Below are 72,089 nucleotides of genomic sequence, written 5' to 3' on the forward strand. Positions count from 1 at the left end.
TAAGGTGGATCAGTCCCATGAAGAAGCCCATGTGGCAAAGAACTGAAGCCTCCAAACCAACAGGCACTGAGGAACTGAAGCCTGCCAGCAACTACCTTGGGCAAGCTCAGAAGTGGATTATGAAGATGACTGCAGTCCTGGCCAACAGCTTGACTGCAATCTTATGAGAGAACCTGAGCTGGAATCACCCAGCTAAGGCAGTCCAGATCTCTGAGCCACAGTGTATACTGTGAAATAATAAGTGTTTGCTGTTTTAAGCTGCCAGATTTTGAGGTTATCTCTTACAAAGAACAGATAACTAATCCGTTGAACGAGGGTCAGTAAACACTTTCTTGAAGGGCCAGATAGAAAGCATTTGGGGATGTGCGGACTATACAGTGTCTACTGCATTCCTCAGTACTGCCATTGTAGCCCAAAAGGAGTTAGAGACAATGTGTAAGTGAATGCACAGCACTATGCTCCTATAAAACTTAATTTACAAAAACAGTCAGCCAGCTTGTAGGCTCTAATGTGCCAACCCCTGCAATAAACCAATGTATTTTCCGTCTTTCTGATTTCTAATGTCTCATTGTCCTGCAGCTACCCTATCAAGAGACAAGCATGGCCAATCTACCGTTTCTTCTATGGTGTGAAGGGAATACCCTTCCCCAGTATTACTTTTTAATTACTCTGAAAAAGTGAGGTTAGTGCCATTGGGAAAGGAAAGTAAGATGTTGGGAAAGTTCCTTCCAGAGTTGAGAAGAAATAAAAATCCAGACCTTTTTGTCCAAGGAGAGTTTAGAAGGAAAATAAAGAGAGGTAGCGTGAGGAGATTAGATGACCAGGTTCCACAACCCTTAGCCAAACACTGTGCACAGAGATGGGGGAAAATGCTTTCGATACATCCAGATAAGCACAAGAATCCCTAGAACTTCAGAACTGGTCGCCCAATTGCCTGGAGTGCCAAAGCCTTTAGTAGAAACCTTGAGCCGTTTGGACCAAAATGGCCCAAGACTGATAGCACAACATTGGTTAAAGGAGGCTGAAATATAGTTTATAGCCTCCCATGGATTGGGCACAGCATACAGAAGATACAAAAGTTCTAACATAGCCACCCAGAAGTTGCAGAACTGCTAAGAGGACCACTTGGTCAGCAGAGTCCAGGGCTGATGAAGGATGAGATCTCAATGACTAGAGGCAATGACAGTGTCTAGGGTAGACAGCAAGGGAAGAGACTAGATTTTTTACTTCTTTTTCCTCCCTGGAAAGGATTCTCTCTGCATTTTATTTTTCTTTTCCCCAGGTCACCATTCTCACAGGGCATGCCCAAAGCTTGGCAGGACTGCTACAACACCAGCACATTTAGCAAAGGTCAACAAGCAAGGATTAGTGGCAATAGATCCATAATGAGAGGTTTCTCCTGGAGAAGCCACCCCTCCCCAATTCCCAAGAAGATACATGAGCCCCTCTCTACCCCACTGGCCTATGGGTCACCTTGGAAAGAGCAGAGCAAGGGAGAGGAAATCTGGAAGAGCAAACATTTACCCAAAAGAGACTAAGTGACCTCAATATACAACTGTTTAAATCAGAAGGGGTTGAGATACTTTTACTTGATAAGTTTACATTGTTTTCCCTGTCATCCAAAGGGATGGGGGTTCATGAGAAAGTTTATCTCAGCTATTATGTGACTTTTCTATTGCTGCCATAACAAATTACATGGAGACTTGAAACAACACAAATTTGTTATCTTGTATTTCCGTGGGTGAGAAATCCATCATGGTTCTCATTGGGTTAAAATCAAGGTGTCAGAGGCTATTTCCTTTCTGGAGGCTCTGAGGGAGAATTTCTTTCCTTTCATTATGCAGTTTCTAGAAATGGCTTTTGCATTCCGTGGCTCCTGGCTGCCTTTTCCCATCTTCAAAGCCAGCAATGTAGAATCTCCTTGACCATGTGTCCATTGTCAAATCTCATCCAACCTGGAAAATTTCTCCACTTTTAAGGATTCGTATGATTAAACTGGACCCTACCACATAAGTTAACCTATGCAAAGGTTCCGTCTAGACATCTTTGGGACAGCAGAGCAACATTCTGTCTACCACAGCCATGAAAAATAAAGGTACTGCATTACACTTCAATCTGTGCGATCAGTAAATTTGGGACCCTACTGATTAAAGTAACCAATATTTAAGTATAATTTATATTCTGCACATAGTATCACTTATAGACCTTCCAAACACAACCTATTTTACATGAATAGTTAATTCCTTAGACTTCTCAACTAACTTCGAATTAAAAATTCTGAAAAAAAAAATGCATCAACTATATCTATTGAAGGCAGCAACCTCACTCAAAAAATTCAAAAACTCTTGCAAACATTCACCGAACCAAAAGCACTTTTCCTTGTAGAATTCCAAACAGAAAGGTATGATCCCTGTGTAACCGATAAGAGATAGACAAGACTCTTCTGTGAAAGAGTCTTTTTTTAAAAAAATTTATTATTTTTTTATTTCTTCATTTTTTGGCTGTGTTGGGTCTTTGTTGCTGCGTGCGGGCTTTCTCTAGTTGTGGCGAGCGGGGGCTACTCTTCGTTGCAGTGCATGGGCTTCTCATTGCGGTGGCTTCTCTTGTTGAGGAGCACGGGCTCTAGGCGCGCGGACTTCAGTAGTTGTGGCGCACAGCCTCAGTAGTTGTGGCTTGCAGGCTCTAGAGTGCAGGCTCAGTAGTTGTGACGCACGGGTTTAGTTGCTTCACGGCATGTGGGATCTTCTCGGACCAGGGCTCAAACCCGTGTCCCCTGCATTGGCAGGCGGATTCTTAACCACCGTGCCACCAGGGAAGTCCCTCCCTGAAATCCTGATTTTCTTCAATTAAAACCTAACAAACCAGTATGATTCATCATTAAATTGAGCAGCCTAATTGGTTACTGAATGACACCAACCACATAAGTCATGTAGGAGACTCCTACCAGAATAATACTTACTGTTAAGAATAACACTATAAATTATGTGCCCTCTAAATGCACTAATAATACCATTATTATAAACATTAATATGTGCATAGTTCTTGAGAGTTTTGTGTTTTGTTTTGCTGGAGTACTTGTTTTTTGTTTGGGGGGCTTTTTTTTTTTTAGTTTTCAAATGAAGACTATTCTCTAAATTGAAGCTATACTATAAGAATCACTATTGTTATTCTTTTTAACTATCTGTTATTACTAGAATTTTTAGAAGAGATGCTCAATAATCAATTACAATTCAAAGAAAACACATCCATGTTGTATATGATTGCCTTATCTCAAATAAGTTTTAATTTTTATTTTATTTTATTTATTTATTTATTCTTTTAGCCGCTCCGCAGCATGTGGGATCTTCCCGGACCAGGGCACGAACCCGTGTCCCCTGCATTGGCAGGCAGACTCTCAACCACTGTGCCACCAGAGAAGCCCTAAGTTTTTAAATATAGGGTTTACCAGAAGTTAGACCAGTTCCACAAAACAATGTTCCAGATATAGAAACAGAAATGACCATATCTGGCAGTGAACATGTCTAGGAATTCTTCTGGAGAAATTAAATGTTTGGGGTTTACGATAGTTGTGGTTATCATTGATGTCATGTACATCGATAGAGTTGCACTTTTTGAGATCTTACAGCCACTGAAAACAAGCCCGTCTTTTAAATTATAAAATATTTAGCATAATGCAGTTGCATGAAGGCCTCGGTTTCATGCCTTTCTGAGCACTAAAAGGAATTCTCTTCAGTCTTCCTCCAAAGCTTTCTTTCCAGGCAAGGTTTCATCCATTCTACAGAAACTACTCATTCTATAGAAACTTCCCTCAGATGGAGGGAAAGGGCTAACACATTACACTTCTTAATTCTTACCCACATTTCAGCAACTTTTCATCTTCTCTTTGTCTGGTCACCTAAAGACATACAGAAAACAACACAATCTGGTCATCTGACAAAACTAGCCACCTACAATGAATGAGTGTGTGGACTTTTATCATATATAAAATATCTTTAAGTAGCTAAACTAAGCATGGACACAATAAAAGAGGAAGATTATAAAGGAATATACAAAACGTAAAATTAAATGTGGAAATGTCAAGGAAGGAGAGATGGTCCAACTGGGTAGATACAGGAAAGTTTAATGCAAGGATGTGGCACTTGACCTGAGCCATGAACAGTCAGGAGGCTGTGATGATTGAGGGGAAGGGTATACCAGTCACCAAGATCCACAATATGAATTCTCAGTTTTGCAGAGAATCAGAGGCAACACACCTGCCCCTATTTGTAGCAAAGTTAGCAGTTACAGATCTTAATGACCACGTGGAGTAATGGGAGGAGGACAAGGTTTGGACATAAAAAGACAAGGGGACTGAGGAGTGAGGTCCCGTCACCACATGGTCACTTACAATTTTATTACCTTAGAGATATCACTTAACCTTCCTGAGCTTCACTTTAACATTCTATAAACATCCAGAGCAAGAAAAACAACTTGGCAGTGTTGTTTGTATTTGTAAGCAAGAAGCATATCTCCTGAAAGAATGTTACATTTGAATTAAATGTTAATTATAAAGTTTCTCCATAGCAAAGATACCACAGACCTAAGTAGTTCCTTATATGTAGATAGATTTCTTCTTCTAAGATTACTCTGCATTTAACTTCTAAATTCTCTTCCTAAAATTAACTCTGGGATCTGCAGACTAGAATAATAGAAATCTCACATGACATTTTTCCAGGAGCAAGCTACTAAAATACTGCTAAATATAGAATATGCAAAGAGGAATATGGAAAATTATGGACATATAGGAAATTACAGCCATAAAATTTCAATGTCACATTGCAAAATGCCAGATGCTGGAATTTCCTATAAAGCTTAATTGTATTTGTTTCAAGGAGAAATACTTTGGAAAGCTGGATTTTAGAAGTTCCTCATATTTTAGCCTACTATTTCCAATTATGCTGGAACTTCACTATCCGTCCTGGATACACTGAAGATGTATCATTATCTAAACAATCATTTCCATTTCACAGAAATCCCAGGACTGTTTCTTCTAACAATTGAGTCATAACAGTGCTGTTCCCATGGTTACCAAGAGTTCTAATTTCAGTTCCTCAATATGCATCTTATCATGTAAGATTGTACAATCCTTCAGAATAGGCCATACTTAGTTCCACACGCTCTATTATTTTCTCCAAGTTTCTCACACCCAATCCCCATTTAAGCTTCCTGTTTTGCTCATTTTTTGACTAGATAAAGTTTATGTATCCAACCTATATGGCGTTCATCCTTCTAGCCAATAAATTCAAAGCAATGGAGTGAAGTTAAGGGATGGGAATTGGGAGAAGATTAGAAAAATCTGCTTCTCATTACGCTCCATGGCCCTAGATTTTAGCACCGTAATTATGATGGTAAGGGAAAGAGCAACATAAATCATAAACTACAGTGTCCTCAGTGATTCTGTGATACCATTTTATCTGTTTGAATTTCTCAACTGCAAAGGAATTTAATGCTTACAACTCTGAAAGGTACTTTCTCTGGAGACTGGGGTCTTACACCAGAGTCCATAGAACAGGCTTCAGAGGTGCTCATCAAGTGCCTGAAATTACGGGGACGGGGCACAGGCACATATCACTTCACATGGCTGAAGGAATTCACTTTAATGAGGAGAAGGTCCGTAGCCTTTTAATCAGGTTCTCAGAAACATATGTACAGCAGAGATGTTTAAAGAACACTCCTCTTGGACAAGATCTCTGTTTTAGGAAAGAGCTCTGAAGGGACAAGTTGTTAATAAAAATAATTGTGGCAAAATAATCTTCAGTCGTTGAGAGGTTTTAAAATTTGATGTAAAATTTTTGGAAAACCAATATGGAAATGTGTACCAGGACCCATAAATGTGTTCTTCATCTTCGACTCAGTTATTGCACTGCAAGGAATGTATTTTTTAGGAAAAAAAAATCAAGAAAGGTTTCTTTTGATATTATGAATTACAGGAAAAAATTAGAATCCAACATAAACTGATTGAATAAATAATGTGACATCAACAAAATGAAACATTATAAAGCCATAACTACAAATATCCTATAGAAAAATATAAAATATTTATGATAAAATATTAAATGAAATCACAAAGAAAATACAAGTATGTATAATATGAATAAAATTATGACAATATATATACAATTTTCAAATTAGTTGTACTAAAGTAGTGGAATTTTGTGTGATTTTGCTATTTTAAAATCCTCCCAGATTTTAATATCCTATTAAGTAAATGTTGAATTAAAAATAAAACAGAGACTTCTGTTTAAACATGGCAATTTGAACATATATCTTGATCTTCATTCCTTTCCCACACTTGACAAAAATGACACTGAAGATATTTTTAAAATATATAAATCTACAAGGAAAATGAGATCAGAGAAGGAACTGACAGCATCAAAAATTTGAAATCTATAAAGCCAACACATGAGGATGTCTAACTTATTAAAAAGGGGAGGGCTTCCCTGGTGGCGCAGTGGTTGAGAATCCACCTGCCGATGCAGGGGACACGGGTTCGTGCCCCGGTCCGGGAAGATCCCACATGCCGCGGAGCGGCTGGGCCCGTGAGCCATGGCCCCTGAGCCTGCGCGTCCGGAGCCTGTGCTCCGCAACGGGAGAGGCCACAGCAGTGAGAGGCCCGCGCACCGCAAAAAAAAAAAAAAAAAAAAAAAGTAGGGGGGAGTTAAACATACACCAACAATGTAGTAAGAGTAGGAATAAGGTTATTTACATAAAAGAACCCGGGAATGTTTCAAAATTGAAGACATCTTTTACCTCTAAAAGAGAGGAAAAAATGTAGCTAACAGATTCGTATTTGAAAGCAACGCTGGGATCAAAAGCCAAAAACAATTAGACCCACTCCTTGCCCAGATTGAACTCTCCCAGCCTACTCAGCCAGAGAGCTTTCTCTTCCTCACCCAGCAAAAAAATGCTCTTTGGAGGGATTGAAACAGGAGGATCTTATATTGTGAACAGCTGAAGTCAAAGGTGATGTACTGAAAATAAAACATTGGAGTCACAACAGACATGCTAAATAGTGAGATCCCTCCCTTTTTCCTCACTCAGCTCCCAGAATGCACCAGCAGCCAGGGTAGATCCCTGGGAAGGAAATTTCAAGATCACCAGCCTGTGAGAAAAGATCTACAGATAATGATGGTTGTGGATCCCCAAGTGAAACATCCCAATCCAATCATGCTGGAATAAAGCCCATTGGTGTGCCCAGACAGCCTTTTAGTGCATCAAATTTAAGTATGAGTGGACACCCAGAGGACACAAGACATTTGAGGAAAACCTCAAACAAGAGGGACAACAATTAAACAAACAGTGAAAGAAACTGGGAGGGATAAGATAGGGTAGAAACAAAAACGTTCCTCTCCAAATAAATTAACATTCCCAGAGAGAAATAAGATAATCCAGCTATGGAACAAAAGCCAATATGTTTTGTTTGTTTTGTTTTTTTGCGGGCCTCTCACTGTTGTGGCCTCTCCCCTTGCGGAGCACAGGCTCCAGACGTGCAGGCTCAGCGGCCATGGCTCACAGGCCCAGCTGCTTTGTTGCATGTGGGATCTTCCCGGACCGGGGCACGAACCCATGTGCCCTGCATCGGCAGGTGGACTCTCAACCACTGTGCCACGCCACCAGGGAAGCCCCAAGATGTTATTTTTAACGGAACATTAAGAATACAAGAAAGAGTTCTTGAAATTAAAAATGTGGTATCAGAAATTTAAAATGCAATAGGAAGATGGAGAGTAAAGTGGAGATCACAATCTACAAAGTAAAACAAAAGACAGAGTTAAAAAACAAAGAAAAACAAGCCAGAATGTCCAACATTTAACCAACAGATGTTCTAGATAAAAAGAATAGAAAAAACAAAGAGCAAAATTTTGTCAAAGAAATAATTCAAGAAAAGTTTCCAAGAACTGAACTTGAAAGTGCCCACCAGATTCCTAATATAATGAATGAAGAAAATTACACATCAAGGTGTAAGATCATGAACTTTCAAAATACCAAGAATGGAAATATCTTAGATCTTCTCAGATCAGAAAGAAAAGTAAATCAGAAGCCAAGAATCAAAATTACATCATACTTGATTTTCCAGTGGCAGTCCCAGTGGTGAAATAATGCTTTGAAAATTCTAAGGAAAATGACATCCAGTATTAAAGTGTGTATCCGGACAAATTATCCCTCAAGAATGGGAATAGACTAAAAATATTTCGGACAGGAAAAGCCTCAAAAAATGTGCTCCCATGCTTCTTTTCTCTGGAACTAGTAGAGAGGGTAAACCAAGAAAGAGGAACCAGGAGATAGGAACCAGAAAACAGAGTCTCTAACACAGGAGAGAGTTGAAGGGAATTTCCATCATGATGATGAAGGGAGATCCCAAAGAAACAACAGTGTAGTTAGACTAGAGAACATCAAGTCTACACATCCAGGAGGGATAACTCCAATACTTTTTTTTTTTAACTGAAGTATAGTTGATTTACTATATTGTGTTAGTTTCAGGTGTACAGCAAAGTGACAATTCAAGAAATTATTTGATATGTTTGAGTGCATCAGAGGAGATTCTGGCAAAAAGTTTGGAGTTGAGCTATGATAGGTACTTAGAAAATTAAACAAAAGAAAAAGAGCTAGATAAGGTTACCCCAAGAAAAATAAAATTTATATAGGAGAGGAAATGAAATTAGAGTATACTATATAGTTCATCTACGAATAACGTCTATATAGTTATATATACTGAATTTTGATTAATTAAACAGAATGATAAGATTATATCTGGAAAATAGGGAAGCAAAAGTGTTTCATTGAAGAGGAGGGAGAGGCACATATTACAAAATTAAATCCTTGGCTTCAGAGTAAGAAATTAATAGATAGTATCTAATATAGAAAAAAAAATGTCAGTGTAGGCGTGTTATTTAGAAATGTGGGAAGCAAACACTAGAAGAAACAAGTAGAAGAATTTAAAATAGAAATAAAAATTGAGGACCGAGAAGAGTTGGGAAAGTGAATGCTCTTTTTAAAAGTAAGTTTTATTAACTGTTTGCTTTTAAATCTATTTTCATGTATAACTTGCACAGAATGAAAAAATAAAGTTAAAAGAAGAAATCAATTGTGAAAAAGTAAATCTGAGTACTTTCCTAGACTCAGTTTTATAAAAGTTGAATACTCTAGCTGACATTCAAATTGCAGCTTCCATTAATACTATAAGATGAAACCAGAAAAAAAAGAGAGGATAAAATGATTTAAAAAAAAAAAAGACTCAAAAGGAATGTTCTGGGACTAAAGAACATTGATATTTTGATTAAAAGGTACTACTAAGTGCCTTGGACATGAAGAAAAAACACTCCAACTTAGACTCAGCATTATAAAATTTTAGAACATAAAGAAAAATCCTAAAAGTTTCTAGACAGAGAAAAATACAAATGGGACTAGGACTGGTATCAGATTTCACATAATCAACTCTGACTTTATTTCCTTCATTCTGTTCTCCTTAGATCCTAGACTTTGATTTTCCTCCTAACATTGATATAAATGTTAACTTTTATTTTTCTATTTAAATAGTGAAAACATTGCAAAGTTATACATATAAATCTATTAAAAAGACAACAGTTAATAAGAGACTTTAAAACACAGCAGTCACAATAGAAAAAAATGGATTTAATGTTAGAGAAAACAATTTTAAGCCTATATAGTTCTATATCTAGCCAAATTAGTAGTTGAATATAATGGAGAATAAATACATTTCAGATATACAAAGACTCAGAATGTTTATTTCCTACACATCCTCTCTTAGGAACTTACTTAAGGATGTTTTCCAGGAAAACAAGGGAGGAAACAAAGAAAAGAGAACTTCAAGCCAAGAAATGAGGGACCCATGCCCCTGCCAAAAAAAAAATAACAGTCACTGGATGAAAACTCCAGAAGTTCAAAGGAGCAATCAGCTCAGATTAAACATAGAGAAGACACCCAGGAAAAATAAGAGCATCTTAAAGTTGGCACTTTCCTTAATAAGCTGAAAGACCTTAATGATTTAATAAAGAGAGACAATGTAAATTAAAAACTAAGAAGAGAGAAAAAAAAGCTCTATTTAATAATGGATATTAGCATACCTTTCAATATACTATGAATAGTTTTTAAAACTATAAAAATGTAAGTAGCATTTATTTATTTAGACACAACCTATATACAGGAAGTGCTGACCTGCAAGAAGCTGAGGGGTCAGCAGACATTTAATCCTGTCCAAAATGTCCATAAGATACTTGGTCCATAATATATTTGGTCCACAATACATTTGATCCACACCAAAATGTCCCTGAAATTTGGTCTTGTCCAAAGCGTCCATGAGCATATTTGGTCCATGCCAAATAGTTTTGGACAAAACCAAATATCAAGGACTTTTTGGCATGGACCAAATGTCTTATGGACAATTTGAACAGGATCAAATGTCTGAAAGGGAAGCAGAGGCCTGAGGCTAAGTTAAAAACAGCCAGTTGAAGGACCTTGCCTAAATCAACAGAAATGGAGTTGAGTTTCCCAGCAGTAGGTCACTGAAGAAACCAATCAAAGAGACTCACAAGAGAAATATTATTTCTAAAACACTTTTCATATAATATTTCTCTTAGCTTTTTTTATGTGCCAAGCACTGTTCTGAACACATTACATATATGCATTAATTTAATCTTCACAACAACCCAGTGGGAGAGTCTATTATTATCCCCACATTACAGATTATAAAACTAAAGCACAGAGGGGTTAAATAACTTGGCCAAGGACATACAGTTAGCAACTAGTATAGCTGTGATTTGAATCCAAGGACTGGTGCCACGTTCTTGCTTTTTAATGATCACACTAAAGTGTCCCCTTAAAAGGTAGACAATTGTCTATCAACCATACAAAGGCCTCACTGCCAGGTTAGAACTATCCCAGCCACCAAAATTCCTGTGAAGTTCCACTTACTTTCTATACTTTTTCCATACAATGAAAACAGACCTAGGATAGCCTTCTAGAAAATGAAAGTGGTCCAGATGCCCAATCATCCCCAGCTAATAGCCAACCATCTGACAGAGGTGAGCACATTTAACAGAGACCAGAATAATTATCCATATTAAATGACTGACTGGCCCATGAACTCATGAGTTAAATAAATGCTTATTGTTTCAAGTCGCTGATTAGGTAACTCATAGCAATAGATAATTGATACTCTCAAGATTTCCTTCTATAGTTGTCAAGGAAGTAATCAAGGACTCAGTTAATGAGTGGGAGTGATAGTAGAGAGGAGGTGTCAAGACAGTGGCCACCAATGGTACCTAGGAGCCAGAGTTCTGCCTTCATGATAGATATAGGATCCATAGACTGGCCAAAAAGCCACATGGGCAGGGAGGGCTGCCCCAAGGAAGAAAGCCTCGTGCTCTACTGTGCGTTTTAGACTGGATCATCAATGAGGGTATTCAGCATGTGCTTTTATCCAGACTTATCAGATGACCAGTTAAATAATCAGTCTCCAATTCAGTGCTTACAGGCAAGAATTTAAATTGTATTCTAAACATCAAATAGTCTGGCAAGATATGCCTTAGATGATGCTCATGGAGGGCTAAGTAAATTGCTACAGATAGCCTATTTGGAAAAAATGTGGTGATATATCAAGAACCACAAACAATCATAGCTGTTGACCTAGGAACCCCAATTCTGAGAATTTATTCTAGGAAATAAAATGTAAAGGCATTTTAATTTTTTAACCATATGCATGTTCAAACCTTCAAACTACAAGCATTCTCATTTCCTGTTAGCTGATAATAAACACACCTGTAGTGAGAGAACAAGGCAACTTCTAATGTCAACTTTTAATATTGTATCATCTTTCAGTCCTTAGCTTCAGTGAGTGGGAGCCCCATTTCCCACGATCTGCCTCCCTCTTTCTTGTTTTATCCTTAAACCACCCTCCAAAGTCTGCCTATACATCCCACAGTCCCGACTCCATGCTGGTCTCATTCTACAAGGTCAAGCCCATGAAGCCCTTTGCTTCAAGCTTCTTTATGGGAGAAAAGAAGTGAACCTTATGGTAGCCCTCCAAAGGAGCAGGCTTAGGACTTCAGAATGAAGCATCTACAAGAAAACCAAACTGATTCCATGCTAAATAATCATTCCACATAACATAATGATGATGATTTATTAAAAGCTATCTTTCCCATTGTAGGTAAGAAAAAAGAGGGTTAGGAATACATATAATTGGGGTTTTTTTGCAATATTGTTGATATTAAAATTTTGTGAATAAATTAATTCCCCACCCATAAGGAAATTTTAAATAAATTTTAAATGATTGTTCCTTCCTGTTAGGTTTACACATGGGTAGCTCCTTCTCATCATTCTTTAGAAAGACCTTCAGAGATTACCACCCACCACTGTCCTCCAACAGTTTCTCATAATCCCATTTCTATGTTTTATTTTTATCATAGCTCCAATCACCATTTAAATATATCTTTTAAGAATTTGTCTCTATGTTTATCATCTGTCTTCTTCCATCAAAATGTAGCCTCCATGAGGTCAAGGACCTTATGTATCTTGTTCACTACAGTATCACTTTTATATGAACAGAACATAGCACATAATAGGGGCTCAATAAATATTTGCTGGATGAATAAATTTCAGATATTAAAATTATAAATATAAAAATGTATAGCTTGATTTAAAAAATCTTAATAATTGCTTAAACACAAACAATATAAACTATGATTATAACTTAAATTATTTTGCATATGAATTAAACAATTACAAGTGCTTAATTTACTGAGGCAGAATATTATGATTAACATTTTTCCTTATATTACTAGTTACTTTAATATCATTAAAATAATGTTTATGAATTTTTAATCATCCAGCCAAATCTTGCTCAAATGTATTAAATAACATGAAGGGACATCTTGGTTTTTCCAGTGAAAAAAAGCTAGTGGACTGTAACATAAACTCGAAATGCTCAGAGACTAATTTATATATAAGGCTTAAATTGATGACCTTAACAATTAGATAATAAATCTTGGTTGAAATTAACATGTTTTTCCAAAATGTAGACCTTAAGGTCTGCATTGATCTTAGATGAGTTTTTGAGCTTTAACATAGAGGAAACATAGCATCATCTAGCTTCTATGCATCTTCGAGCTTTTCCTTAGAGAGTATTGACTATTCACAAAAGGTTTGTTTCAGTATAGTTGGCCTCACCATGCCAATGAGGATGATGATGCAACAACATCATTCCTTAAAAAGGTCCAGGCTGCATGGGGTATGTACCTCCATTATAACAATTACCTTGTAATACTTTGTCATTATTTGTTTATATGCCTTTCTCCCCTATCAGACTATAAACTCCTTGAGGGCAGGAGAAAAGATAAGTTATTTGTTGAACTAAAATTATTTAATAGTTTATACTTGAGATTAAAGCACCTTAGACACTGATGTTTGCAAAAACCTAGATTTTCAGATAAAAAAATATATCATCTATTTATTTTGTGTATTTACTTTCAAACATTATCCATAAGAATCTCAGCTGGTTTACAATAAAGAATCACAGGGCTTCCCTGGTGGCGCAGTGGTTGAGAGTCCGCCTGCCGATGCAGGGGACATGGGTTCGTGCCCCGGTCCGGGAAGATCCCACATGCCGCGGAGCGGCTGGGCCCGTGCACCATGGCCGCTGCGCCTGCGCGTCCAGAGCCTGTGCTCCGCAGGGGGTGAGGCCACACAGTGAGAGGCCCGCGTACCGCAAAAAAAAAAACAAAAACAAAAAACAGAATCACAAAAGAGAGTAGTGAATTCCAATTAAAAATTTTTGAAGCCAGGGAAAACTTAATTTAAATGTATAGTCATAGCAAGGCCAGTTATAAGAAAGAAGAGAATCTTGCCTCTGGAGCAGTGGTCCCCAAACACTTTGGCACCAGAGAACAATTTCGTGGAAGACAATTTTTCCACTGATGGGGGGGCGTGGTTTCGGAATGATTCAAACACATTACATTTATTGTGCACTTTATTTCTATTATTATTACACTGTAATATATAATGAAATAATTATACAGCTCACCATAATGCAGAATCAGTGGGAGCCCTGAGCTTGTTTGCCTGCAACTAGATGGTCCCATCTGGGGGTGATGGGAGACAGTGACACCCAAAGTGCTTTGCTTATGTCCAGTCTACTGTAAGATGAGGCTTAATTGTCACTTGCAACTCCCTGATAGGGTTTTGATATGAGTCTGCAAACAAATGATTTATTATGGTCTCTGTGCAGTCAAACCTCTCTGCTAATGATAATCTGTATTTTCAGCCTCTCCTCAGCGCTAGCATCACTGACTCAGCTCCACCTCAGATCATCAGGCATTGGATTCTGATAAGGAGTGCGCAACCTAGATCCCTCGCATGCACAGTTCACAGTAGGGTTTGCGCTCCTAAGAGACTCTAATGCCGCCGCTGATCTGACAGGAGGAGGAGCTCAGGTGGTAATGTGAGCAATGCGGGGTGGCTGTAAATACAGATGAAGCTTCGCCCGCTCGCCTGCGCTCACCTCCTGCTGTGCGGCCGGGAACCTAACAGGTACTGGTCTGTGGCCCGGGGGTTGGGGACCCCTGCTCTAGAGAACATAAATCGCAGCAACATAGTTGCTGTAGTTGAAGCTCAGATTTGGTGTTGATATTCCCAGTAGCAAAAGCAAAAAAAAAAGGACACAGTCAAGTTATAGTTTTAATTATCATAAAAATCAATTAGGTGGGAGAAGAAACAAATTATTACCTAGATATTAGCTCTGGAAGAAATACTTTAAATAGAATACTGATTCATCATATGAATAATATTCCTGTGTAGCATCCCCAGGGCAAATGTAATAAAAAAATTTCATGAGGTTATTTCTCAACTTCTGCTCCCATGAAAGCCCAGAGCTAAACACAAGGTATTCACAAGGTAATGGCAAAGGCAATTCATTAACAATTCATACAAAGACAATGTGGTTCAAGGAAATATTTCTCTATCCTTCAAGCCAGAGGTGAGCAAACTATGGGTCCAAGGCTAAATTCAGCCCATTGACTATTCTCGTAGATAAAGTTTTATTGGAACACAGACATGGCCGTTCATTTTCTTAGTGTCTGTGGCTGCTTTAATGCTACAACAGAGTTGAGTAGTTGCTACAGATGGTACGGCCCACAGAGCCTAAAATATTTACTATCTGGCCGTTTCATAAAATGTTTATTGACCTCTGCTTTAAACGAAATCTCCATTATTATCACTTTTATCCATGGAGCTTTTGATAAGAGTTAGAAAACAAATTGTTGATTTGAGTTGGATTCATACACTAGGCAGAACCATATGAAACCATATGAAACCACTAATTTTCAATTTTTTTGAACTATAAAACATCAATTTTTTATATAAGTGTTCAATCTAACACTTTAGGAAAAAAGATTTTTTTTTTTTTTTTTTTGCGGTATGCCGGCCTCTCACTGCTGTGGCCTCTCCCGTTGCGGAGCACAGGCTCCGGACGCGCAGGCCCAGCGGCCATGGCTCACGGGCTTAGTTGCTCCGCGGCATGTGGGATCTTCCCAGACCAGGGCACGAACCCGTGTCTCCTGCATCGGCAGGCGGATTCTCAACCACTGCGTCACCAGGGAAGCCCAAGAAAAAAGATTTTTAAAAAAGATTAAAATCTTGTTACAAAAATGAAAGAGCTAAACAAGTCTTTTACTTGGATGGGTAATAACTCTTGCACAGAGGAGTAGGATATGAAATATTGTTAAGCAAAGCCAGGATATTTCTGAAGAAGGAATTTTAATCTCCCCACAGTATAAAAGCAGACCTAACAATATTTTAGTTTTAGAATACTACCATTCCAAGTGAAAGAAGGAGAAAATGCCAGCCATCCCAATTAAAAGCCCAATCTAATGACAAACTCAGCAATGATGGCTACCCATTTTGACATGATGGTTTCTACTGAATAGCTGCCTGTATTTATAATATGTTAAATAGTCACACAAAAGACTTACCATTGTATCTGTGGAATTATACCAGTGCTGGGGACATAGTATATAGTCAATATACATCCCTTTAATAAAAATTTTTTCATGAAATTTAAACAAAGATGTAAACTCATCTACACACTGAAATGATGCAGTTGGAAGCATCAACAGAATACTTCACACCAAGTAAATTATCAGTAATAGATGTTTACATGAGAATAAGTTCATACATTTTTTAATGTATAATCAATATGTTATTAATATCTTATGATGTGCATACTGTGCTGGTGGCTATAGAAAAATGTATTGCTCAGTTCCTTTAGACAAGAGACTTTAAATCTAGCTGGTGAAACACATGTTTAAAAGATAGAATGAGAGCCCACAAAGCGTGTTTTAATGAAGTGCTAAAAGAAAAAAACTGACAGTTAAGTGAACTATTACCATATTGTGTTGAATTCATTCCCCATGAAAATCAAACAGGAAAGAAGTCAAGTGACCCAGAGTTCAGTCCCAACTGTGACGTTTCCCAGCTAGAATGTAAATTATTTTATTTAACAGTGTTAAGCTTGTTTATTTTGCTGGATTGCACATACTTCAGTTCTAGAGAAGCCTGAAATAGTTATTATACCACCACTAAAAAACTAGATTTCTGTGGAAGGGCTTCTGTGAAAAGGGTTTAACAGATAATGGACTCAGTTTGCATTTTCAAGGTTTTGGAAACATTTAAAATAGAATAATATTTAAAACACTCCAAGGAGTTATATGCCAGATGTTAACACCTTGGAAACCACCAATACATGAACTCCTCCTTCCGGTTTGACTCATTTTCGAATGGGCCTCAGAATAAAGGCTTCTTCTACAAGAACATCCTGACATTACAGGGTGAGCTGCTAAAAACCTCCCATTTGTAACCACTTTTTGGTGTAAATCAGGATTTTTTGATAGTGGGCAAACATATAAAAATACTAAGATAAATGAGATGGTAAGGATTACATGAAATCACAAGTGTCACACAGTAGTTGTGATTCCAAGTGTTTGTATTAATCAAAACAACTCCATGAGTTTCATTTATTCACCATATAAAGAGTAAACATGTTCGGTTTGAACTTATAAATTTATTTTTACTAATAAAATACCATCTGTTTTTATATAGTAGGGTTCCATTTAAGATTTTATTTAAAAGGAATTCTTTCTGCTAAAAAAAAAATCCATTAGAAGAGATGATCTGAGAAGTCTTTTCCATATCAAATAGTGTATGGTTCTTAGAGCGAAGCTCTGTTTTACAACAGAAATATAAAGCAATTACCTTGTGTCCTAAGAGTTTATAATATCACACACTATACACATCATATGTAAGGCAACTGCCAGAATCTGCTTACTAGTTATAAAATATTTGCTCTTCCCACTTGCTTTTGCACAACACCTGCAATTTAACCAGGATGTTTTTGGGTGTGCCCGCATTTCCCTGTCAACATTACAGTTTTGGGCAAATGCCAACCTGTAAGAGATTTTCATCTTGAGACTGTTTCCCTTCTTGCAACATTGGTTGTACTTTTGCCAAAAACATCAACCTACTGAAGGAACATCCCCTTTTACTCACTCCCATCCATTTCTGGACTAAAATGATAAACATTTAGTATTGATACTTATATCTGAATTTAACTTTTTCTGTCCTTTTCCTTAGTAACTCCCCTAAAACAATCCTCACCAACTTCATAGGTCATTTTTTTTCATGTGTTCTTAATACCTTAAGCATTAGGTTACTCTCTATTTTTTTTATAATCAATATTTTTTGAAGTGTAGTTGATTTACAATATTGTGTTAATTTCTGCTGTACAGCAAAGTGATTCCGTTTTACATTATACATTCTTTTCTAATATTCTTTTCCATTATGGTTTATCATAGGATATTGAATATAGTTTTTTGTGCTACACAGTAGGACCTTGTTTATCCAATCTATATATAAAAGCTTACATCTGCTAACCCCAACCTCCCATTCCATCCCTCCCCCAACCCCTTCCCCCTTGGCAGCCACCAGTCTGTTCTTTATATCTGTGAGTCTGTTTCTGTTTCATAGATAGGTTCATTTGTGTCGTATTTTAGAGTCCACGTATAAGTGATATCTCTTTCTGACTTACTTCACTTAGTACAATAATCTCTAGTTGCAAGTTACTCCCTATTTTTAATTTTTACTTTTGTTTTTTTTTCTGTAGGAAAGATTTTCATAACATTTGGGACTTCCAAAATATCTGCTCCATCATCCTGAGAGAACTCAGTCTCTAATTCTACACAGGAGTAGAAAAGTCATTTTGTCATTTCTACCCATTGTGGTATTTTAGAATGCTAACTTCCTTTGTACCAGCAAAGAGCTTTGTCCTTGCTTACAAAGTGTCCATTACTTCTTAACAGAGATCAAACCCTGGAGCCCATTTCCTAGGGAGATGAAATGCTAGGGGAGATAATTCTGATGACCAAACAATGACTCAATGTATTAAGAAGACAAACCTAAGCTAAAACAATGTTGTAGAAGATAGGCATGGTTTCCTGAAAGAAGTTTACGGGACAAGAAAACTTTATTTATCTAGATCTAAGTCTGTATTCTGTTAGACAGATGTTTTTTCCATCGCTACTGCATTTTTAATATCAGAGCAAACTACAATTGCTCAAATTGCTCAAAGATGTTAAATATTTATACTTTCTCAAAAGTCCTAAGAGGAAAATGCAGCTAATAGAAACAATCTGCTAGAGTGGTCAATAGGCCTAGTTCGGACTATGGTGGATGATATTATTAAATCTGGTGAATTATTTAGACTTGGATGTTTCAAGGAATGGAAATATTTGATAGCCAAGTTCTGTCACACTCAATAATTATCTGTATAGTATTGAGGATAAAACACTGTGCATATTTTTAGAAAAAATTATCCCGTGTCTGTTCACCTGGTACGCTCAGGTTCATTGCCTAGATGAGTGCAAATTAGAAGCAAGTTTACCTTTAAATGTGTAAAATATAATAGTGAATGAGATAACAAGTCCTATGGCAAGAATAAAACCAAAACTCTTTCCTGTGGCCTCCAGCACACTTCCGCACGCTTGTGACCTTTTCTCCCTCGCTCATTCCACACAAGCCACTCTGGACTTCTTGTTCTTCAACATACCTGGCTTTGTGCCTGCTTAGAGACTCTCTACCTACCATTGCTTCTTTGGAAATGGTTTTCCCCAGTTCTTCATAAGACTTAACCACAACAGCAGGGACTTTTTAAAGTGGGGAGCTGGGAGCGGGAATCCCAGGACACAGAGAATTACTGTATGTAAATGACTAGAATTTAATTAAGTGCTCAATCACTAGAGAGCCTTATTGTTTGGGTTGTCGTTGCTACCCTTCTGTTCTCAGCTCAAGGATTACTTCCCCCACACAGACAGGTTTCCTCCAAACATTGAATGTACAGTTTCTCCTTCCCCCCTTCTCCAAATGATCACTCTCTGTCACATCACCCTTTTATTTTCCTCCATGCACATGAGGGTTGCCTAATGAGGAGCATTTTACAGAAAAGCTAAACTCGGAATGGATGGCTTTATTTTTAATAGACAGAAAAGCTTTCTCTAGTTTCTACAGGTAGAAAATATATTAAACGTGTCACAGTGATAGGAACGAAAAGTCAGCACTTATTTTAAAATAAGTGGAATGACAGTGTACGTGGTTTTAGAGCACTGTGGTTTGTTGTTTATGGGAAAAGGGGCCAGTGTAAGGAAATCACCTCTAACGTGCTCTTCTCCTCTGGGCATGTCAAGGCGGTACTACCCCCTGGAGGTAGTGACTAAGAAGGTACTAGGAAGAGTCTTAATTCTTATTTTCAAATCTAAGATACTTACATTGAGCAATGTATACTAAATATGTGTGGGAAGGATGTATGGAGAAGAAGGGAGTCTTGGGAGCGACAGTCCAGTCTCCTCTCAGAAACCATTATTCTTCTCTATCCTGCCTTGAAATTTATAAAATTACTACTTTATGAAAATCATCACCAAAAAATATGCTAGTGGAAACCATAAGTCTGTTTGAGAATATGTTAGTTAAACTCTTGCACAATAGATGTAGTGAATCTTATCCCTTTGGAAAATTGTCCTTCTTGGAGACAAACCCAGAGGACAATGTACCTTGGTGCCCCTATGAGAACAGTCCTTAGGTGGCATCGCTGATTGCTCTGACCACTCCACCACCAGCACGGACACCCTGATATTCTGATATTCGTTCTTCCCTTCCCTCTCTCAGGTCATCCTTTTACTCTTTCTTTCTCATCTTCAGACCAAATGAGAGAGAAAAGAAAACATCACCAGTATAAGGTGGAAGGAATTGGGTCAGGATATTTTGGAAGAATCTATTCTTTCTTCCTCTTCTCACACTTTAATCTTCAATCTAAAATCAGTCTGTCAGAGAGGTCAAGAGTGCAGATGTCTTGATTTCTCTGACAGTGATGTTTCCACCAAACACTTTGCTGGTGGCTCTTTACCATAACACAGCTCCAGTCACCTAAGGCAACGCAGTATTCTCATTGCACAATCATCTGTTTTACAAACAAAAAAGCTGAAGCCAAGAAACAGTGAACAACTCCTCAGGTTTATTTCAAATCAGTAAAGAAGATGATATTGAAAGTCATTGCTCATACCTTTCTTGACTCATGGATAAAGTGAGAAACAAGTTGCTTCATTTCACGCTTTGAAATAACCAAGTATTTATTCTTAAGTTTGCTCTTACAAGGATACATTCTCAAGAGCAACCTGACTCTTGCGTAATCACTTGGAGTAGGAGAAAGGGAAAGTCCTGTGAGGGCGGGTGGGAGAGGGAAGGGTGGAATGGGTGGGAGGCTAAACCCTGGAAGGATGCTTCATGGGCTATGAAGAAGCAGTGGGTCCTTGGGCCAACTGGTCTGACTCAGTCCCAGGAAACAGATCATTATCATCAACTTTGTCTTTTAAAGGAAAGATTGGAGCCGTAAATGAACATGCAAGTAGTTGTTGGACAAGTGGGATAGATCTTCATGTCTATGTATAGGCATATGATTTATTGAGCACTTATCATATATAATACGTATACTAGGAGCTTTGAATATATTATCTCATTTAGTTCTTACACCAACCCTAGAATGAAGGTATCATTATCTTTATTTTAAGACTAATGCAAATAAGGCTTGGAGAAATTAAGTATCTTGCCCAAGATCGCATAGTTATAACTTGGAGAAGTCAAGCTGCTAATCCAGATCTTCCTGATTCTAAAAGCTTAAACAGGGGCTTCCCTGTGGTGGCGCAGTGGTTGGGAGTCCGCCTGCCGATTCAGGGGACGCGGGTTCGTGCCCCGGTCCGGGGGGATCCCACGTGCCGCGGAGCGGCTGGGCCCGTGAGCCATGGCAGCTGAGCCTGCGCTCCGCAACGGGAGAGGCCACAACAGCGAGAGGCCCGCATACCGCAAAAAAAAAAAAAAAAAAAAGTGAAAAAAAAAAAAAAAAAGCTTAAACAAAGGTATTTAAGACTCCCTTAGGAAAAAAAAAAAAAATCTCTGTTTTCACAGTGAAAAGTTGTATGCCTGTATATACACCTGACTTTGACACTGCATGCTCCTTGGGAACATAGATTTTTTTTGTTTTGTTTTCATATCTATGTCTTCAAAGCAGCCTAGCCCAAATCCTGCCATACATTAGGTGCTAAATAAATGTCTCTTATTTCTATATAAATGCTCACATTAGCAAGGAGCTAACTGTGATTAATAATAGCAGCAGGAGCTGATAGATAAGTGACAGCAGTAAGATCCCCTGCCCCCTCCCTCACTTAAGCATTTCCAAAGAGTGGTGGGCAAATGAAGCTGTAAGAGGCTACTGTGAGAGTGGTCCAAAATGAAGGAACAGTCAAAGAAAGAATCCATCAAAGAGCCACAGGTTCAGCATGCCCTGTCCTACTTTCACCCTTAACCATGTGGCATAGAAGGTGGAGAGTATGGGTTGTACTATTATGGGCATCATTTTAGAGAGGTGTTTTTGGCCCCTGAGGTTGTAGCACTTTTCATATCTTCTCTGGAAACACATTGTGTATGTATTTTCATAAGTTCTATCTCAGGCCCCTCCTCGCATCCTAGCCTATTATGGGCATCATTTTAGAGAGGTGTTTTTGGCCCCTGAGGTTGTAGCACTTTTCATATCTTCTCTGGAAACACATTGTGTATGTATTTTCATAAGTTCTATCTCAGGCCCCTCCTCGCATCCTAGCCATCACCATGTTCTTCCAAAGGCAACCAGAATCACTAATTCATGTGAGGGGCAGTGAATTCAGAGACTTAGAAACAAATGCACTGAATGTTCTCCATCTCTCCTTCTTAAAACTGTCTACTACAATAATTTATAGCCACCATAAGTTATTCTATAGTTCTTTATAAGCTGTCCTCATGAAGACAATTAAATTACAGAAATTAAATTACACATATGATCTGGGTTTTTTTTCCTCTATGAACAGAATTTGGGAGAGGAAATCACTACCTATAACATGTTCTTTTCAAACTTTCTCTCAAAATGATAGTATTTCCAATTAAGTAGTGAAAGATTCTTTATTGAGAACTTGCTGTATACCAAACTCTGCTTAATGATATTGGGAATTCAAAGGAGTATAAGAAAAAGTCACCTGCCACTGAGTTGAAAGTCTAGATATAGGAAAAAGAAACATCATCTATCAAGGTAAGCAAGAAAACGGGCTGCATGTGCAAACTTCAGATAAGTAACATGCTGCAGAAATGAAAGGGGAGAGCCAGCTGAGTTTTGCCTCAGGTGATCAGAGATGTTTTCATGAAGACAAGATATGATCTAGAACTTGAAGGACTGGTTAACAGGAAAAAAAAAACAGTAATTATGTATTAACTTCTCTTAACACTTATACTATGCTGTGTTTCTTCCCTTCTGTTGATGTTTTTCTCAAATCTCTGTTCCTCTCAGTTGCCCCCTGAAACCTAGAAGTCATCTATAACACTTCCTTCTCCCAACCTCCCCACATCTAATCCGTCAAGGAGTCTTGTTGATTTCCACCACAAATGAATCTCAAATGCAACCACTTTTCTCTATTTCCACTGTTAACACCCTAGCCTGCAAGACCACTGTATTAGTCCCCTACCTGTCCTCAAGACTACTCTTACCTCTCTCCAGACACTTCTCATAGTAGCCATGTAATCTTTTATGAAATGTAAATAGGTTATTTCTTGAATAAGATCATTCATTGGCTCCTCATAGCCCTTAGAATAACATAAAATGTCCTTAATATGCACCTTAAGGCTGTGCATGTTTCTGGTCCTCTTTGGCTTCTACAGCCTCATAATCTACTATTCTCTCCTGGGAACAAACATCAACCCAATAGAACTCTATTGCTGCAAAACTCAAGAAGTATTTCCTGACCAAAGTGTTCTGGAATATTCTTCCTCTCATAGAACGGAACAGAATGGATGATTTCTATCCAACCATTATATCTCAGTTTAAATATCCTTTCATAAGAAAAGTCTTCTTGTATGTCAGTTTCAATTACCCTCTCCCCCTCAGTTCCTGAATATCTCTCAAATGTCCTATACTCTACAATTACATACAGTTGTCCCTTGGTATCCATGGGGGATTGGTTCCAGGATCTCCTGAGATACCAAAATCCAAGGATGCACAAGTATTAATGGCATAGTATTTGCACACATTCTCCAGTATACTTTAAATCATCTCAAGATTACTTATAATACCTATTACAATGTAAATGCTATGTAAACAGTTGTCAATAAAATGTAAATACTATGTAAGTAGGCGCTGGTAGGTAACAAATTCACATTTTGCTTTTTAAAACTTTCTGGAATTTTTTTTCATATTTTTGATCTGCAGTTGGTTGAATCTGCAGTTGCAGAACCTGTGGATACAGAGAGCCAACTGTATTTAGTTTTATTAAAGACTGTTTCCCCATTAGTCTCTAGGTTAAGTGATAGCAGGAACCATGTGTCTTTTTTTCACCACTGTGTTCCTAGGTTCTTGCTCCCCACCAAATATTAAATGAATAAATATGTTACTCAATTTCAATACTCCTGTTAGTTTCCATTCTTTGCCACCAACACTGATCCAATTTGCTGTAAACGACAAAGCAAATATCGTGCTTAAAAACGTTCTACAAGTTTTCAGTATCTAGGGATTATGTATATTTCCATATTAGTCATGCGACAAGTTCTGCCCTTCCTTTCCTCTCAAATCTGAGGAGTTAAAAGAAAATTAAAATCCCATGCTTCATGTAGCTTAAAAAGCACTTTAGGGGCTTCCCTGGTGGCGCAGTGGTTGAGAATCCGCCTGCCGATGCAGGAGACACGGGTTCGTGCCCTGGTCCGGGAAGATCCCACATGCCGCGGAGCAACTCAGCCCGTGAGCCATGACCGCTAGGCCTGCGCGTCCGGAGCCTGTGCTCCGCAACGGGAGGCCACAACAGTGAGAGGCCCGCATACCGCAAAAAAAAAAAAAAAAAAAAAAAAAAAAAAACAAAGAAAAAAGCACTTTATTCCACACCTTTACTTATTCAATGTCTTTCTAGAAAAAAATTATTCCTTCTGGTTTTGCTTCTACATTTTTTTCCAAACAAGCGAAGCCAAATCACAATGAGGAAATATCTGTTCTTTTAAGATGGATCTCCAGAAGAAAGAAGAATGAAACCCTTTAGAATCCTCAGATGGGAAGAGAAAGAAAAGAACCTTCATCTCCCTAGAATTAGGGGGAGAATGGAGGAAGCATAGCTCACTCTGGAGGCCAGACTCAACCCCCAGGCAGGATTCCTATTCACAAGGCTTCAAATATAGGCTCTTCCCTCCCCTGGCCTAATTCAATATTTTACCAAAACCATTCATAGGTTACAACAATTCCATGGAAAAAAAAGCAAGAAAAACCTTGCACCCTCTCTAAAAATGTACCCCAGGTTTATTTTTAAATTAAAATAATAATAGTGAATTGAGTGCTTAAAATGAACCAGTCACTTTGCTAAGTGCTTAACATATATTAAAGCATTCAATTCTTCCCCATAAACCCTAGATACTAGTCATTACTCTCATGAGTCTGAGGAAATGAAGCCCAAACAGGGTAAATAACTTGCTTACCCTCACAGAGGTATCTAACAATAAAGCCATTTTTCTGTGCTAAAAATCTTACTTGTCCATGTTGCCCTTGTTACCCACACCAGATATTTGCAGGAAAAATAACTGGGTAAATTTTGCAAATATTCATTCAATTCAACACTGTGCTGGGCTTTGGAAATTCAAGGACGAATAAATCATTGCCTTTGCCTTCCTAGAGCATATATAGTCCAATAAGAAAACAAAGCAATGCATAGCACAGCAGACTTACTCTGAATGGTATCAGAGCTCCAAGTAGGAACTGGCTTTCAGTCTGGGGACATCTTTTCAGGGAAAGTCACATCTGAATGGTGCATAATGTAGTCATTAGTTAGTGATATCAGAGGTAAATATGGAACATTCATTGAACATACATACTCACCACTGAGAACCCCTTTAACATTACATAAAGTAAATATTTAACCCCCAAATTTAAAACCAAAAGAACCAAGAGAATTGGTGACAGGTAGAAGGAAGCTTTAGAGGTGACCAGTGACTGAGCACAGAGAAGAAGGCTGAAATCTATTGTCTACAGCAGGGGCACACCAGTGTGAGTTGAGAGGATTTGCTCCATACAACACCGAAAAGGCTCAGACACTGGAGCTACTGGGCACCTCTAGGAGCCAAGGTACAGACTGGAGCTGACAACAGGACTGGTTAAATACTTATAAGAGGGAGGTACAAACTATTGGGTGTCAGACAGGTTACATGGAGAATATAGCCAATATTTTATGATAACTGTAAATGGAGTGCAGTCTTTTAAAGTTGTATTAAAATATATATGGAGGAAAAACAAATTTTTAAAAAGGAAAAAAGAAAAAAAAATCTATATGGAGCTTTTAGACCCCTCCTACCCCTTTTACCAGGCTGTACAGCCAGTGAACTATCCCTTCTCAACTCCGAGCAGAAGACAGGAAGTTTACTCCCAGAAATAGTTGAACCTGATCGGTTCTTAACTCAAACCCCAAGCACGGCAAGGACACGGTACCATATGGGAAATGGGAGATTAAGTGAAAACCTACATACTGGATAGTGAGGCTTTTGAGCCCTTTTCCCAAGTCTGGAGTTACCCATCCTAGGCAGGAAACTGGAAGATTCTTCTGGAGGAAAACAGAATGGTCCAAGAGAGGAGATCTATGGTTATTGACACTGGAGGTCTACAGGGAAGAGCTGGGTTCCAGCCTAAGGAAGGCCAGTGCTGCCTTGGCACACCAGGCCTCTAATGAGCTTCTAGGGCCCCGCTCTTAACTACACACGCCCAGTCAGGGATCTCCAAGTATTTGAGGAAGACTTCTAACATGAAAAACAGAACAAAGCAAACAGAAAATATGTGGGAGACTGGGTTGGACTTAAAAGAAATAGAGATCAATTCAGTGAGCAGGAAAAAAACCTTTAATAAATAAATTTAGGGAAACGGAATGAGAATATATTTATGAAACAAAACTGGGAAACTAAAAAAATACATACTTTAAGCACAAGGATTTTGTTGTATTATCGTTTTTATCTTTCTGTATTCTAAATACCCTTTAAGGGCTTCCCTGGTGGCACAGTGGTTAAGAATCTGCCTGCCAATGCAGTGGACATAGGTTTGAGCCCTGGTCCGGGAAGGTCCCACACGCCGCGGAGCAACTAAGCTCGTGTGCCACAACTACTGAGCCTGCTCTCTAGAGCCCACGAGCCACAACTACTGAAGCCTGTGCACCTATAGCCTGTGCTCCACAACGAAGAGTAGCCCCCACTCACCGCAACTAGAGAAAGCCCACACGCAGCAATGAAGACCCAACGCAGCCAAAAATAAATAAATAAAATACATAAATTTATTAAATAAATAAATACCCTTTAATTTTAAAAAAAAGAGAAAGAAAAGCTAACTAGACTAAATTGAACTTCATTATTAGTAATATATATATCTTAATTTTATAAACTTCAACAGAATTATGATAAATTAAGAACAAGGTTAAACAGAGCTCACAATTCGTATGAAAAATGAACAATCAGAAAATAAAGAAGAGCTCTTGAAATTGAAATGATAGCAGAAAAAAATCAACAGAAGGGTTTTAAGACAAAATCAAAGACTCTCCCAACAGGTAGAACAGGAGGATGAAGAACTGGAAAATGGAAAAGAAAAGAAAGAAAATAAGAGAATCAAGAATATTCAACATCTGAATGAGTTTCCAAAACACAGGATAGAGCTCCAGATACCAACTTATGTTTCCTCTTTCCTTTTAAGCAAAACTCCTTAAAGTAGAGCATTCCTACCAAGGCTTTTGTAAGCCAAAATTGTGTAAAATGAAGAAGCAATTACCTTAGGGTACATCTTGCTAACTGATGCACAAAATAAATCGAGATATAGCACAGATGCTCACAGACCCAGGTCAAGGCTATGGTGGTTTGATGCTGAGATACTGAGTTAGCTTCTGGGAAGGAGCTTGGTGATGCCACTGGCTGCTTGGGGCGAGCTGCCTCTATAGTGGCTCACTGCAAAACAGACGCTGAGCGCTATTTTTACTTTTCACCTTTTTTCTGGTAAAAGCAAAAACTCCCTTCTGATTTCTTTCCACTAGTGAAAACAGGTACTAATGTATGTCTTTCATATAAAAGCAAGGTGGCATAAAGTGAAACTTTCAAAAAGTGTGGAAATCCTGTACTATCATTTCCTTCCCCTCTATCTTAACCCACTCTGATCTCATTTCACTCCAACCACTGACTAAAACAGTTCTTAAGATCACCAGCCCTCTTAGTACTTCCTTCTCAGCAGCAGATGACAAGAGAGCATCCCCTCCTTGGAAAACTGTCTACTTGGCTTGTGGAACTCCACATACACCTGCTTTTCCTCCAGCATTTCTTGTCACTTCTTCTTAGTCTCTCCTGCTGTTTTTCACTTATCTCCCTGATCTCTAAATGTGGGCAGTGTCTCCAGACTCAGTCCTTATATCTCTTTTCTTTATAATCTACACTCACCCCCTAGGCTACCTTGTCCAGTCTCATGGTCACACGGACCATCTAGATGCTGCTGGCTTCCACATCTGTATCTCCAGCCCACGGACCTCACCTCAACATGCAGACCTAAATGTCAAACTGCCAGTTTACATCTCGACTTGGATGTGTAACAGACATCTCATACTTCCAATGCTCAGTCCAAGCTTCTAACTTACACTCTCCTCTTTCTCCCAAAAAAACAAAGATAAAATCAAACTTCTCCTCCTGTACTTTTCCCCTTTTCAGTTCTTGGCAACTTCTTTTTTTAGGCTCATGCCAAAACTCTGAGTCATCTTCCTTCCTTTTTATCTCACACCTCAGATATGGTCTGTCAGCAAATCATACCACCTCTACCTGCAAAACATGGAAAGAAGGCAACCACATCTCACATCTTCACTGCCACTATTCCAGTAGAAGCCACTATTACTTCTCTCCTGATCTGTTGCATCAGCTTCCTGAATGGTACTCTGGCTTCTACCCTAGCTCTCCTTCAGATTATCTCAATATGCCAATCAAAGTGATCATGTGAAGACATACCTCAGACCATATTACTCCTCTGCTCAAAACCCTCCAATGGCCCTCTTCCTACCCACAAGGTTTTGACATAATCCGAGCCCCAATTGCCTTTAACCTCATCCCCTCCCACTTTCCTATTTGTTTCCTTCAGTATAGTCACCCTGGCTTTCTCGCTGTTCCTTAAATGCATCTGAACCTTGAACTCGATATTTCTTCTACCTGAAAGGCTTTCCCGGCAGAGATCTACCTGGTTAATTTTCTTACTTCCTATAGTCCTTACTTAGACCTCAAAGCTCACTCTCAGTAAAGCCTTTTCTGGCCACTACATCTAAAATTACAAATCTCTCTATCTCTCTCTCTCTCTCTTAAACACACACACACACACGCACACGCACACGCACACGCACACACACCCCAGATCATAGCTCCCTTCCTGGCGTAATTCTTTTTCTTAGCATTTATCACTACCTAACATACTTTTTATTTTATTTATCTGTCTCTATCATTAGTATGTCTACTCCCTGAGGGCAGGATTTTTGGTCATTGTGTACACTGCTATATCCCCCAAACTTAGAAGAACTCACAAGCATGACAAAGATGTTTATTGATGAATAAAATAATGAAGAAAATAGGGAGCATGAAATGATCAAAGAAATAATTCAAGAAAATTTCTTAGAACTTAAGAACCCCAATTTATAATCGACACCTTGATACAATTGATATCTTGCTGATAAATAAAATAAGACCCACACCAAGATACATTATGAATTCCAAAATGTTAGGGATTCAGAAAAAGATATTAAAACTTCCTGTGAGAAAATAACTGGCTGTGTACAGACTGTCCCTGTCTTATGATGATGTAATTTTTTGACATTACAATGGTGCAGAAGCAATACACATTCGGTAAAAATCATACTTCAAATTTTGAATTTTGATCTTTTCCTGGCCTAGTGATGTGTGGTACAATCCTCTCTCCTGATGCTGGGCAATGGCAGTGAGCCACAGCTCCCAGTCAGCCACGTGATCATCAAGGTAAACCACCAATACACTTATAACCAGACTCTACCCATACAAATATTCTGTTTTTCACTTTCAGTATAGTTTTCAGTAAATTACATGATATTCACTTTGTTATAAAAGAGGCTTTGTGTTAGATTATTTTTCCTAACCATAAGCTAATGTAAGTGTTCTGAGTATGTTTAAGGTAGGCTAGGCTAAGCTGTGATGTTTGGTAGCTTAGGTGTATTAAATGCATTTCTGACTTAGGGTATTTTCGATTTACATCATGATGTGACTCCACTGTAATTCAAGAAGATCTGTACAAAGAACTGGGAATAATATTGCCATTAATCTTCTCAGTAGCAATGCAATATACTAGAAAAAAGGTGGAATGCTTTTAAAATTCTGATAAAAATTTATTTCCAATCAAAAATTTCATGTCCAAATAAATTATCATTTAAACCTGAAGGTTAAATAAAGGCCTTCTCAGGCATTTAAGGTTTTAAAATAAATTACATTCCCTGTATCTTTTCTCAGGAAGCTACTGGAGAATGTGCTTTACCAACATGAGGTTGTACACCAAGGAAAAGGAAGGAATTGGTTCCAGGAAATGGAGAATATAAATAGGAAATACACAAAGAGAATTTAGAGAATAGTGTTGAATATCAGGTCTAAGTGAAAACCGGTTCATATTGGAACAAGAGAACACAAGGTTACAGCAGGCATCTAAAAGGCAAAAAGAGAATTGTTAGATTACCTAACATTTTTTTCTCATATTAAGGGAACTTCTCGTACTTTGAGAAGATTTCTATCTTGGCATAGGAAATTAAGTGAACAGAAACAACAACAAAAACAAATCCATGCAATTTTAAACTCCAGGAAAAACAAAAATCTTCAGGGGGTAAAAAAGATAAAATCATTCTTACCGGTTTTGCTGGGATATGTAGCATTTGTAGTCCTGATCATTTAAATTCTGTTTATTGAATTAACCAAAAATTGTCACACATACACTGGAGAGGGAAAGTATCTTAGCCTTAAGCACTCTAGAAAAATAGCGTCTGATAAAGGGATAAAGATACTGAGGCTTTATTGGGGAGGTACAAATCCAGGTCAGTGAGAGACAGAAATAAATAAAGCAAAGCAATAAGAATGGGAAACAGTAAAGGCCATATGTTATGTGCTGTCTTCTCATTGGTCAAAATTCACCCACAGATATTATTCTCCTTCATTTCTGAGTTGGGTAATCTGGCCCCTTCAGCAGCCGCAAGGGATACTGAATCTCACATTCTCAGAATTGGAACTTCATCTAAGTCCATACATGGTAACAAGAGCTAGAAATGTTGGGCATTAGTTAGTTGGCCCAGCTGTGCTGCTGGTAGCCAAGAGGAAGGTCCCAAGATTCGCAGGGCAAATGACTGGTTATCTCCTGGGAGTAGCACCAAAGTCTGGGAGGTGGAAAGCACCAGGGGAAACTGAGGAATCAAATAAGACCAGTACCGAATACAGAGGGTAAACCAACATCGGAGAAAGGACGGTCAAGGGAGCTAAATTCTAACTTTCGACAGTAGTACTTCGAGACAATATCTACATTTTTAAAATCAGAAAAGAGATACCTCACTAGCTAGCTAAATAGATAAATAAGGAAAGAGGAGTACCAGAAATACTAATAGTTGAATCTGGTGGTCCCTGGAGTTTGCCATGAGGGGCAAAGCAGGAACAAACTTGTAGTATAGTTTGCATGATTAACCTATGTTCACGTATTATAAACTAATTACGTTTAATGTAGACTGAGTGAAAATCTTATATGAAAAGAAAATGAGGAATGGCCTCTCAACAGAGATGTCAGCCTCCAGAAGAGCCGAATTTGTAGAGATTGAGGGCGTGGCTGGAAATGATTGGAGATAAGTCTGGGGATGTAGGTCAAAGGTAATTATAAGCCATGCTAAAGACTCTGAAATAGATCCTGCAGGACTTGAAGAGTTAGTGAAGAGTTAGCAGGAAAGAAATATGAAACTTGCATTTTAGAAAGAGCATAATGGCTGTACTACTGCAAAGGATACATTAAATGAAGAAAGTCCTAGAGGCAGAGAGTCCCTTTAAGAAGCTGATGGAATAGTCATGTAGAAAGATAAAGGTCTGAATTAAGTATAGTGGAAACGGGGAGAAGATATATCCATCCGTTGTGCAGTATCTGTAGACCAATTGGGACCCACCTCCCCTATGAGCCATAAGGGAGAGGAACAGAAAGAAGCCAGTTGCTCCACATAGAAATCAAACATATGGCATTACTCTTGGGAATGTCATCCTAACTCCCCTTTCTACATAATCTACTGTGAAACTCTCCAAGAGAGGTTTCTATTACCGCAACAAATCTATCGTGCAGTCTACCCACTGCAGTCACAGTTACTTCTTGAATATTTTAAGTGAACATTTATGATGAATGCAATCACACATTTCTAAATTACTAAGTGGGAGTAAGTTCCTGTGAAAAGTGACCTCTTAAAGGAAGGAGTAGTTTTAAATGCTAACTCCTCCTCATGCGCCATTTCTTCTCTATAAAAAACTCTTGCTCTAACCCATACTGAGAGTGCTGTTTATGGCCTAATCATCTCTGTCTGTACGTCAGTATCTCCTCCTCTTCTGCTCTCAGCATTTGCAGCTTCTTCTCCTTTCACTCCATCGTTCGTGCTGCCACGTTTCTCTTCTACAATCCCCATTAACTTGTATTATTCACTAATCAAAACTCTTCAGGCTTTTTCCCTCCCTGTGAAATAAATACATGCATGCTGTGTAGTGTACTTTCCACATCTTATCCCCACTAATTATCTCAACAATTTAGAAAGTTGAATCATTGTCCCTGTTATGTAGATAAAAAGAGCAAAGGGGAAAAAAGCAATTTCTCAATCAAAATTGAATAGCTTTCCACTTTTTCCCCCTACTTTTATTTAGGTTGTTATCAAAGGGCCTTTAAAAACTGCACACTCCAAATCTGTCTTCCATTAATCTCGCTGGAAATGTGGTTCTTAAGTGGAGGGATTTATGAACTGTGCTGGAACCCCTGCTGGTATCCATGGGTAGGCTACATGTATGTAAACCCCTAAAAATGTATATAAAATTTTGCATTTTTATATGGTCATTTTTTTGGAGGGGAATTCAAAGTATTTATCAAAATTTTTAAAGTATCCATACCTTTGAAAAAAGGAAGAACACTACTTTTCAGGAAGACCCAGCTCTAGGAGATCGGACTACTTTCTCCCCACTCTATTCCTTCTCTGCATCTTCTTTTTTGCCTTGGATATTTCCACTCATTCAAAGTTAACTTTCTCCCAATACCAGGCTCCAATCTCTCTTCCTCTATGTAGTTTTTGTAGATCACTGAAAGCCAGATTGTCCTCCGAACTGTTAGCACTCATGTCCTATATGACAAATTTAGTAATTAATAATACACCACCCTGTGGCATTGCTTGGATTTTTTGTGTATCTGGTTATTAGGTAACTTTATTTTATTGTTACTTGCTTCATCATGTACATTTAAAGAATCTCTAGCATCTTAGACCTCCTCATAGTGTCCATAGCATCTTGCCCAGAGCTCCACCCAGCATAAATGCTCAATAAATATGTGTTGCTATGGTTTGAAGCTCGTGTCTTACTTTTCATAAAAGTGTAAGCATTACTCAGGTGCTTATTAAATGTCTATAATGCACCAGGACCTATCATGGAGGTGGGCAGGTGGGAGTACTCCCCATCCAAGGCAGTGAGAGAACCATTTGGCCAGGGCTCTATACTCACAGTGGGCTTCACCATGAACAGAGGGTGGAGGTCATGAGAGAGGGGTCATGCCCTATGAGATGTTTAAGAGGTACAAAAGACAGAACTTAGTGACCCATTGGTTGAGGACAGGAAGGGAAGAAGAACTGAGGATACAAGAAACAGAGAGAAACCGATTGCCCCTCAAACAGACCAATCACATGGTGGAGGTGAAGCCAATCAGTCTTCCCTTTATTACACAGAGAAAAATCTAAAACTGTGCATTGGCTTATGATCACTCAACAAATATCTATGTGACGTTTATTGTGAGACATAGGGACACACTGAGGGGACTGCAATTTTTAAATATACCTCAGTTTTAACATACTAGTGAACAAAGGGACTTCTAAGAGCTTCGTTTCTATCTCTGTGAGGGCCACATCAACTTACTAGGTACATCTCACACTAGCAGCTGTGATGGAGAATACTGTACTCCTTACCATCAAGATACTTTAAATATAGTTCGTGAAAAAAAGATACACAAATATGGACCAACAAGACAGCAGATACCAGAATGCTACATGAAAATCTACAAAGACACTAAGTGAATTTGCTGTTCCTTAATTATTAAAATTCTGAGTTTTTTAATGGTGTCGTGAAAATTTTATTGCCCCCCAAAACCCCAAAATATTTATTTGGTAATACTATGACACATTCTTTCCAGATTATATCTGAGAAAAATTCATCAGAAGCATTTTTCACTATTGGTTAGCACCCCTGGTATCAAAATGGCTCTATGAGGAAAAACAAAGTCAAATCAGCGAAGACTGTAACACAGGCTATCAGTATTGAAGTTCACAGAGGATGATAATATTCAAAAAGCTAATTTAATTATATTTCAGGTTACTTGAACTTTTAGAAAGTCTCCTGTAGCAATGTTTTCATTGTCTGAGATCCAGGAACATATAATTAGACAGACTAATTTCATTGGAAATGAGTATTTCAAATGGCATTATATAAATAAGTTTTAAATTTATTATTCTTTATTGAAGTAACTTGTTCAGAAAAAGAAAACTTTAATATTCCAAGTAGACTTTTATCAATAGCTTTCCTTTGGATAAAAACATCTTTTAATTATTTTGAAAAAAGATCATTTTAAAAGTTAAAAAATGCTCAGTATAAAAACTTTAAATATGGCCAAAAAGCATAGAGTATAGAGTAAAATGCATCCCTTTCTGCAGCCCTATCCCATGATTGCAGCTTAAAAACAACTCCGTAAAAGAAGCCAAGGCTATAGTATATTCTTAGATTTATTACCTATACAAATATAAACACAGATATGTCTATTACTTTTTTCTACTTGAATGGGGTCTTAGTGTATATATGCTTTTATAATTTTATTTTTCCCTTTAATAATATTTCCTGATCATCATTCCATATTAGTAGACTTAGAGCTGCCTCACTCCTTTTAATGGCAGCATGATATTCCCTTGTTTGAAGTGCCATGATTATTTAACTAGTCCATTATTAAGGGACATTTAATTTATTTCTAATTTTCTCTATTACAATAGCAGAGCAATGGCAGTGCTATATAAATATCTGTGCACTTTTACATATGTATATTTTAAGGTAAATTTCTAGAAGTGAGTTCACTGCCTTTAAATGCACTTTAAATTTTGATAGATTATTGCAAAATTGCCCTTCATAATTATTGTGCCAATTTACAGTCCCACCAATAATGTATGAGAGCCGTGTATAATAACAATTCCACCAAAAATATATGAAAGTCCCCTACTAATACCTTTTTGAAACACAAATCTGATAACATAGCTTAAAGAATCTTCAAAGGTTTCTCAGTTTCTACAAAATAGAGTTCAAAATCTTTAGGATAAGGTTCATGGCCCTCTCCAATTTCACCCCAGCCTAATTTTTGAAAAATATTACCTCCTTCCACTTAGTTGAGGTGAAATTGAAGAAGGTCATGAATTTTACGCTTGGAAGTCTATTCCCTAGGGGAAAAAAGTGTACTTTTTCTATAGCCAAACCATTCCAAGAAAGCATCATACTTTCTTGTCTCAGGGCTTTGCTTGTGCTACTTCATTTTCCTATGATTCATTCATCCATCCATTCATTCATTCATGGCTGCCGAGCTCTCCATGATCTGTAGTCTGGCTACCTCTCCAAACTCATTGTTCTTCCTCTCTATTCTATGGGATGTCATGCATGCTTCCATCTCGTGGCCTTCGGACTTGCCAAGTTTTCTGCTTAGAACTTTCTTCCCTAGAGAATGACGTAACTCACTCTCTCACTTCATTCACACCTCATCTCAAATGTTTGCTCCTCAAAGGGACCTTCCCTGATCAACCCATCCAAGGTTGCACCCCCGGTCCCTCTCTAACCTCTTACTCTGATTTATTTTTCTGCATGGCATTTGCCATTACTGGAAATTTTGTCTATCTTCTGCCTTCATTCTTATAGTTCATATATATTATGATAGTTCATATATCTTCACTGTTTTAATGTTATAATCTCTTACTATGAAAACAAATGCAATGAAATGTAAGTGTCACGAGGACACATGGACTTTTTGATTTGGTTCACTGCTCTTTCTCAATGCCTAGAATGACACCTGGCATATAGTAAGCATTTAATAAAAGCAAAATAAGTATCTCAGCAAATATATTGAGCTTTGTTTTGTCCCAAGCATTCTCCTAGGGTTGGAAAAAGATAAATAAGATTGACTGTGGTTAAGGCAAGTACGTAAAAATTACTGTGTGGTGTGATGCATGTCATAGCAGAGGCAAACTAGAGGTGGATTCTTAGAGGACAGAGGAAGGTAGGTTATCTCTGCGGCTAGAAATCAGGGATTGCTTCAAAGATTACCCCTTACTCCTTCTTCATGACGACTCAAATGTCAACCCCTTTGCGAAATCACTTTATTCTGACTCCCCAAGCTCATCAGCCCACCTCCTAAGCCCCCTCTTGACATTACTTCCCATGCCCCATCCAAACCGTATTTATCACTTCTTTATATTCTTATATTTTTTGTTCATAGAATTGATGGAACATTTCACACATATAGGTATCTCTTGCTATCTGAATTCTCACCACCTGTATGTTTGCCCAGATGCACGGCAAACATATTTTTACACAAAGTTTACTGTATATATTACAAATCTACTTTATTCAATATGCCTGACACATTAGTGAAAATGTTAAAAGTACACAGTATTGTAAGCAAGAGGACGTGTCTTACCTGGCTCTCCACCTTCCCTTTGTTTAAACCTGTTATAATCATCTTCCCCACATTTTAAGGGAAAATGTTTTCTTAGAAAGTGGAAACGGCTGTAGAGAAATGAGATGAATCTAAGAGCTCAAGAACAGCCATATATCTGAAGGAAGATAGAAATGTGAACACGTATATCAAAACAAAATCTTGTCCATGCATGTATCACCATTACCACATAAGAATTTTTCTAAGTATTGTTGGCTTTAGAAAGTTTCATCATGTTACCCAAGCACTACACGTTATCTTTTGACAACTAGAGATTTCTTGGTGTAATAGATTAATAGGTTTGGTGTGTTATCTTTGAACAGCATGTTAAAATAGAAGGCACTGAATATCCTCAAGGACTAGAAAAGAATTAAGGAAGAAGGGAATTGATTCAGTGAAGGAATGGAATTTACAAGTCCACTATAGGCCAAAAGATATAAGTGTATGTAACACCGCATAATTTGACAATCATAGGTGAAACAATTTCCACTTATAGTGAGGTTGCAATTAAATGGTTTATTCTACAGATAAATTTCAATGGTAAACAGGAATAAAGACGCAAATGTAGAGGATGGACTTGAAGACATGGGGAGGGGGAAGGGTAAACTTGGACAAAGTGAGAGAGTGGCATGGACATATATACACTACCAAATGTAAAATAGATAGCTAGTGAGAAGCAGCCGCATAGCACAGGGAGATCAGCTCGGTGCTTTGTGACCCCCTTAGAGGGGTGGGATAGGGAGGGTGGGAGGGAGATGCAAGAGGGAGGAGATATGGGGATATATGTACATGTATAGCTGATTCACTTTGTTATAAAGTAGAAACTAACACACCATTGTAAAGCAATTATACTCCAATAACTATGTTTAAAAATGCAAAAAAAAAAAAAATTTCAATGGTAATAAAAGTGTCACATTCATTTCAAAAGAAGAGGAAAAATTTCAAGGATATTCAGATACGTTCAAAGATAGGATTTTATTTTATTTTATTTATTCTTTTTTTTTTTTTTTTTTTTTTTTTGCTTTACGCGGGCCTCTCACTGTTGTGGCCTCTCCCGTTGCGGAGCACAGGCTCCGAACACGCAGGCTCAGCGGCCACGGCTCACAGGCCCAGCCTTTCCGCTGCATGTGGGATCTTCCTGGACTGGGGCACGAACCCACGTCCCCTGCATCGGCAGGCAGACTCTCAACCACTGCACCACCAGGGAAGCCCCAAAGATAAGATTTTAGATAGATATTGTGTAGACAACATTGAACTAATACCTTTGAAAACCACAAGGCCCTTAGAGAAATGGTGAAGAGTGAATTACATTATATAAAAATAATAAAGAATGATAAAGAAAATATTTAATTACTTGAGATGGAGCTATTAAAGTCAATCAAAGTATGCAAAAGAAGTATACAAAGAAGAAAAATCTTGCAAACAAGATTATATTGATAGTAGACCAAGTTCTTAGACATGCTTTTAGTGCTGTGATTACAGTACTAATATCTTAGTGGTTTTTTTGCCTTCCATAACATGTCACTTTTATAACCTGTGGATCAATGTACCATCTCAACATGCAATATCTTGTGCAGGGGTCTGATGCAGGTAACACAGCTTTGATGGAGAATTTATGAGAGATATTTGGTATCTTCATTGCCCTGGAATATTAGAAAACAAAGATGAGGCACAGATTAAGTGCTAATGTTTTTAATGGATATGCAATACCAGGGCAGCATGAGTAAGGGAAAAGGGAAGTGAGACAGTGAACAATCTAAAGGAATACAGGTAAGGTATTACCATGCTATCCACTGATGTAAACTGTGTTACAAGAAGACACATGCAGTTGCTTCTAGGTAGAATCCTTTAGCACACAGTATGTAACATGATATGACAGGACTTTAGGCTCTACAGAGAAAACTTGTCTTGGAGTCACCCACTGGAAAGAGGAAGGGAGCTAAAATTTATTTTTCTAGGTCCTTCCCATCCCTTGTCTCCCAGTGGGCTCTGAGTTTCATCACCTGTCCTAATCATATGTCTTATATCTTTATCAAGTGTTAACTTTTTTTTTTTTTTTTTGGTGGTACGCGGGCCTCTCACTGGGGTGGCCTCTCCCGTTGCGGAGCACAGGCTCCGGACGCGCAGGCTCAGTGGCCATGGCTCACGGGCCCAGCCGCTCCGCGGCATGTGGGATCTTCCCGGACCGGGGCACGAACCCGCGTCCCCTGCATCGGCAGGCGGATTCTCAACCACTGCGCCAGCAGGGAAGCCCTCAAGTGTTAACTTTTTATTAAGACATGTGATTGGTTGGCATCAAGCAGGAGAATGATGTAGCCCATGAGTGGCAGGAAGTGCCGGGAGGATACTGAAAACGATAAAGATATTGTTAGTATCACAAGGACAGAACTTCTACCTAAAGAACTCATTCAAGTCAGTGCTCATCATTGGTTGTCTACTGGGGAAAGAGGAAGAGGAGGAGCCATGAATATTCAGTGCTAAAACTTTAAAAGAACAGAACAATTGCCATTGCAGGTGAATGTGGCCAGCACGTGTGTAGAAACGCTGTCATCAGCACGGTCACAGGTTTTCAGGAGCCATCCATATCAATAGCTGTCAATTTTGAGTTGTTTCTTTGGTGCCACTGTTTCATCTAAGACTTCAGACAGTGGTTAATAGTTGCATGCTTCCAGTGTCCCCAGTGTCAAGAAGGACATAGTCTGTCCACAGTTCCCTGGCTCTGGACATAGATAAACCTGTCATATTCTGTTCCACCACTCCTCCCCTAGCACATTCCTCCACCTTCACTCACCACCAAGTAGCAATAGTGCCCACACCTCCATTTCTCTCTTCTCCTCACACCACCAACCCCACAATTCTTCAATCAGTAAGTACTTACTTTAAAATGAACTCATTTGATTTTGCTAATTGTTATCTCAATTCATTGTGTAACTTTAACAAATTTCATTGTTTCTCTACATTGTACTGCATGTCATTTCAGGAGGAAATTATAAGCCATATCTGATACTGCACATTACTATTGCATTGTGGATTCAAACCTATACACTAATGACTGATTAATTTTTAGATAATTAGATTGATTTTGTAAATGCTTTATATCATGCAAGAAATCTCTTAGAGTCTGTATTTTAAACTGTGATAGGGTATTTGAAGAAATAGGATACACTGGTAATGTATTACTTTTTCCATTTAAAAGAATGAAATAAAATATAAGCTCTAGGGCTTCCCTGGTGGCGCAGTGGTTGAGAATCTGCCTGCTAATGCAGGGGACACGGGTCCAAGCCCTGGTCTGGGAGGATCCCACATGCTGAAGAGCAGCTAGGCCCGTGAGCCACAACTACAGAGCCTGCGCGTCTGGAGCCTGTGCTCCACAACAAGAGAGGCCGCGATAGTGAGAGGCCCGCGCACCGTGATGAAGAGTGGCCCCCGCTTGCCACAACTAGAGAAAGCCCTTGCACAGAAACGAAGACCCAACACAGCAAAAATAAATTAATTAATTAATAAACTCCTACCCCCAGCATCTAAAAAAAAAAAAATATATATATATATATATATATATATATAAAATCTCTATTTACCAAAACCTTATGCAACACATCAAAAATGCATTTGATTACCATATGATCCAGCAGTTGCACTCCTTCATATTTATCCAGAGGGGGTTGAAAACCTATGTCCAAATGAAAACCTGCACATGGATGTTTACGGCGGCTTATCAAAACTTGGAAGAAACCATGATAACCTTCAGTAGGTGAATGACTAAACTGTGGTACATCCAGACCATGGAATATTATCCAACTCTAAAAAGAGAGCCATGAAAACACATGAAGGAAACTTAAGTGAAAGAAACCAATCTGGAAAAGCTACATACTGTATGATTCCAACGATATAACATTCTGGAAAAGGCAAAACTATGGAGACAGTAAAAAAAATCAGTGGTTGCCAGGGGTTGAGGAGGTGGGTGATAAATGGACAGAGCACAGAAGATTTTTATGACATTGAAAATACTCTATATGATTCCATAATGATGGATACATTTGTCCAAACCCATAGAATGTACAACACAAAGAGTGAACCCTAATGTAAACTATGGTCTTTGAGTGATTATGATGTGTCAATGTAGGCTCATCAACTGTAATGAATGTACCACTCTGATGGGAGATGTTGATAATGGGGGAGGCTATGCATGGGGGTAGGCAGGGGATATATGAGAAATCTCTGTACCGTCTCCTCAGTTTTGCAATGAATCTAAAACTGCTAAAAATCTGAATTTAGAAAAAGAGCTTTTTAAATATAAAAAAGCATACAATTTGGATAACAAAGGATTCCATATATGTGTATGTATGACTCATATACATATGTGTTTATACATATTTGTGCTTATATACATATATATAAATATATATGCACTTATGTATGTATATATAAACATATGTGTGGTTTTTTGTATATATGTATATATACATCTCTTTTCACCATCCTGAGATGAAAAGAATCAGAGCCATGTAGGCAGACAGATCCAGCACTGAATTCCAGCTTCCTCACACACTGGCTGACCCCCCCAGTTCTTAAGTGATAAAATGGCTGTGCAATATAACGTCTACCTAGTAATTTTTCCGTAAGGATTAAAGTAATAAATCATACAAATGCCCTAGCAAAAGGGCTAGCAGATAATTTGGTGGGCAATAAATTTTAGCTTCCTCCTTGTATATACTTATGACTCTCTCACTAAACTGTGAATTCCTTGAATCCAGGATTAGGGCACATTTATTTTTGTGTTTTCAGTACCTGCCACATACTAAGCCCTCAGTAAGTATTTGTTGAGGGCTATTAAGAACTAAAGTACTGGGCTTCCCTGGTGGCGCCGTGGTTGAGAATCCGCCTGCCGCTACAGGGAACACGGGTTCGTGCCCCGGTCCGGGAAAATCCCAAGTGCCGCAGAGCGGCTGGGCCCGTGAGCCATGACCACTGAGCCTGCGTGTCCGGAGCCTGTGCTCCGCAACGGGAGAGGCCACAGCAGTGAGAGGCCCGCGTACCGCAAAAAAATAAATAAATAAATAATGCAGGCTAGATCTTGGAATTAAATTAAAATTTTCTGATTCAGTCTTTTACCTTTGCAATTTACTCATAGAAAAAAAATGTTCTTATACTCAAAAGTTTACGTTATCAATTTTCATCATTATTTATTTTTAACAAAATAGACCTTTTATTCTTTTCCTATTTATTAACCTTTGGTGCATCTGGCTTCCCACTTGTTAAGAAACTGGGCAGAAGATGCTATTGAACTATCATATGTTTCCCAAACATAGGCCTTAATTTCAATTGTACCCATGCAAGGACAAAAATAAAACCCTAGTAAATGTGAAACATCTGATCATCATAGCTTTGAGATTGGCCAGATCACAATCAACTGGAACTTCCTTCTACCTAATTTTAATTCCATTTGAGAATTTACCCATGATAATTTGGCCCAGGTCTCTTCACAAAGTAACATTATCTTCGAGTTTACAATTTCGTTAACCTCTTGTGATTAGAAAAGGGAGTATTTCAAAACTCCCACTTGATTACTCTGAGCTGTGACGGTTTCCTTTGCATGGGTTAAGCTTGTCTTACATTTAACATGGCAAATTCAGTGTGACCAAAGCGACCTGATGCAAAGTCTTCACAGAAAAAATACCATGAAGGAGTTTTATTGAAATCATACTCTGCATCAGACTGGCAGAATTGTAATTTTTAAAATCAAAACTACTAAATAACTGAGAGACAGTTTTGGCCAAATTCAAATCAAAGAATGAATGAAGAATCATTTAAAAACCTACAAGATGCTGACTTACCTGATTGAATAAACATAATAATAGCTTACTTCCTTAAAATCAGAGAATGAAAAATATTAAAATTAAATCTGGTAATAACTTTCAAAATCTGAGCTAGAGCTCAGAGTAATGAAATGGGAAGTTTGAAATATGTTTTCTAATCACAAGAGGTGAACAAAATTGCAAACTCTAAGATAATGTGGCTTTGTGAAGAGACCTGCATCAAACTATCATGAAATTAAAATCAGGTAGAAGCTTGAGTATCATTTTGCTAAGTCCTCATGCATTGTAGTATATCTAAAAGTTGTCATATGTGATTTTAAATGTGATGTTTGTTTGATCATTAGAAGCAGAAGAAACATTTAAAACACGAAGTTCAGTAACTGGGGGGGATGTTTAGAACTCTTTTCTTTCACAGGTTTAGGCAAAGCTAGTATATAATTTTCTAGTTCTACCTTAAATACTTTCTGAAAATAACAATGATAAATAAATAAAATAATTTTTTGAAGTTTTAGGATACAATATTTAGAGATTCTGTAAACTTCAATTAAAGTTCATCCTTAAGCTATGATGAAAAAAATCTTTCTGACTTTTCCACAATTAGAAATACCTACTCAGTGCAATTCTTGTAGCCCTAAGACCATAAGCTCCAAGAGGACAGGGCCATGTCTATTTTGTTTCTGGCTCTATCCCCAACAAAGAGTGTAATGCTGGCTCTTTTAATGTACTTTACCAGTATTTGTTGAATGGATGAATACCGTAATTGTGTACATTTACTACTACAAACAGATGCCATTAATTTACTAATAATGGCTCCCATTTGTTCAGTCATTCAAAATGAACTTAACAAATATTTGTTGAGGGCTTCTATGTACCAGTGTCTGTTCTAGGCACTAAGGATACAGCTATGAACAAAGCAGACAAAAAGAAATCCTTGTCCCATGGTGCTTACCTTCTAGCAGGAGGAGACAACCGATCAATGCTATAATTAAGTAAAATACATAGCGGGTTAGTTCATGATACGTATTTAGTAGAAAACTAAACAGGGAAGGCAGACAAAGGGTATCAGGTGGCCAGGAGAACTTTCTGGAATGTTTAAGGCACAGCAAGGGGAGGCCAGGGAGGCTGCAGCAGATAGAATCAAAGGGGGGTGGGGAGGTAAAACATGCCTCCCATTAGGAAGCTTTCACTCTGAGTGAGATGGGGAGCTATTGGCCAGTGTTGAGCAGAGAAGTGAAACCATCCAACTTACATGACAACAGGATCAACGTGGCTGCCGTGTTGAGGACAGAATAAGGCAGGGCTGGAGTAGAAGCAGGGCAAACAGGGAGGAGGCTGTGTGTCAACAACCTGGCGAGGTGATGATGCTTGAAATTATTGTTCAGCGTGTGCCCAGTGGTGTGAGAACTGCTTGATGGCTTTAATATTTACATATTCTATTACCTAATCCCCACAAACTTCTGAGGTGCATTATTATATTGCCATTTTTGGGATCAGGAAACTGAGGCTAACAATGTTTGACTTGCCCCAAATCACCCAGCAAGCAGGTGGCAGATGTAGGATTCAAACATAAGTCTGTCTGTTAATGACCCCACTGCAGTGCCACCCTAAGTTTTCATACATATTTATCAAATGCTTAGTAATAATTAGCATCAGTATATCCAGAGATTATGAGAATACCCACTTTAGGAGTGAGGTGATATTAATAATAAGAAACTGACCCATCCATTCCAGCTCTGTCCTCAGTTTCTCTGTGCTGGGAATCCCCTACACCAGCCAAACCAACTGACTTATTATCTCCCACATATTTCTTGAACTTTCCCGATCTTAAAAATTTAAAGAAAACTTAGCCAACCTGACACTCAAAACAGAAGCCCTGTCTACAGCAAGTCTGATAATTAGGTCTGGTCTCTGAATATTTCCAGGTGACAGATAAGGTGTTCATTGCTGGCTGTACCTGTTCATGTGCTCATGTCAGACAGTACCTGGGGAATCCCAGAGGTTCTTGCAATCGATCTTTCAAACAGTTGGCCACATTAAAAGTTTGGTTATAGGGCAATAGCGTTCATATTATAGAACATTTCTCATCAGCCAGGCCTCTTATTATAAAAACAAAACAAAACAAAGCAAAACCACGTGGCGCTAAAGAAAACTAGGGCTTCGCAGTGGTTCAGTGGTTAAGAATCCGCCTGCCAATGCAGGAGACACGGGTTCAAGCACTGGTCTGGGCAGATCCCACATGCCGCGGGGCAACTAGGCCCATGCGCCACAACTACTGGAGCCCGTGTGCCCTAGAGCCCGTGCTCCACAACGAGAGAAGCCACCGCAGTGAGAAGCCTCCGCACCGCAACAAAGAGTAGCCCCCACTCACCGCAACTAGAGAAAGCCCGCGCCCAGCAATGAAGACCCAACACAGCCAAAAATAAATAAATAAATTTATTTATTTGTTTAAAAGAAAAAAGAAAACTGGGACTTAGGGTAAAAAAGAAACCAAAATCCTGCTTCTCTTGATATTAGAATGCTAGTATTTGTTGGCTTGAGGTCCCAAATTTGATATTTACTTGTTAATTTTCACTTTTGTCTGTAACTCATAAAGGAAGTCACTGTTTGAGGGACAGAAAATAGAACCATGAGTTATACTATTAGAGTCTCAGTCCTGCATTCACTACCTCCCAGATGTTGGTTTCAGGAGGTGGCTGACAGCCATGTTATTGCTGTGGACAATCTGTCTATTCTACGGCCTGACACTTTAAATTCAACCCCAGGCAATGGACTAGGATGGAGGAGAAAAGAAAATCACAGTAGATAGGACACTTTGAGAAGTCTTCCTGTTGACCTGGCACTGTGGGTCCCTGGATGGAGATAAACAAACCCTCAGCTATTAAAACCATTATCTCAGAGTTTGGTAAGAACACAACACAAGAGGTAAGAGTCAGGAGATATGAAGAGACTGTTTCGGGCTCTTCCACCTTTTATAGTGCTTCAGGTAGTGACAGTGGACTTATGGTTATAAAAGCCCCCTCATTTCTTTAAAATCCCTTCTTGTTCCATTCCCTGGCTCCAATGCCTGAATGCCAAAAACTTCAGAAGAACAGGATCAGAGCATGATTAACTGGCGAAGTTTAACACAAAAACTTGGAACAATTGCCTCCATTCTAGCCGCACAAGCGACTTTAGAAAACCCAAATCAGCTACTCATTGCCTTAATTCCTGCACATATGAAGTTAAAATTAAAGCATATCTGCTTACACCTAAGGATCTTTTAAAAGTCAATTTTACACTTTCCCTGTGTATTAGCACGGAAAGTTTCAGGCACACTGAACAGAACTGAGCCCTGACTAGAAGTCTAAGTTAGTAAAATAAAGAGCTTTGTATGGTGGCCCTCTCACATTATTAACACAACAACGTCATCTAACAACTCTTTCCTTGAAACTTCATTCCAGGCTACTGCCTGAGTGTAAGTAAAAACACAGTATGGCTCTCAGTCCGGCTCTGAGGCAACTTCTCTAGAACAGGATGTGCTTCTTCCTTGAGGTGACAGGTTACATACTGCCAGGTTTTTTCAACCCTATTGAAAACATCTCATTTGCTGCCAAGCTATATGTAAGGGAAAGAAGCACGGTCTGCCCTCAGAGGCTCCCTGGAGACTGAAACCAGAGAATAGCCGGACATACACGCAGTATGAAAAGCCTAAATTAAACAATGGCTTTACAAGAGCACCTTCCCATGTGACTTTGAATCAGAGTAAAGGGAAGTTCACGAAATCAAAGCAGTAAAAGGGATCTTTATTTGGAAAGTACTCATTAACTCAGCAAAGCAAAGCTTTAAGAATTAGACCTGTGAGGAAAATCCTCCTGGCAATGAAACCAGGGCTTTGATTTCTACTGGCTCATAAAATAAATAATAATATCCACTTACAGTTCTATATTACCTTTCAATGTACAAAGTGCTTTCCCATACTTTATTTTATCTTCACAACATTCTTGTGAGGTATTGAGTTATGATTATTCTTTCATGGGTTAGGAAATTGAGGCTCGGTGAGCAGACAGGATTTCCTCAAGGTCATGTAATTATTAAGAAGCAAAGCCCAAACTGAAATGTTGGTCTCCAGACTCCCACGTCGTAGCTCTTGCTCTGTTGCCTCTGTAAAGGTAGTAAGCCATAATTCCAGATTATCATATCTAGTTATAGTTAACTGGGGAAATTCTAAAAGGCCACTGCTTACCCAATAGCTTGAAAAAACACAGGCCAGAATTGGAAGAAAGCAGACTTACAAACTGCTTTATATATGTTCCCTATGACAATGGCAAGAATCCAAGGTACATTTTGAGGTCAAACAAAACTAAAATAAACTTTATTTTTGAACTTCATAATAATGATATCAAAGGCTGAAACTACTGCATCAGAAGTTCTGCCAGTTGAAAAAAAGAAAAGTCCCCTGACTAATTTATAAACTTAAAAGGTTTTCTAAGGTTCTCTCTCAAGTGAATTAAACACTGATTTGACGGTGAAAATACTTGAAACTGACTTTTGGTACCTGGAGTTGGGTTTTCTTTCTTTCTTTCTCTCTCTCTCTCTCTCTCTCTTTCTTTCTTTCTAACAAACTTGAGACGGCGTAAGGCAGAGAACTATGGTAGAAGGGCAATGCTTTGGTGACCAGGGAAGGCTGGCCTTTGAATCCTGGCTCCAGCTAAGTGACCTGACCAGTCTATTTAACTACTGAGGGCTTTATCTATAAAATGGAAGCAAAACTATTATTGTTTGATGGCTTAGTCAGCTAGGGCTATGCTATGACAGAATAGCCCAGAGTTAATGGCCTGAACAGCAGACAGTTGTTTTCTCACAGCTCTGGAGGCTGGAAAGTCTAAGATCAAGGTGCCAGTGAGGTTGGTTCTTGGTGAGGACCCTCTTCCTGGCTTGCAGATGGTCACCTTCTGGTTGTGTGCTCACATGACCTTTCCTGGACATGTGTGCACAAAGACAGGAAGGAAGTGAACACTCTGGTGTCCCTTCTTACCAGGGCACTAGTCTTATCACGCGACCTCACCCTCATGACTTCATCTAAACCTACTTACCTTCCAAATGCCCCACCTTCTAATACCATCACACTGAGGGTTAGGGGCTTCAACATACACTTTTGGGGAAAACAATCATTCAGTCCATAGTACTTGATTCTCACCCTAGTAGCAAAGCAAACTGGAAAAATAAGGCATTTAGAAAGAAAGAAGCAGTACTGTTAATTAAGTAGGAGCACAAAATAGTGAAGACCACTGATGCCCAGAACCCCTGGGTCACTCACGTTAGTCACAATCTGTCAGGTAGCCTTTCTGAAACAGTCGAGAACATGGATGAGGATGCTAGGAGAGAATGCTGTCCTTGAGATCCCAATCATGACTGGCTGCCCACAACCGATTTTCAGAGAGTCCATCCTGTTTGTACCAAATGACACCCACCACCTCAGCTGAGGTGTAAACAGCCGCCAGGAGGAGAAACCACCCATAATTCAGTTGAGCAAATCACATTCTCCAACCAGGGAATGAAGCGTTAGGCTTAACAATTGAAATAGTGAGATAACAGTTGGTTGGGGGAGGGGGTCGAGAGACGCATTGACAGGTGTAGGACCAAAGTCAGGCCTGGACCCATTTAAGCAAAAGGTACTACGTCCAAACAGAAGCGAAGAAGGAGCAGAGCAGCCATGAGGAAGGTGGCAAATCTGGAAGGCAGGTCTGAGCAGCTGGGCAAAGAAAAGTGGAATCAGGAGGTCAGTCATTCAGTGAGAGAAGACAACAGAGTCAGGTACTGATTGCACAGTCACGGGGCCTCCCATGGCCTGGTTGTACTTTTTTCCAGGCTCCAAATATTTCTGAGATTCCCTGGTATTCTTTCACTAAATTCTCTTTTTACCAGAAATAGTCTGAATGGCTTTCCGTCTCTTGCCACCAAAAAGCCTTAAACATAATAAATACAATCAATCAATCCGTCAGACAGATTAATTTGATACAAATTAATTTAATACAAATCCATGTGAAAATGCTAAAGCACAATCTAAGAGCCACACAGGTGAGGGCTGGGAAAAACCAGAGTGAATGTGCAGTCAGAGCTGGGTGAGGTTACAGAGAACACTCCCTAAAGACATGAACTAAAAAAAAAAAAAAAAGACATGAACTGAACCAAGTACGGAAAGTAGGGAGATGCTGTGCTTGCAGTGAGAAAGGCATATTTATCTATGAAAATATCTGCAAAGGGACATAAACAGCAGACCACTGAAGGTGAGTTCGAAAGCAAGCTAATACAATAGCCTGCTCTTTCAAAGAAATAATATTTTTAAAAATTAATTTCATTTTGAGTATATTGATAATATCTTCTAATGAACATTTTTAAATTATTAGATTGCTTTGAAACTCACATTTTCTTCAATTCAATAGAAGTACTGTTTTATTAGTTTTGCTGTTTTTAAGTCCAAAATCATGTGTGTCTTTAGTTTGAGGTCAGCTGCTAGCTATCAACTTTCAGTGAATTAAGTCTCAAGTTCTGTTTATGAGACTTACAGAAATCTCCTAGTTCTTGGCTTAATTATGAAAGGGAAGAACTTTTCTTAGGCTAAGTGTTCAACAGGTTTTAATGCTATGACTTAACAACTTGCTATTAATCAATTCTAACATTTGTAAGTGTTAAGACCCTTTGGCATAAAAAGATATCTGTATTATTTGCTTTAAATTCCAGTATTTGCTTTAGTCTCAAAAACCTCTAAGCACATCTTATTAGGAGACTGTCACAATGGATTATCTGAAAAAGCATATGAGAGTTTTAGAGCCCTGACCTTGTTTGACACAAATGTTATGTGTCACCAGCATGACCAGAGAAGCGGCAAATCAGTCAGTAATTACTGGCAAAGAAAGGACAGGTGACTCTAATGGGAATGACAGAAAATGGATGGGAACAGCTGTTCTGTGGCAGAGTCTTTCCCTTTAGGCACAGCACAAAAAAAAATCTTAAAAGTGTTAAGAAAGGCCAAATACAACTGCTTATATCTTGCTATCATATTTTGGGGGGAAAAGTTCAAACTTATTAGCTTAGTACTTGAGGCCATTCATCTCTTCCACAAATATTTATTGAGCTCCTATTATGTGTCACGCTCTGGATGTATATTGCCAAATGAAAGAATTCCTCTTTGTGGCACTTATGACCTAGGGAGGACCCCTTACATACAATTGCTTCAGTGTGTCATCCACATTCATGTCTCCATGCCTTCTGCTACACTGTCACTCCCCCACAGGGGATGTTCGCAACACACAAACCACATATACACACCTGTGAGGGCACCCACACAAGCACACATTCTTCGTGTAGCTCTTTCTCACTCCTCAAATTTCAAGTATCACCTGCACCGGAAAGTTTGTTCCTAATTTCCACTTCTTTCTTGATTTAAATATCCTACCCCCTGTGCTCCCATATATCCTGTTCACACGCTTATCAAAGCATTCATTATAATGCATAATCTGCTATTTTTGCTGATTTATTGTGGGTCTCCCCTATAAAGATGGGGGCCTAGATCTAGCATGATACTTGATACACGATGGGTGCCCTGTAAATGTTTCTTAAATGAATAAATAAATGAACTACTAAGAAGCAGTGGTGGCAGATGAGCTAAGAAGGGAAATGATCTTGGACATTGAAAACAATAGTTTTAGTCAAAATCAAAAAGATTTTGACATGTGAACAGGAAGAAAGGACTAATCATCTTATATTGTCTTAAGAGATTGGGAACAGATTCTATTTAATACCAGAATCTCTTACAGATATTACAGCCTGCCCTCCACCAATTCAGCACTTCTATTTAACCAAAGTCTGTGACTGTAGTCAGTATGCTTTGATACTGATTGATCTAACACACATGGCAAGTACAAACAGACACACATATACACACACACACACACACACACACAGTACAAGTCTTCTCCTTAAGGTGAATTCATCAGCTTGCCGGTTGGGGCACAGCATATACAAGGTGTCACATGACAGATATTCTACCGGGGAATTAATAAATAAATCCTTTAATTTCAGGAAAAAAAAATCTATTTTTATAGTTCCACAAGTGTGAAATTTTAGCAGATGGTGCTAAATAGCTTATCACATCTCTGGGGCCTGGCTTATGCCACATCATGTTGGGCCATAGCTAAACAGCCTGGCCTTCTGATTTAAATTCAACCCAGGGATATATTTGGCATTTCTGTGACATTGAGTGAAAGGCTTTAATGCATGCTCAAGTTGCTGTTACACAACCTGAACCAGAAGTGAGCTAGAGAAGACATGTAACATTCTGTCACTTTCAGTGGAGCAACTGGGGGAAGGAAACTCTGCTTCACCATCTTAATGCGCCCTTTGCAGACTCCCAGCTTTTTGGATTTGGGTCGTGGCCCATTACCATGAAAAAGGGGTAAAGGAGATTGAGAACGTGCCTCTCTACAATTGAGAGCAAGGAGGGAAGAGTCCAAAGATTACAAAGCCTCCAGCAGAGATTGGTAGGTGGAGAAAGGTGATGGGCTCTTTAATCCTGGGCTTCTTAGTCTATGTACCAAAAGATTGGGACGTGACTAGGACACAGGTCATGGCACATGCCGCTTACCACCAGAGGCCAACAACATCCAACTAAACTGGTCTATGTTCAATGGACAAGCCCACTGATCACCCACTTAGAATCAGGACAATGTCAAATAGCTTTTCTGAACACTTGCGCTCAGTTTCCATACTTGGTTTATTCCAGACAGATAATGAGTAGTCCCATGCCAGTCTCATAGTCAGTCTGAAGGCCACACTTTTGGTAGCATTTCTCTGAAACTCTTGAGTTTTCCTCTCTGTCTTTTAGGTTCACTGGCAAGGACCAAGCAAGGTGGTTTTAAGTGAATTGTGGTGACTTGTTGATTGTTTGCTGGCAATGGTCAGTTTATAGAATTTAGTCTCATGGATGCTGAGAGCAAAAGATATTCATTCAACAAGGGATTGACTTTTAAAATGGACTGCTTAGAACTCCCAAATGAGCAGGGAAGCAGACCTGCTTGTTTGCCGCAGCTGTGGCCCTTTTTTAAGGACGTTATCTAGATAGCGAGTTATTAAGGAGGACAAAACAAAAAAACACAAGTCCAGTTGAGAAAGCATCTTTACCAGGATGTGTGAAGGCGACAGGGGTGATGTCAGAGGTGACAGGAAGTTGCCTCTCTCTGCATTGTTTATCTTCCCCCCCCTCTGAGCCTTCAGGCTCCTGAATTCAGATGCTACAGATAATAATTACTGATTCCCAGCATTTGAAGGAATACTGTGGAGAAAATAGACTTAACATGGGTTTTTCAGCCTATCCTAACTCCCTGCTAAAATACCTAGGATGATATGGAAAATGACCAAAGACAAAAGTTACTGTTATAAAGCAGAAACTAACACACCATTGTAAAGCAGTTATACTCCAATAAAGATGTTAAAAAAAAAAAAAAAAAGTTACTGTATCTCCAAAACTAAATCTGGTAGCCTATCATAAGAATCTGTTGGGGATTCCTATCAAGTCTAACAATGGAGCTGAATTTTAAGAAATTCAAGAGCCTATCCATCCTTCATCTGTTGAAAGAGAACATCTCAGCCACCTAAAACTATGAAGAAAAATATAGGAGGAGTCCTTAGAAGTCCTCTTTGTTCTTCTTCCAACCTCTTTACCCTGACTTAGAGATACAGAGACTACAGTCCTGCTACTGGATGGCACTTAGGGGCAGCCAGAATCCATCAGCTCTTCACTCAGCATCATCCTAAAGCCATTGGGAAACTAATTCCAAGAGAAAAATAGGGTGAAGACTCTAAAGTTAATGGGTACATACAGAAAGCATTCTAGCCATTGTTCTTGGCATTGTAGATTTCCAAGTACTCTGTTCTATCACAAAAAATTCTCAAAATAAGGTTCACAGAAGAGTAGCACCATGAAATGGGTTTCCGGAAGGTTTTGTGAACAAAGAATTTGAGGCAAAGATGCGTAACCCCTCCGTGGGTAGTCACAGTATCCCTAACAGTTTTGAGATATCCTGCAGGAAATAACCATGTTTAAATGTGTATCCATCATTGGCTAAATTCTTTTGCCTAGGTACAAACTTACTAACATAACTCTTAATATTCTACATAACAAGTATTTTCCAGAAAACATTGAGGAAAGCTTGTTCACATCGGAGAAGCAGAAAGTAGAAGTAAAACCAGATCCCTTTTCTGTACACAGAGATGCCCTAGATGAATGTCTGGCTGATTGGGAAAAGTGGACAAGAAGACTTGCCCATCAATTACCTAATGTAATCAAATTATTCTCCAGAAAAATCCTAGGAGAGAATTCATCCAGCACTGACAGTGTCAGTGAGGAAAGACAAAGACAATCTACAAACCCTGAATGATCACAGACACTGAGTTGAAAAAGAGATTTCTCTCTATTCCAGGATGAATAAAGAAAGAAACTTAAGTCTATAAATTAGTGCAGAAATAGGACAAAGGAACGTCATCTGGAAGTCTCCAAAGAGCATTCTCTAGAAATAATTCTATGTGTCAATATTCTAAACTTTAAAATAACAGTGAAACCACAGTTTCAATCACATGGTAGTATAAAACTTACAAACAAGCCTAAATAGACCGAATTTACCTGAAATAAAATGAAATCTTTATTTTAAAAATTAGTCCTAAGAAAAATTCTCCAGACTTTACCTATTTTATGGTTGCATTCTTTTAAGAAACAGACACTTGCCACACTATGTAAACAATTCCAGGATACATAAAAAGACACAAATCCTCCTCATTTACTTTACAAAGCAGGCATAATCCTGACACTAAAACCACACACACACACACACACACACACACACACACACACACACTACTGCTGATACTGATGGTTACTGACAATTATCAGAGTAAGAATGAATGCAAAACTCCTCAATAAACTTCAAATATGTATTAAAAGCATAATCCAGAATGAAAAAGTAGGATTTACGCCAGGCATACAAGGACTGATGTAATGCTAATACCCAGTGATTGGCAAAGAGCAGTAAAATTAAAACTGTAGTACCATGTGTGAAGAGTGAGATCATAAGGTCCCTTCCTGCCCTGTTTCAAAGAAGCAGTTAGGGCCTCAGTGACTCATTTCCAAAGTTTTCTTCAGAGGAGAAGACAGAAGCTCCTTGAAGACAAAGCTGCTTCTTGGTTTGGGGGAAAGCCCAAGTTCACTGAAGCAAAGACGATGGACTTCGCAGAGAGGGAGAAGTGTCCTTGAGGACAGAAATAGAAGGAGGACATTGACTGCATTACCATGGAAGGAGGTAGGTGTCAAAAAGTCAGAGGCAGTGGGGACCAGTGGACCGCCAGTGTGGTTCCCCAGGGACACAGCAGATTAGGGTTGTACGCACCATGAAGGGAGCTGGGCCGTCAGCAAGGGGCTCTAACCAAACCCAGGACTCCTGTGCATGAAAAGTGAAACAAAAGCAGCACGTGAAGAAGCCATGACAGCTGGGACACTCGGAAGTTCTAAGGTAGATTGAGGACAAAAGAGGACTGTCCTCCAATGCACCATCATTGCCCGAAGAGTTGTTGCAACACTTCCCCCAGGGCTGTAGTGGAAAAGCAAGATCCACAAGAGACACATTCATTCCAGTGAGTCAAAATCATTAATTTACTTACAAATATTTATTATGTACCAGGTGCTAGAGATACAGCAGGGACAAACAGACATATCTAGCACTCAGGAGCTTACATTCTAGTTTGAGGAGATAGCAATAAACAATTAATAAGAAAGTCAATTATATAGCATGTTAGAAGTTGCAAAATACTGTGGAATAAAGGATGAAGAAGTTGGGTTAGAGGCTATTGTAATCTAGTCAAGAAAACATGGTGGTAGCTGCAGAGGTGATAAGTGGTCAGATTCCAGATATATTTTGACGGTAAGGCCAACATGACTTCCTGACAGACTGGATGTGGGGTGTGAGGCAAAAAGAATAGTCAAGGATGACTCCAGATTTTTCCATTGGAGCAACTGCAAAGATGGAACTGCCATCAGCTGGTCTGGGAAAGACTGATCTGGGTAGAGCAGACTGGGAGGCAGATTTGAAGAGATCCAGATCTCTTTTTCTTAACATACCACATATCAGTTTTCTTTTTAACACCCAAGTGGAGTGTTGACACCTGCCTCCTTCCATGGTAATGCAGTGGTTTAAGTCAACTTTGAAAAGGAAGGCAGGGCGGGAGGGGAAAATAGGGCAAGGGAGCAATAAATGTGCTTTTAACACAATAGGTTTTTGGATCAAAATCTTTGGACCAAAATTCTATTCCACTACTTTATTATCAGCAACGTATAGTGTGATATTCTAAGGTTTGTACAGAATTTAGCCAGGGGGATATTGGGAGCTGTCAGGGAGACTTCACAGAGAAAACGACATTTAAACTGGGCTTAGATGGATATATGTGAGCTCAGAAGCTAAGAAGAAAAGCAGGAATGTAAACATGAAACTTCGAAGTGTAATGGTAGGTAACCCCGTGTGACCAGAACCTTCCATAGATGGAATTAGAATGACTGCAAATGAAGCTGGTAGAATAGGCTGGGTCAGATTTGGAAGACCTTGTATGAGGTGCTAAGAAATTCAACTTATTTTGCATGAATTTGTGTAACAGCAACTGAGAACAGAATGAAAGACAAAGCCATGGCCGTGGAAATGTAGTTGTTGAGTTTTTAATAGGTGCAATAGAATGATTCTGTGCTTTAAAGCCTGAGTAATTGCAGACAGACTAAGGAGTTACGGCAAAGTATTGCATATTTACTATAAAACTGAGCAGTTCAGATCTAGTGATATCAAAGAAAAAGTATACCCAAGACAGAAAAGAGACACTATTGTAAGCAAACCTGACTAATGATTTAACTCCCGTCCAAGGGAAGAGCCATGGGGAGATACCCCAGGATCGTGCTTTAGTCCTACCTATAATTCTTTGTATTTACTCTGTCTATGCTTAAATTAACTGATAAGAGATGGTTAATGTTAATTTTCTTAGTGTGCGTTTAGTTCTTCCCAACTAATCCTTTTTTAATCAGTAGTATTGCATTAAAAACACCTTGGTTATCATTAAAGGTGCTTGAACCATAAAAATGCAACTGATGCCAGCATTCAAAGTAAATTGTTGGGGCTTCCCTGGTGGCGCAGTGGTTGAGAATCCGCCTGCCGATGCAGGGTACACGGGTTCGTGCCCCGGTCCGGGAAGATCCCACATGCCGCGGAGAGGCTGGGCCCGTGAGCCGTGGCCGCTGAGCCTGCGCGTCCGGAGCCTGTGCTCCGCAACGGGAGAGGCCACAACAGTGAGAGGCCCGCGTACCACACACACAAAAAAAGACAAAGTAAATTGTTGAATGGACCAATTAAACAAGCCCCTAGTAAAGAGATAAATCACATCTAAGATATACACAACTTTATGGATATTTCTCCTTTAAGAAGCCCTCAGGTCCTATAACTCTAAGGGATACTTCCCAGCTTGCCAGCTATTTACTATGCCCTAAAGACAGATGGCTCAGACAACCAGACCCATTTTTCCTTAGGTTATGAGAATGGGATTAGGATTAACTAGCCCTTCCGTGTTGACCACATGCTTCTTTTTTTTTTGAATTTTTATTGGAGAATAGTTGATTTACAATGTTGTGTTAGTTTCTGCTGTACAGCAAAGTGAATCAGTCATGCATATACATATATCCACTCTTTTTTAGATTCTTTGCCCATATAGGTCATTACAGAGTATTGAGTAGAGTTTCCTGTGCTATAGAGTAGGTTCTTATTAGTTATCTATTTTATATGTAGTAGTGTGTATATGTCAATCCCAATCTCCCAATTTATCCCTCCCACACCCTCCCCCCTGGTAATCATAAATTTGTTTTCTACATCTGTGACTCTATTTCTTTTTTGTAAATAAATCCATTTGTACCATTTTTTTAAGATTTCACATATAAATGCTATCTACCTGAAAAAGAATTCAGGGTAATGATAGTAAAGACGATCCAAAATCTCAGAAAAAAATGGAGGCACAGACTGAGAAGATATTTACAAGAAGTGTTTAACAAAGAGATAGAAGATTTAAAGAACAAACAAACAAAGATGAACAACACAATAGAAGACCACATGCTTCTCAATTGTACATCTCATGTGGAGCCATCGGCAGGACCACGGAGACCTGATGCAAGGTTCAGTCATCGCCTGGACTCTGCAGTGCTCCCTGGGGTTGCTGCATTACTGGTGCATTTTGAACATCGACATGTCTGCATTCCACTTTTTTATCAAAGCCCAGAAATCTTTTCCAAATAGCCTCAACATTGCTCTCACTCTTGGACCTGGACATTTTCAATAATCAGTTTGATGCTTCAAATAATCTTCCTCTGTCCTTTCACATAGCCTTCTACTCCCACTTCAAAACCTGGATTGAACATCTTTTTTCCCTAGTGGAGCTAGGGAATATTTTTAGGTAAAACCTATCCAATATAAAATAGATGATCAACAAGGATATATTGTATAGCACAGGTAATTGTAGCCATTATCTTGCAAAAACTTATAATGGAGTATAATCTGCAAAAATACTCAATCACTATGCTTGTATACCTGAAACTAATATAATCTTATAAATCAACTATACCTCAATTGAAAAAAACATATCCATTAAAACATATAAAGAGTGTATGGATGGCAAACCGTAAACATTTAGAGCAAACAGTGAAATGAAATACTATGTTACCATTTGTAGGTATAGTTTTAGGCAGCCCACAAAGTAATTAAATTTGGTAAAGTTTTATAAAAATCCTGAGTGTTTGACACCTCCAGGAGTAAAGCCATCTTCAGAAAATCCAGAACCATGAAACTGAGAGATTCTCCTTTTCTGGGCACTAGAATACCTCTGGATTTAACCCAAAGTCATCAGAGAACTGCACTTCCTTTCCAAAGAAATCAGCCAAATTATTTTTACTTTGAAACTCTGGTGTAGGATATCTTTTGTTTTTCATCTTGTCATGAAACGAACATTTGGTGCTATGTATTCCCTCACACAATAAAGGCTAATAGTTTAACCAGAGACCTAGTTATAAATGTATATCATCAACTCTAAGTTAATCAATGTTTAATTATGTAAGTTGATGAATTTTTCAGACCCAGCCTCAACTAAAATTTCTCCTTTTATATTTTATATTCCACTTTATGTTCTGTAATGAGGATATATTCTTTTTTTTTTTTTTTTTTGGCGGTACGCGGGCCTCTCACTGTTGTGGCCTCTCCTGTTGCGGAGCACAGGATCCAGACGCGCAGGCCCAGCGACCATGGCTCACGGGCCCAGCCGCTCCACGGCATGTGGGATCTTCCCGGACCGGGGCACGAACCCGTGTCCCCTGCATCAGCAGGCCGACTCTCAACCACTGCGCCACCAGGGAAGCCCGAGTATATATTCTTTTATTTCCCCAGCACCTTTTCTTTTTTGGTGAGCTCCACCCTCACTCCTATTTCCGCCTTCTTTCAGGCAATACTCCTCCCCCACCCCACCACATGGTCCAGGTGAGAAATGCCAGTTACAGCATCGCATCCACTGGTCAGACAGGCTGCGTGTGACCTGAACTGCACCTTCCCTAAACTTCTACAAATTGAGATTTAACCAAAAGGGACAATCCGTCTCTGGTATCAAGGCTTAGGAACCGAGCCTGAGAGGTGGTGACCTCGTGGAGGAGGGCTATAGGAAAACATGTTGAAAGGAGTAGAAATGAAAGCTAGGAGAGAGAGACTTGAAGAAACCTGAGTCCCTGTTTCCAATGATTCTGGAGACCCAGTTATATCCTTGCCCTTCCCTTTTGCCTAAGTTAGTTCAGGTTGCATTTCTGTTACTTGTTTGCAAAGGGTCCTACTTAATATGCACTCTCATAATTCCTCCATTAATTAGGGTGGAATAATCTTACCCTGGTCAGTCTTTCATTTTGAGTCACTATTGTCCAAATCAGAAAACAATTTGCTAGATCTGAAATTTTTCAGAATTTTTCATGAAAACCTGGATTTTTAATCACCTTTGCAGAAAGAAAGAAAAAGATTTTTGTCCTAGGACAAATAGAAAATACTTTATGGGGGTGCCTTTCCCCCTCGTCTCCAAGCAGTGTTCTTAAAATCAAATTAGTATTTTATTACCTGCCTCTCCCAGACCAGAGCTGATAGAATCAAGCAATTCTTGACAAAGACCAAGGTCAAGCTCATTTTGTTTCCGACTCAATGATGTTCTTTCAAAGCCTTGGTACATTCTTCTTGTGATAAATATTCTTAGATTTGTGCAAGAGAATTTGTTGGGAAAACAATAAATCCTGGCCCTGAATTTGAGCCTGAACTAATCATCAGGCAGTCTATAAAGCAAGGTGTAATCAGATAAATTCAGCATAGCAATATTTTTCAACATTATTATCCGAACTGGCCAGTGAGCTCTGTGGATGGTTTTAAGCAGTTTGGCTGCTTTTTTTCTGGGGAGCAGTTATCCATGAAAAGATGATTAGCTTTCAATTGCAAGTAATGAATACTCTCTCGGGTTTCTTTGCCCCTACCCCTTTCTCTCTTTGGGAAAAAAATACTCAACCTCTCAGACAATTAACTCTCTATGAACTACGCTAGTACTCCACCAATAGACTAGCCACCAGGAAACACAATCACAGGGCCAGCTCTGTTGTTCTTTTGCTGAGTTCCTGGGAAAGTCATTCCCACCAAGTATGATAGATATTTTTATTGAAATTGCCCTGGAAACTGCAGCCAAAGAGAGATCCAGAGAAATTTTATGGTTCACAACATACCTTGAGCCCCTAGATAAAGATGTTGCAGAAACATGCTGTGTCAGCCAGTTTACTGAGGATTGGGCTTTCTTGCCATATGAAATGAGAGACTCTTTAATCATCGTTAGCTCTTACTTTAAAATTCACTGGCACGGTTGTTTCTGAGATGCTTCACTTCTGACAATGCTGCTTGTAAAGAAAAAACAAGCAAGATCAAAGCTGAGAGTCAGAGATGTTAATGTACTTAATTAAGGGGACTTCCCTGGTGGTCCAGTGGCAAAGACTCCGTGCTCCAAATGCAGGGGGCGTGGGTTCGATGCCTGGTCAGGGAACTAGATCCCACATGCCACAACTAAGAGTTCACATGCCTCAACTGAAAAAGATCCCACATGCCACCACTGAAAATCCCACATGCTGCAACGAAGATCCCATGTGCCGAAACTGAGACACCGGGCAGCCAAATAAATAAATAAATAAATAAATAAATAAATAATACTTAAGATTGCACAGCTAGTCAATGACAGAGATTGGATTTCAAACCCACAGGTTACTTTACTATTTTACTCCTCATGAGATAATGTGAATGAAATGCATATACACGATTTCTAAATTTTTTTAGCCCCTCTGATACACTTTTTTAAAGATTAGTATTTCTATAGCCAGTGCTCAGTGTTTTACTCAAGATTACAGTCAAGATTGCTCTTTAGAAGAACCCAAGCAAACTAGTTTCTAACTTGTCCTGGGTCATTCAGCTCTTAATTCTCCATATTAGTCTAAAGTGGCAGAAGTCTGACAATTCTTCCTATTCGCTTCTGGAATGTATATTTTGAGAATGAATGCTTCTCATGTTCCAGTCATTCACACCAACTCAATAAAAACTGCCCAATTGGGCTTCCCTGGTGGCGCAGTGGTTGAGAATCCGCCTGCCGATGCAGGAGACACGGGTTCGTGCCCTGGTCCGGGAAGATCCCACATGCCGCGGAGCAACTAAGCCCGTGAGCCATGGCCGCTGAGCCTGTGCGTCCGGAGCCTGTGCTCCGCAACGGGAGAGGCCACAACAGTGAGAGGCCCGCATACCGCAAAAAAAAAAAAAAAAAAAAAAAAAAAAAAACCTGCCCAATTCATCCTTGTCACTCCATCTCACAAAGAGCTCACCTGAACATGAAGCACTATCCCAAAACTTAGTATAAAATTCATTTTAAAGAGTATTTCTGGGCTTCCCTGGTGGCGCAGTGGTTGAGAATCCGCCTGCCGATGCAGGGGACGCGGGTTTGTGCCCGGGTCTGGGAAGATCCCACATGCCGCGGAGCGGCTGGGCCCGTGAGCCATGGCCACTGAGCCTGCACGTCCGGATCCTGTGCTCCGCAACAGGAGAACGGGAGAGGCCACAACAGTGAGAGGCCCGCATACCGCAAAAAAAAAAAAAAAAAAAAAAGAGTATTTCCATGTCTTATAATCTAGCTACATAACAATATGGGCCCTAATTTCCTTTTTAAAGTGTGACATTAACCAAAAATTAAATCAGAATGTTTCCTCAGAATCTCCTGTCCTCTTTTTCTATTTGATGAAGCTAGCAGCTTGCATCCACACACCAAAGTGGCAAAAACATGACAGGAAATGAATCTAACCGCAATGGATATGTAGCAGCACAACATGAGTTGTGTCTTCTAGGTCATCTGAAAGGGGTGCAGTCTTGGTAAACTGCAGCTGCTTTCAAATTTTCCAATAAAAGTCTTCTGTATGTGATTGTCTTTTGAAGAGAAAGAGAAAGAGAATAATTCAATCCCAAGAAGGCGTTAACTTAAAACATTTGCATATAACATTCTAAGAGGTTATAAAAGTTAACAAAGGAATAGTATACAACAATAAAAAGGAACAAACTATTGATAAAACAATAACATGCAAGAATCACACAGCCATTTTGCTAAGTGAAAGAAGCCAGAGACAAAAGAGTATACATTATATGATTCCATTTATAGGAACGCATGCATGGAACTCAAAACAGTGGTTATCATAGTTATCTGGGAGGAGTATTCACTGGGAAGGGACAGAAAAAAACTTCTAGGTGCCAGAAGTGTTCTATGTTCAATCTGGGCTGTGGTTATGTGGGTACATTTGTACATGTGAAAAATCATTGGGCTATGTGCTTAAGATCAGTGTTCTTTAAGTTCTTGCTCAATGTATGTTATATTTATTCTTCAATTTAAAAAAATTTATTTAAGTTTAGCCCAGCCATATAGATGAAAGAAAGGTTATATAATTCATGCCTTGAACATTACTGATAATTCTGTTTTCTGTGGTACACAAACTTTTTTTAGTACTACTTATACTCCGTAATTCCTTACCTGCAGTGATGAAATGCAAAAAGCTATGAAAACCGAAGTTTTCCAACTGATTTGAACTGATGTGAAGCTATTTACATCTTTATTCATTCCACATTCTACCTACTGCAAATATTCACATGCCCCTCTGTGGCCATGCTGTTTGATTACAGGATGTCACCTACACCCTCATTGTGGTGTTAAAGAATATGCAGTACATGCACCTATTACCTTTGTAAAACCTCAAAATGTTCTAAATTTCTAAACACTTCCGGATCCAGTGGTTCCAGATAGGATATTGTTAAGCTTTATTTATTTGAGGGTACATTTGAAAAGGTTTAACCAGCACCCCAGACCTGTGATTTCACAGATATCTTATTGCTTAAGATGAGGCTGAATTTATTTAAGTAAACTGTGAGCTGAATTATTTAAATAAATAAATAAAGTAAAGAAATAAATCATAAATAATAAGGTGGCTCACAGCCAAAATGGTAAAAATGGCATGGAAATGACTGAAGCTTAAGAAACATCTTTCCAGCAAGTTCAGAAAGATGTTAACGTGTCCATACAGAAGGCCAAGTTGCCTACAAAAGACAAAGGGTGAGGGTAGAGACTTTCTGTGCATTTTGCCCAGCACCAAGCAGGAACTTGCATTCAGTATATCCACTGGACAAAGCCTTGTTAAACTGAATCTCCAACATCCCCCATCCTTTGACTTCTGTTACACACCATCCCTGAAAAGGAAAAATGAACACTGTTTTAAAATAAAATTTAAGGCCTTTGGGAAATAGTACTTTGGTTCCTTTTGGTTGGTTGTAAGAAAAGATAGAACCGCATCTTGGTTTTTAACTTTAGGACATGTCTCTACTGGAAGCCCTCAAAGACTCAAATCAATCACTAATTCCCTGCTGTTTATTCTGTTCATCCAAGAACAGAAATCTCACAACCCAAACCGCATGAAATTCGCCACTGACTCTAGGAAAAGATTCACTTTTTTTTGTGCTGACTCTCCTTTGCACCATCACTTCTGAACGGCTGCTTTCACATTTCTTTGCTTGATTCCTTTATATTTTCCCCAAGGAAAAGAGCTCATTGTAAGGATTCTGCCCAAATATATTCCGGAAGTGCTGTTAAGCGTTTGCCTCATGGTTCTGTATCAGTTTCAGGACCGTGGTAAATCAACAGTCTGTGGGTGGAGATGCTCAGACCGAAATCATGCCTTTGAAAAACGCATAGCATCATTCTCCTCAAGCAGCTGCAGCCTTTTATTAATGGCTCAGGAGGCTTTCACACCTCCTTTTAAATCCAGCGCATTTGAAGTAATAAAACAGGGAGCAGTTTATAGCCAGGAAATATTAAAATATTTAATTGCTTTTTTTTCTTGGCACAAGGCAGCCAGCCTCAAGCGTTCTCTAACACATGAAAAAAAGGACACCTGTCCATGCTTGAATGGACATGAAACAGGGGATTGCTAAATTGAACACATCTGTGACCAAACCGCCTTTAAACCCACATCAAGCCCATTTTTTTTTTTACTAGTTCTAACCATTTCCCTCCAACTACTTTTCATTTTCGTCTTCCTTCTCCTTGTCTCATTACAACAAAGCACCGAAGAGAATAAATTGATATCATGCCCAAGATGACTCGCTAATCTATCTCAAACAGAAACAGAGCACAAATTGAACCTGAAAATCTTTCCCATTGTCTGATCCTGTACTTTATATTCTAGCCCATTGAACCCTTCTCAGAGAAAGTGGGATCTAAATGTGTGAGTACAAATGAGATCACTAAACCTTTTGAGAAGTCTATCTATATGATGGTCTAAGGCAACCTGAGGGCAAGTTCCAGCTCTGCCAACTGCTGGTTGAATGACTTTGGAGAGGTGGGTTAGCTTCTCTGAGCTTCAGTTGGCTCATCTGTAAAATGCGGATAGTCAACAGTGCCTCTCACATGAGGCAGTTGTGGGCATTAAACGAGACGTCCATTGTCAAGTGCGTAGTATGGTGTTTGGCACTCTGTGAGGCCCTAGTGTTAGCTACCCTTTCATTATAATTCATTCTAAAGAGAATTGTAGGGCTTCCCTGGTGGCGCAGTGGTTGAGAGTCCGTCTGCTGATGCAGGGGACACGGGTTCGTGCCCCGGTCTGGGAAGATCCCACATGCCGCGGAGCGGCTGGTTCCGTGAGCCATGCGCGTCCGGAGCCTGTGCTCTGCAATGGGAGAGGCCACAACAGTGAGAGGCCCATGTACCGCAAAAAAAAAAAAAAAGAGAGAGAATTGTAAAATTATAAAACGAAAGAAGACTAACACTCTTCCACAAACAACTGACAGTAGCACAAGAGTATCTTGCTGAAATTTGTATTGGCTTTCTAACTGCTACATAACAAATTTCCACAAACTCAACTGCTTAAAACACCCTTTTATTAGCTCACAGTTATGCAGTCATTAGTCCAACAAGGCAAGACTGGGTCCTCTTCTTCAATATCAGAGGCTGAAATCCATAGGTGAACCAAGTTGAGTTCTTATTTAAAGACTCTAAGGAACAACCACTTCCGTATTCTCGTGGGCACTGACTGAGCTCATTTTCTTGTAGTTGTAGTACTGAGACCCTGTTTGCTTGCTGGCTTCCAGCAAGGGGCCTCTCTTAGCTCTTAGAGCTCACTCCTTGCCTTCCCTTGACAATTTCTCCATCTTCAAAGTCAACAACAGAGAACTTCCTTCACACTGAATCCCTCTAATGCTTCAATTGCCTCTGACTTCTGCAACCAGCCAGAGAAAAGTCTGCTTTTAAAGAGGTCATGCGATTGGGTTAGTCCAACTCAAATATCTCCCTATTTTAAGGGAAACTGATAAACTTAATTTCATCTACAAAAATCCCTTTTGCCATGGAATGTAACATAATCATGAAGTAACACCAAGGAGCTGAGGTCCTGGGAGCCATCTAAGAATTCTGACTACCATAAAATTTTAATACTGGAAGTTGGGATGAAAAACCATGTATTATATTTCAAGGCAGAGCCAGAAAGCAAGGTAGCAGCCTCCTAACCACTCTTTCTGGTCTCCATTCTTGCTGCCCTCAAATTCAATCTTCATAGAGCTGCCTGCATTAAATATCCAAAAGCAAACCTTGTAAGCTCCTCATTGCCTACAAGAGCAAATCTAAAACTCTTAACCTGACCCACAAACCCTCCATGATTTGGCTGGTCCCTCAAAACTATCTTTGAAGCTCCTTGCTAATTCCAGAATCAAGCTTAATGATCCACAAACTCCAAACTGCTTAGAGTTTCCTTCATCCATCATGATGATGCGCATTTGTGTCTTTATTCAAGCTGTCCTCTCAGCCCAGAACCCTATATATTTTCCCCGCCCCTTTGTCTAGGTAACTCCTCTTCATCCTTTGATTTTGCTCATGTGACTTCATTCACTCATTCATTCATCCAATAAATAACTACCAAACATCCACTCTATGACAAAGATTAGGCTATGGTGATAAAATAGACTCACGCGGTCCCTGCTTTCAAAGAACAGACACTGTTGTTGGGGGTGCAGGCAATTAAATGAATGAGTACAGCCCAGTGATGAGTACAATGACTGGAGGAGGGCTGATGCACCCAACAGAGGCACTTAACCAAAATCGGAAGTTTTCTGGAGGAAGTGACATCCAAGTCAAAAGTCAAAGTAGGAGTAGAAGTTGACCAGGTAAATGGGAATTTGGGAGAGGAGGAAGTTCCAGACAAAGGCAATACCATGATAACATGCAAACACACACTTGTGAGAAAGAACATGGCTCCTCTGAGGGACCTAAAATAGTTCCGTTTCACTGGAGTATGGAGTGCTGGGGCCAGTGTAGGATCTTGTCCTGGGGTAAGGAGGAGGCATTGAAGATTAAGACTAGATTTCTGATCAGCGCCGTCTCCTCAGCTGGCCTGCAGATAATAGACTGGAGGAGGGGCTAACAAGGGGAGAGGAAACCAGCAGGGAGTCCAGCGCAGTCATCCATATCAGACATGATAGTAACTAGTTTTATGAAGAGGCAACAGAGATCAAGGGAAACGGAGAGATTTGAGAGAGGATGCCACCTACAGGAGCTTGGTGATGAATCAGCTATTGGGGATGAGGGAGGGTAATGCCCATGTCTCTGGCTTGGGCCACAGGGTGGATGCCAGTGCCTGAAACTGTCAGCAAGAACATGGGTGGAGGAGCGGTTTTGTGGGGGAAGATAATTGTTACCAAATGGCTTCTGGGATAGCCAGTAATTTACAGAGACTATTTCAATTCTTCCTAGCCCACCTGTATGATTCAGCTACATTAAGCAAGAAAAGAAGCTCATTTGTTGAGTGTAAGGGGAAGAAGGGAAAATATAGAAGTGACACTGTCACTTGTTCCCCCAATTATCCACCTCTGGTCCCACAGTAGAAGAGTCCCATCATCTGGGATTTCTTGTTCATTCTAGGTGAGGATGATGGAGAATGATGGTAATGACCCTCTCCTCTGATGTTGTGCTCTTCCCCAGAATATCTGCATGGCTCACCCCTGTCCTCTCTTCATCCAGAGCTCTACTTAATTGTCATCTGATTAGAGGGGACTTGTTGAACCCCCTTAATAAAGAGCAAAATCTCATACTCTAGCAGTCCCTAGTCTGCTTTTTCTCTATAGCACTTTTGACAGAATGTGTGTGTGTGTGTGTGTGTGTGTGTGTGTAAGAGAGATTGTCTTTTTTAGTAGAATATAAACACCACAAAGGCAAAGACTTTGTTCACTGTTAAATCTCTCTCTCTAAAACAGTGTTTGGACATAGTGAGCACGAGTATATATTTGTCTGAGTAGACGAATAAGTGTAGGAATGAAAGTCTGTTGCCCAGAAGACTGGCCTTGGCTGGAGAAAAGTATGTGGGAATCCTCAGGATAAAAAGCGTATTCGAACCATAAGAGTAGATAAATTTTCTCAAGAAGAGAATACAGAGTTAGGAAAGGTCCCTGAGGATTTCCAACATTTACCAACCTTTAAACGATAGCCTCTAAGGGGAGGAGTCTGCAACAGAGTGAAAAGGGGCAGTCAGGGAAGCAGAAGAAAAACCAAGATTACTGGGGAGTGAGAGAAGCCAAGGAGGAGGAGGATCATGAAAGAGGTGTCAACAGTGACAAATGCAACCAAGAAGACAAATAAGAGTTATAGAAAGTCTCCATTGGGTTTAGCCATCAAGATGCCATTTGTGGCCCTTATTGAGAACAGTTTGAGGAAAGGTGAAGATGAGGGCCCGAATTCAGTGGACTTAGAAGTGAAAGGTAAGAGAGGATAAGAAAAAAGTAGTTGAGGGAAATAAAAGTAGAGGGATACTGGGCCGAGGAGAGTTGTTTTTTTTACAATGGTAGAACAAGTTTAAAGGTTGGTGGGAAAGACACAGTAAAGAGGAAGAGGTTTAAGATAAGAGAGAGCAAAAAAAATAACCAATACCGGGAGATCTCTGCAGTACAGGAAGCGAGGCTTCCTTCTTCCGGAAGCCTCCTCTGACCTCTCCCTGCCCCTCCTCCTCTCCACCCTCTTCCCTACAGCCTGTGTTAACTGTGCATAAGTCTAATATTAAGCTTATCCAGTGAAATTGTAACTCTGCTTGTGTCACTGTTGTGCCACTAGGTTGTGAGCTTCATTAGGGAAAGGACAACTTCTGATTCATCTTTTTATCCCCATGAACTAGCCCAGAATCTGGTACATAATGATGAATACTCAATAGATATCCAATAAGCGAATGAATGAAGGAATTGAGGGAATAGACTTATGACCCTCAACAAGTATGTACTGATGCTCTCTGAGCCAAGCTCCACTCTGGGTTCTGGTCATTGAGCAGGAGCAAAACAAAGCCCATGAACAAGTGAAATGAGGAAAGGACACAAAAATGCGGAGGGAAAAATAAAAGCAGGCTTGAGGCAAATGAAACATCACGAACCAGCACTTCATAACGTTGATGCTTTAGAAGGGACACCATGCCTCTTCACAGCCAATTTTTTCCCCATGTGAGGGGAGGATTTACTTACCATTTATTAGGATTGATTATAGTCTTGCTTCCTCATTTTCTGTTTTTCATGACACTTGTAATCTATGTATTCACTTGCTTGAATTTACCCTTCTCCATAAGCTCTCAAAAGTGGATTGAACTGGTTTTCCAGCTCTTTACTAAAAGAAAGACAGATCCAAGCTCCCAGAGTACCACGGGGTTAAAGCCTTGACCATGCCTTATTCCAAAGTAACTTCTCACTCAGGACCTCAGTCATCATTATGTTCTCCTACAGGAATTAAATGGAAAAGAGGGGAAAAAAAAAAAAGAAAAAAGAAAAAAACAAGGCTTTAGGAGATATTGCTCAAACATTCCCAAACAGGAGTGCCTATGTTTGAGTCATTAGTGCACATTCAGGAACACCCCAAGCCTCATAGATAGGAGGGATTGAGGCATCAACACACAGCAACACTACTGTGATGCCAGGAAGCCATTCTAGGTCACTTACACAAATGACAAAAAAGTTGTCCAAACAAACAGATAAGGGAGTAGTCACTGTGGAGCATTTAAGAAGGCACATCCTCAAGGCTCTTGGATATCGGTGTTAATCAAACACTTGTGTTCTCTCACTATGGCCATATTTTCAAAAATAAGAATTAGATCCTTTGTTGACTCTTTCTGCTCCGAAACCTAGTTTCTAATCTTGGTTGATCCTTTCACCTCTTCCCCCACTGATATCATCCAATTGAACAATCACTTCCCCATGGTTTGCTCCCAGTTCTTCAACCAAGAGCTCAGACCTGCGTTGTAATCTTCTAGCCGGATATCTGGACGTCCCTCCAATACCACAAAGCAAACATCCTCAGAACCAAACTGATTCTCTTCCTCTGAAAAACTAGTTCTTCCACGCAACCTCCCAGGTTCCATTCACGATGCCACTATTCCACTAGGTGAAAACCTTCCCTTTTTGTACCTTTCCATCCCTTCCATTCTTCAGTTCTGTTGAGAGACTTTCTAAGACCCATTTCCAACATATCATTCCAACCCATCCTCCTTAACATTCGGCTCCTTTTATTCTCACTGCCTCCAGCCTAGTCGAGGCTCTTGTTCTTCTCACCTGGACTGTCGCAAACACTATCACTGGGGAAAGAAAATTTCACAACCAGATAGATTTGTATTCAAATCCTGGTTTCATCTCTTCCTAGTTGCGTGATCTTGGGCAATTTCCCCAAACACTCTAATCCTCAATTTGCTCCATAAAATGATGGCTCATTTCAAGAGTACATAAAACAATGTAAGTTAAAGTGCCTAGCGCATAATTGCTCAAAGCACCAGTGACTCTTCCCCCCCAAAAAAATTGTTCTGGTTGTGTCTTTTCCATACTCATAAACTTCGAATGATTTCCTTTTTTCTACAAAAAACAAGACCCAGCTACTTATTTGCCCTCCACAATATCACCCAAGCTACTTTCCTAGCTTTCATCTCCCAAACTTGGCCTCTCAATCATCCTCAAACATGTCCACATTTTTACTATGCTTATCTTTCCACCAGATATGACTTTCCCATTAATCTCCACCAGTCAAAACTCTACCTATCCTTTAAGAAACAATACAAATACCACCCCCTCCATGAGGCCTAATTCTGATATCCAAATATGTGTTCTGCCTTTGAATGCCCACTTCACTTTCTTAACATCTACATTTTGGAATTTATCATACTCTGCTTCATACTATGATCGTAAGCATTCTGTCTTATTCTATGTATAGAACTGTGAAGTAACTTCTTATTCATCTCCAAAGCCTACTGCTTTTCACATGTTTGATGCTCAGGAAATGAGTAGAATTGATTGTAAGTACACGTCCCTAGAAGAGTAGCCCTTATCTGTTAAGGCTACAAACTTGACGAGGGCAATCATTTTTGTCTATTTTAAATAATGATATATTCTGAGTACCTAGAATCATGCTTAAAATATAGTCAGTGCCCCCAAACTAGCTACTGAATGACTTTATAATCCAAGATTATTTTTTTGAGCCAAGAAAAAAATCCCATATAATCCAATTTTTAAAGTCATGTCTATTAGTAACACCTAAGCTCTCACAGTCTCATCATCTCCCACCAGGGACATCATAACGTGTGTGATTGACATGAAATGGGCCCCAGATGTCCACTCAGCGAGAGCACTCAAAGAAAGAGAGCCCGGTCCTCATGCCCTTGGGTGCCCTTCACTAAACAGGCTTCTCTACAGCTGCCTGATGACACTCCAATTGCTCCATACACACCTTTCTCTCTGGCTTAGACACTGGGCCTGCAGTTTGGCAGGGCCATAAATTAAAGCCCGAGAGAACAATCACAGAAACGCTGGCCTCTGAAGTCAAGGCCAGCCAGCAGTATGATTCAGGCCCTGAATGCCGCCGCCCTCTGCTTCAATCAGAATCCTGAGAGAAATCATTTGCCAGCCCAGCCAGGGTCAGAAAAACACTGCTGAGCTGCTGGCCAGGATCCCCAACAAGCAGGCTGCAGACACCATGTTGCTAACTGACAAAGCTTTAAACTGTGCCTCTGCCGGTAGAATCAGCCTGTTCATTCCCTGCAGTGGAAGGTGGGAGAAAAGAGGGAGTGAGGAGAGAAAAACCTTTCAAGTCAGACAGACCTGGCTCTGAATGCTGGCTCCCCCTCCTAACTAGCAGCAAAGCTGTGGGCATTCTATCAGCCTCCTGGGCTACAGATTTCTTATCTCTAAAATTATACCTTCCTTACAGCATTGTTGCAAAAATGAATGGTGATCTACGTAAAGCTCGAGGCACTAGTATTGCTGGTGGTATTATTGCTATTATTAGATTAGAGAATCAAAGAAAGTAACAACAGAGATTAAGCCAACATTCCGAACGCAATCCTAAGAATTCATCTTTACTAATTCACTAGAATATGGTTCATTTTGTCCCTTGGAAGGATAATGACAGATTGCTAAGAAAAATAATCAAGAGTCAATCCTAAGCATTCTAAAACCCAACTGACAAAAACTTGCAGATGAATTTTTGGAACTTAGCCCTGGTAGAAAGTTCACTGGCTTGACCTCACTTCCCTTCAGCCTCTGACCCTCAAGACTTAACGAGCAGTACCCTGAAGTTCCTGTGCCGCTAAGTCCCTGCCACCCACAAGGATCGCCCCTCTTCTTAGCAGTTGCTTACTCTGCTGCACATCTTTGATCACCTTCTCCCCTCAACCAGCACACACATGGCAGACCTCCTCGGTCATCCTAATCCACCCTCAGAGCTCACTCAAACTCACTCTCACCCTCATTCCCACGACTACAAGGCTCCAGAGAGGGGAAGTGCCAAAGAAGGGGCTTTTTTTCACAGCAGCCACCATCTGACAAAATGCCAATGAACTTGGCAATCACGGGAACTACACACTTACTCAGCTGTCACTCATTGTTCTCACTCGTTAAGTAAGTAGAGTCCCTGGTCTGATTGTATCTGAAACACATCCTCTCTAAGGTTTATCCTGTATCCTATATCTTACACAGATCCTAAGTACATAACTCACACAGATTACTAAATGTTATATTTCCCTTCTTGTGGGCCATCCCAGGTGATGTAATCATGTGCTGAATTGCCTGATTTTCTGAGCTGAGCTCCTCATCTGATTCTGTGATACCCAAACACACTAATTCTGGAACATTCTCCCCATTAGCTAGGGAAGGCAACATCTTAGCTTTTCAACTGTATGACCTGAAGTCTGGTGGAGCTGGCCTCTGTAACTGAAACGGAAATGGAGGAGTTCTGTGAGAATCATCTTATGCATCATGTTCTATAGCATCCACCGCATTTGCTCAATCTCAACTTTCATGCAAAGTCCTCAAAATTGCCTAGTTTCATTCAGTCATCTCTTCCCCTAGCCTCAACCCACATCATTTCTCATCAATCTATTGCAACCACCTCTTAGCTCTTGTATCTGCCTCCAGGCCAACCCCACTTCAGCCCCATTCTCCTCCTCCGATATCTTCTTCTTAGCGGAGTGATTATTCTGGACAGCAGCTCTTCCTACATTACTGCATTACTCACAAGCACTTAATGGTTCCCAGTGCCACAAACAATCCAAACTCCTATGAGCAGCACATGAAGCCCTCTGTGAGCTCATCCTCGCCATCCTTATTTCTTGCCACAGGCTTGCTCTGTCCTCTGCTAACTACCGAACACATCATGCTGTTTCACATTTCCAGACCTCCTATTATACAGTCCTCCCCGCCTGGAAAAGGAGCATCTCACCTACCTTCTAAACCTGGAAAGCTCTGAGGCCTCTTTCAAGAATCTGCTCAAACCTGACCTCACCAGCGAGAGATACTATCTTCCTTCTTTTCACTGTCACTCTTCCTCATTTGTGCTTATTTGTGCTATTGTGTCTATCACACTGAATGGGCTTTTGTTTGTTTCTGCCTCAACTACTAGCCTACGAGCTCTTTGACAGTAGGAACCACATCTCATTT

This window comes from Kogia breviceps, chromosome 12 (assembly GCF_026419965.1).
Source record: "Kogia breviceps isolate mKogBre1 chromosome 12, mKogBre1 haplotype 1, whole genome shotgun sequence".
NCBI lineage: Eukaryota > Metazoa > Chordata > Mammalia > Artiodactyla > Physeteridae > Kogia > Kogia breviceps.